At 42.3% G+C, this 72,089-nt stretch overlaps 3 protein-coding genes across 3 annotated transcripts; 2 read left to right on the plus strand and 1 right to left on the minus strand.

Annotated features, from left to right (window-relative positions):
* Positions 1–25,431: 25,431 nt before the first annotated feature.
* Positions 25,432–49,633, plus strand: LOC147459664 (uncharacterized). The gene is made up of 7 exons (XM_086510885.1): positions 25,432–25,836; positions 46,898–47,003; positions 47,082–47,504; positions 47,590–47,675; positions 47,767–47,891; positions 48,872–49,087; positions 49,183–49,633. The coding sequence occupies exons 1-7, from the start codon at positions 25,742–25,744 to the stop codon at positions 49,227–49,229; spliced, it is 1,098 nt and encodes a 365-aa protein (XP_086367011.1). The 5' UTR covers positions 25,432–25,741; the 3' UTR covers positions 49,230–49,633.
* LOC147459665 (uncharacterized) lies at positions 49,491–51,158 on the plus strand. The gene is made up of 5 exons (XM_086511623.1): positions 49,491–49,536; positions 49,728–49,735; positions 49,805–49,840; positions 50,369–50,438; positions 50,566–51,158. Exons 1-5 carry the CDS (start codon positions 49,491–49,493, stop codon positions 50,652–50,654), a joined length of 249 nt encoding a protein of 82 aa, XP_086367749.1. The 3' UTR covers positions 50,655–51,158.
* A 9,594-nt stretch (positions 51,159–60,752) lies between these two features.
* Positions 60,753–61,563, minus strand: LOC147459666 (uncharacterized). The gene has a single exon (XM_086510886.1). It carries the CDS (start codon positions 61,424–61,426, stop codon positions 61,028–61,030), a length of 399 nt encoding a protein of 132 aa, XP_086367012.1. The 5' UTR covers positions 61,427–61,563; the 3' UTR covers positions 60,753–61,027.
* Positions 61,564–72,089: the final 10,526 nt, after the last annotated feature.

Consider the following 72,089-nt stretch of genomic DNA (forward strand, 5'->3'; position numbering starts at 1 on the left):
CTAGTGGCTACATTAACTTTCTTGAGGTCCACGCACACTCTTAGTTTCCCATTCTTTTTTGGCACAATGACTATTGGAGAAACCCATTCTGAGTGCTCAATAGGGTATATGAATCCACATTGGATAAGTTTTTCAATCTCCTCTTGTACAATTTTGGCGTACTTAGGATTCATTGGATAGGGTCGTTGCTGGACGGGTTTAGCAGTGTTGATCATGGGAATTGTATGTTGCACCACAGAAGGTGGAACGCCCTTCATGTCATGATATGTCCAAGCAAATATATCCTTGTATTCCTTGAGGAGCTCCTTAAGTACAGCCTCTTCAGTTTCGGTAAGGTCTTGAGCAATAAAGACTGGTTTAGACTCCTCACCTGGTTCTGCTAATTCTATCTCTTTAACTACCGCTGGACCATCATAGACTCCACTGCTTCCATTGGTAGGTATTCGTTGGGCTTTGGCATACACAACCTTTCGCTCCCCCGTGGTATAAGATTTAAAATGTTCAGGAGCCGTATGTAAGTCAGCAGGCTCTTGTCCTGACGGAGACCTTTCTTTTAGTTCTGCCTCCTTTTGTTGTTGTGCTAACTCTCGGTTTTGACGTCTTCTTATAGTTCAACTCAATTTCGGCTCTGTAACCTCCAATTGAGCGAGGTCAATGGGTCGCGGGCTGCACCACATGACACTCTGGAGATGTTCACCCCAATTGTCTACTAGCTTTCGATGAGCATCACATGCCCCTAGATAACTAAGCCATTCTGCAGTAGATCTTTCCTTGTTTATCCTAGCTCTCACATTTGCTCGATATCGTCGTCTCTTATATGACCTTTGTTTCTTGTTAAGGTTTTGATTTTGGTAAATGTTTGAACTCGACTCGCTTGATAGGTCTTCGCTTGTATCTTCTTCACTCTCATATAAATTACCATAGATGGTCGTACTAGACCTTGAGTGTTCAGTTTCTATACTTGGCTCACTCGATGTTTCCTCAGGTTCTGAATCCATTTCTCCCTGAGATTCCGTTTCTAATGTGTATTGGCCTGAAGCCTTTGAGGAATCATCGGTTTCACTCTCAGGTAGGTGTGCCTCTTTCTTATCATCGGATGTTACATGCGCTACACCTAACATGTTTACTGGTGCAATGTGTGGTATCTCTTCCCCATCTGGTGTTACCCAGGTTGTTCCTCTAGCTCCCCATGTATCTATAGTTGCCGCTAGGTGTACCCAATCGACATTGTCTGACTCAGCCATTCCGGGTAGGATATCCATATAAGGAGAGTTCTCCCCAATATCCGTGTCTTCGTTACACGTGTAACAATACTGTAATGGAGCTGAGTGAATTGTTGTGTCTGATCGATTATCAATGATGAATTTATTTCCTAGAGGATGCGTTCGACCACTTAAAAGATCAACTCGAATGACAGAGTCTTGGAACTGTAAGTAGACGTGGTTTTTGGACCAGTCATGCACCATTTTTGCTTCCCTCATGAATGGACGCCCTAAGATCATCTCAAATGACATAGGATGCTTGGAAAAATCCATAACAATGAAAGTCTGCCTTACCTTGTGTCCCAAGACCTTGATCCTGAGATCCTTAAGCATTCCAATAGGCGTAACAATAGATCCATTAGCCATTTTTACCACTACGCTTGTGGCTTCAAGGTGAGGTCGCCCCATAGACTCCCAACAACTCTTTGTCACCATGCTGACTCCCGCACCACCGTCAAGGACCCCCTTTATAGTTAATCCTTTAGTAGTGATTGGTAGAGTAGCATTAGATTCATCACCTTCAAAGTATTGCCCCAACTTGTTAACGGGTACTTCAATTACAGATTCATGTCCCGCTAGGTCAGATGGTGGTGCTAAATGTTCCTCATCATTCATTACCGAGTCAGGTTTGTTCATATGTGCAAACTGTGGTAATCCGGCCTGTAATTCTCCATTGAGGAAGGCTCGAAGAGCTGAGACTAGCTCGGGGTCTTTATATAGTTTGGACATGATGGTGGTTCTAACTTCTGAAGACATGAAATCCATCAATTTGGCAACATTTAATGGCATCTTGTGGGACGTAGGACCCTGACAAGAGAATGGTGAAGATGGAATCTCCACTTCCTCAAGGGGGTCGGGCATTCCCTCACCAAACATTCTCTCTAGTAGGAAAGGTGTGTGTCCACTTTCAGATGTCCTACCCTCACTCTCTTCCCGAATGATACTGGGTATAGCTAACGGCCTGTAGTTCTTGTGAGGTTGAACTTGTGTGGGAAACACTGTGTCCGACATCTGGATATGTTTGGGTTCAGGTTCTAATGTTCGTTGAGTTTCTTCCACCAAACCCCTCAGTTGTTGGACTCGTTCAATTTCCACTGTTGGGTTTGGATAGGTTCCAATCTTTCTCTTGCAATCCTCATTTTTCGTCTCTCGTGGCTTATCTTGGGGGTTCGCAACTGGGTGGTTTAACTTTGAATACTCTTTTGGTGTTCGTCGTAATTCCCTCTCGTGATCCTCCTCACTGGCTTTTTCCTTTGTAGTAATAGTTTTGGTCTCCGTGGTCTCTATCGAATCTGAGTCATCCTCAGGGTCATTCATATACACGGGATCCTCTCCTGTCCCTATGTTAGTCTTTGAACTAGGTTTTGAGCTAGAAGCATTAAGGGATTTCTTTCTTCGTGTTTTCTTCTTTCTCGCTCGGCCAATGGATGCAGCATCTCTCTCTTCGAGGATGTAATTTTGCTTTTGGAGCATCGACCGTGTGAGTGCATTCACTGGTGCTATGTTTATAGTTGGTGGTGTCCCATCAACAATCTCTATTAAGTTCAATGGTGTGATTTTCGGTGCGTTTGGATTGTTAGGACACTGTGCGATCAAATGATCTATGGCACAACGATTACAAATGAGTATTGGCATTGCCAATGCACTCCCTTGACTTGTTTGCATTAGTGCAGCATTCTTTTGCATTCTAATGGGGCACTCAGCTACTCGATGTGGTCCACCACATTCGTAGCACTGAAGAGGTGGTCTCCTGGCAAAACTATTAATGTTTTGGCCTCTTGTTGCTAGCGCAGTAGCTTGATATACCGGTTTGATTCGTCCCCAATGGTCTTCCATATAGTACATGGGACACTCCTCAAGCATGTCGACTCCATAGGTGATACTAGGGTCTATGTCCCCTTCGCAATCTACATAAGTACTAGATGACTCGCAACCTATTTGGTTCATAGGTGTAACTCTTGGATGAGGGGGTTGCGGTCCTAGCACTGGAGGTGGCAACGGTGTGGTTTGGACCACATTTCGGGTTCTAGGGACCATGTGTTGTAATGGCAACTGTTGCTCCATGGGTGGGGTAGGCATCAATGCACGAACTCGAGGTGAGTCTGCCCAAGCTATAGGCGGTCTATTTTCCATGATGTGTTTAAGCATTAGGCAATCCTTCGCTTGATGGCCATACCTACCACACGCGTTACAAGTCCCATTAAACTTTACTCTGAAAGTAGGGCATTCACTCGTAGTATGTGGGCCCAAGCAAATTGAGCACCATTGTTGCTCCCTTCTTGGATACATATGAGTGTTTTGTGGAGCACGATTACCCCTAAGGCTTTCTTGGATGGCCTTGGTGAGATCTGCCAAAGTCATCTCAGATATCGTTTGCTCTTTCACGATTGGCTTTATCTTCATTGGCTCATGCCCTGATGCTTGCGAGCTACTTGACTTCGGCTCAGCAGACACTCTTTCTCCTGCAATCATTAAATTATCCTCCAATTGGATTGCATTCATGGTGACTGCTTCCCAAGTAGTGATACCTCTAATGACTAGGCCATTATAGATACTTTCATGTCGTAGTCCCCTAATGAATCTATCGAGCAATTGGTTGTTGTTGAATCGCTCGTTTGGATTGCATCGAGAATTCAAATTCTTTAGGTGACTAATGAAGTCTCTCACGGATTCACCTTCTTCTCGTTGGGCTTTCTGGAGCTGAGAGGCTACACCCCAAAGTACTCCCTCTTGTATGTATTCTTTTAAGAACAGTCTCCTAAGAGTAGAGTAGATCGTTTTCTCTTCTACTCTTAAGGTTCTATACCAATCTCCAGCCTTTCCGCTTAGGGTCAAACTCAAAGCCTTACACTTATGTAGCTCATTGTGCTCTTCCAAGGAATCGCACACATGTTCAAAGACTTCCATATGCTTTCTAGCATCTCCGTCTCCACTGAATTTCCTTGTGAGCTTAGCTACTTGAACTGCCTTGCTCCTAGGCTCTCTATCAGGTGCACTACGCATGTTTTCCGCAATAGAGCGACCGATAGTTTGAGCAAATGCTACCAAATCTCCTATTTGAGCAGGTATAATGGGTGTATGTGCTCCTGGAACCACATGTGAGATGGGAGTTGGCCTTGGCCTTGGCATACGCGCGGCTTGGGTCCCAAATTTCTTATGGTGGTGTACCAGACGGTGGTCCAAAGTTTACGGGTGTGGCCCTAGGCATAGGGGGTGCCTGATATGGCATGTTATTATTAAATGGCATGGCTCCACTTGTATAAGAGCTTGGATAATTCCATTGTGGATTGTAAGCTCTTGGAATAATCGGAGGTGTAGGAGCTACATGAGGTTGAGGTACGACAGGTGCACATGATTGATACATACATGTAGGTATAGTTAGGGGCACTGTGCTACTAGGCATCGGCGCCGTGTTAACAAATGAACTCCATGGTGTACTTCTTGTCATGCTCACCATTGGGATATGCATGGTAGCCGTAGTGTCATTAAGAGAAAGATGAGCTAGATCTGGGAAGGTAAAGCTGCCACTTGTGGGCTCAGATTGTACTGAGGCTCCTGGCGAAACAACATATGGAGGATCAATGGGGCTCACTGAGGGAGTCTCCATTTGTGACAGGGTTGGTTGGTTGGCCTTTCCCGTATCCAAGAATACCATTAAGCCTGTTGAAGGCATGTTGATCCTTGTGTTCTGTCTTTCTAACTCGACAATCCTATGGAGGACATCACAGACTTTCTGTTGTTGCTCATCTATGCTAGTAGCACTCGATGTGGATTGTAGAACATCTAACCAACCCACATGATAGGTGTGTCCTGTGTACCGATCAGTTAAAGCTTCTACCTGTAGGTCATACTCCCAATTTTCGTTTAGGAATATCCCATCTAGGCCTTGCGTGCTGGAGGTTTTCCTTGAAGTGGAAGCATTATTGCTCCCCATAGCTTGCCCCTCCGTGACTGCTACCTTGGGAGCACTCGGTTGCTCGACTGGCATGATTGTTGTCATAGGAGCCTTTGCTTTCAGGGCTCGACTTTGTTCTAGCCTTCGTAGGTTCTCAATTTCCCTCTCCCTTGTTGCTTGCATATAGCGTTCGATCTCTTGTACTTCGGCAAGACTCCTACCATCGGGTAGTAAAACCTCAGAGGGAGATAGTCCTAAAGGATCAGGAGGTGCAGTGGATGGAACATTCACATGCACACTCTCAAGAAGCATAGGGTCCATTTTAGGCATGAATGACGAATTCACTTTCCCACTCCCTTCATTTATTTCATTAACCGCATGTTCGGAGCGAGTAGCTCTACTAAGGGTCTCTTTTAAGTGGCTAAACACGCTGGACCCGGGCCGTGGGCCCATAGCATGCATGTCTTGACTTGAACTATCAGGGTTTGGTGTAGGATACGCCTCCATGACTTCGTAGTCAGAGGAAGAATCACTAGACGCGATATGAGGACCTTGGGTCGCGCTACCTTGAGTCCCGGCCGAAGGTCCAGAACCTAGGGTGGAGGAATAATGGGTGCCCGCGTAAATGGAGGCACTACCAATATGCTCGTGCTCTAACACTCGTCCAGAGCGTAGGTTCATATGAATTGGATCCCCTAGAAGTGTCAGTGAGGGCCCGTGAAGGCTGCTCACCTAGTAATTTGGGTGTTTTGCAACCCAAGTCTTTTCTTATTTATTTATTTTTTGATTTTTTGGTCTTTTTTTTTTGACCCAGCTATAGAATAGAATGTATGATAGCTCAAAACGAGCGTCTCGGTCAGAGGGACATGCCGTGCTTTACAGCCCTCCGTTTGGTCACTTTATGCCCTCGGAATCCCTAAAACCGTCAATTTCTAGTAGGGAACTAGGCCCAAATTAGAAAGTCTAAGGGTGCAAGTGGGAAGAGAAGGGAGGAGAGTGGAGGACTTGCCCCACATGCTCTCATTCCCTCTTGAGGGGGTAGGGTATATATATAAGAGTGAGTCTAGTATATATCATAAGACTGAGGACTGAAGCCTGGGCCTGGGCTTGGGCTTGGGCTTGGGAAAATGATCCCGATCCCGATACTTCCTCTCTCACTACCTTACTGTGCAAAGACTGTGTGCAGCCAAACCTTGACAGAAAACTGTGTACAGACTGTGTGCAAATAGAAATTGCTAACTGCCTTCCTACTTATTCATTCACTGCAAACAAGCTAACGACTACTAATTGTGCAAAGACTGTGTGCAAACAGAAAACACAACATTATGCAGAAATCACAGAACTTGCAGACAACACAGAAATTAACAACTTACAGAAAAACAACTCATTCCTCTTCCTCTTCCTCTTCTTTCCTACTACAAACAACTCATAGGAGAAGCACAAAGTGCCTCTTGGGCTTAGTGTAGGGCGATTCCCCGGCAACGGCGCCAAAAATGTGCGCTCCTTGCCGCACTGTCGAAGCAAGGGACTTGCCGATACACCGTGTGCGAGCCACAAATGGCTCCAAGCACACAACAAGACTAATCTAGCAAGCTCAAGAGAGCAAAGGGTGTGTCACTCACCGCTCTACGCTCGCCTTCGTGGTGGATTCCTCGTCGCAATGAAGAAGAGGTTGTAGTCGTGCCGCGCTCAACCGCTTCGCCGCCGTCGTGCCTTCGTAATGCTCGATCGCACACACACTCTCCCTCTCTCTCTCTCTCACACACACACACACACATACACACACACACAAGGAGGTGAAGAAGAAGAAGATGGAGATGGAGATGTAGCAAGAGCACTCTTCTATTGCACAAATGAGAGAATCCTGAATTTTAGGTTTAGTTGGCTTTTATATGAGCTCACCCCATTCACACTTGGGCGCCCATGCTTAGCCAACTAATCCCTTGAATGTCCCAGTTAGAGTGCGCCTCTCATCGGTGATCACTCTTACCCTTTTCCTATTGGTCCGACAAGCCCGGTACCTGACTCTACCAAATACATAATACACGTCCGTCGTAGGTGATGGGGTGTCCGTGAGCCGTGAGGGTTAACACAAGGACACTTGTCAAGTTCCTCTCCATGTTGCCCTCATGGTGTGCCTAAAGCCTATTGGTTGGCCTCTCAAGGGATCCAATGATAATTAGCTAATATAATTAATTGTTTATGCATTTATCAAGTCCTCTCTCTCGAACGTGAAAGGGGGACACTTGTCCAAAAGCTAGCATAGTTGCTTGATTTTAACTAAGGCATGTGATTGGGGAAGCTTGTAGGGGTCCAATTAATTTCTCTCATGAGCTAGAAAGGGGGGGTCAACCAAGGAAGCTAGGGGCTAGCTTAGGGGGGTACTCTCTCTCTCTCTCTCTCTCTCTCTCTCTCTCTCTCTCTCTCTCTCTCTCTCATTGTGTGAGGTGCAAAGTGCAAGAGTTCCATCTCCTTCTCCAAGCTTGTTGAGAAGTTGAGAGCCTACACCAACACTCTTGGCTATGGAACACAAATCCAACCAAGAGCCATGCTTCAATGCTTAAGCTTGCCATCTTCTCTATCTTCATTACTATGCCATTATGCTATGCTAAGCAAGAAGAGTGATGATAAGTGACAAACTATTTATTTCTCCTATGATTGTTTCTTCTTCCTCTTCCCTACCCTCATTCCCCGCTAGCTCTCTCCACCTTTCAAGGTGTTTGAGGCCTTGGGATTGAGGTCGGGGATGGTTAATGCTTTTACAAGATTATATTATGCTCGTGAAGCATGAAACTTTCCATCTTCATTGCATCGCCTAGGTTACAAGGAACACAAAGACTGTATTGTACCAAGTCTCTCATGATGGGAGAATCTATAATACAAAATCCTATTGGAGGGGGGACCGGCTCCACATAATACGGTCTTCAACTGTTGTCATGTTCTCTAATTCTCTCTCTTGCAAAAGTATTGTTCATGCCAAGTTAATTAAGTCTAATGGTTATGTTGCTACCGCTAATTAAGTTCACCCTCTATGTTCTCAAAGTAGTCTCATGAAAATGCTCACTCTAATTCTCTTAATTCCTCTATCCTCAAAGTTCATATGCCATTTATATTACATTGGTATCAGAGCTATTGGTCTCTCTTTTTTTTTCTTAAGAACTCTTAAGTTGTCCATGAAAGGTTGGACCTGCTCATTGCAATAGGGTAAGTGGGACATGGATCTATTATCTTGGTTGAGAAGGACTTAGCTTGAGGCACACCGTTGGGAACTATAGTCTTAAATGAAGTCTCTCGGGGCTTGCCTTTGGCTTAACCATTCTTGAGCTATGAGCAAGCTCAACAGGAACCATAATCAACCAAGGATTGTTAGACCCTCTCCACAAGTCTTTGCAACCAACAGTGTCTAAACCACCGGTGTGGCTACTTGAGAACTTATTTTCAAAGGTAAAGAAGAGTACCGAGACTAAGGTTTTGGAGGGTACCAAAGCACAAAGTAATTTATACATAGTTTAACTAGCATGACTGACAATAACCAAGAGAGTAGAATGAACATTGATAACTTTGATTTTACACATGAAGGTGCTAATGATGATTCCCCCATGTTTGTTAATTACTTTGTTACTAGATTGCAGCAAGCTATGGGCAACCCTACCTTGCAAGCCGAAGTTACTCAACAATTTCGTGCTTATGGGATTTCCCTTCCTCTCCAAGAGGAGAGAGAGCTTAGGAGGCCTCTTGATGAGACTCCCAAAAGAAGACTCTCTCCCATAAGAGAGGAGGAAGAAATGAGAAAGAATCAAATCCCTAAGTTCCTCTGAAGATGTGGCTTCACAAAGATGACAGTCTAGATGGTCGCCAACTCCTCCCAAGAGAAAATGGTCAACCCATAGTCCTACTCCTTGTCACTTCGAAAGGGAAGTGAGGAAACAAAGGAGGAAAAAGGCAAGAAAGAGTTCACCCTCTTCTCCTTCTTCTTCACCTTCCTTGTCTTCCAACGAAAGCAACTACTATCCTCCTAGAGAATACAAGAGGAGAGGACATCGTAAATCTTACCCTGCATGGCAAAGGTCTCAAAAGCTCAAGAAATTCAAAGGGGGAGGAAAGGGTATCTCTTTTCTTACCTATGATGGCACCTTTGGTGCTACCGACAAAGTATTGGCCTTCATCCAGCAATTTGATGTGGATTTTGGAGATGAGGGCTTCAAGGAGTCCTCCAAGCTACGCCATGTAGCTATGCACTTCTAGAAATCTGCTCATCAATGGTGGGCTAGCCTTCGTGGTAATGGCGAAGCCCTAAAGACATGGAAAACTCTACGAGTTTCCATCATGAAGCAATTTCTTGCAAGCGATGCAAATGACAAAGTGCTTATTGAATGATGGATTTTGAAGCTGCTCTCCAACGAGTTTATCCACAAATATGTGGACAAGTTTTGGGATTTACATTTCAAGGCTACTATCTTTCAAAAGATAGACTTTGCCGAGCAAAAGCAGCAATTCTGTGCGGGATTATCTGAAGAAACGACTGAGTATGTCAACTCTCAATGACCTGGTTCTATCACCAAAGTAATCCACCACACTATGGTTGCATTGCACATCAATTTCCAACAAGGGACTAGAAGGAATGCCAAGCCCATGGAAAGCAAAGACAAAAATGATACAAAGGGGAAAAACAAAGGACGGGTCCAATGAGCTTCAAGCATAAGCTACAAGGGGGGTTGCTTGAGGGGTATACTCTCCCACACACACTCTCATTGTGTGAAGTGCTAAGTGCAAGAGCTCCCTCTCCTTCTCCAAGCAATTAGAGGTTGAGAGCCTACACCAACACTCTTGACTATGGAGTGCAAATCCAACCAATAGCCATGCTTCAATGCTTAAGCTTGCCATCTTCTCCATCTTCATTACTATGGTATTATGTATGCTAGCAAGAATAGTGATGATAAGGGAGGAACTAATTCTTTCTCCTATAAAATAATTCTTCTTCCTCTTCCCTACCCTCATTCCCTACTAGCACATGCATTACCACCGCCCTTTCACTAGTATCCGAGCTATTTTTGGGAAAGGGAAAAGGCGGGTTGCATGTGCATGCAATGCATTGCTTCTCTCCCACAATCTGCAGACAGCGACGTCTCCGATGTGCAGCAAAAAGAAGGCAGGCACAGTTTCCTGTGCGCAGCACGGGTAGACAAACAGCGACAGCCGACCGCAGTCGTCCCACCTACGCCCTCCATAGTGCAAGTTGAGAGCCTACGCCAACACTCTTGGCTATGGAATGCAAATCCAACCAAGAGCCATGCTTCAATGCTTAAGCTTGCCATCTTCACTACTATGCTATTATGCTATGCTAAGCAAGAAAAGTGATGATAAAGGACGAACTATTTTTATTCCTATGAATGTTTCTTCTTCCTCTTCCCTACCCTCATTCTCCGCTTGCTCTCTACATCTTTGAAGGTGTTTGAAGCCTTGGGACTGAGGCCGGGGATGGTTGATGCTTTTACAAGATTATGTTATGCTCGTGATACATGAAGCTTTCCATCTTCATTGCATCATTTAGGTCACAAGGAACACAAAGGTTTTATTGTACCAACTCTCTCTTGATGTGTAAGGATATGGGTCCTACAGGCAAGGCCCTTGGCACGGTCGGACAGTGTGTATGCTAGGGGAAGGCTATAAGATAGCACGGTTGGGTGAAGACTAGCACACGCATTACCACCACCCTTTCACTAGTATCCGTCGAGCTATTTTTGGAAAAGGGAAAAAGTGGGTTTCATGTGCATGCGATGCACTGCTTCTCTCCCACGATCTGCAGATAGCGACGTCTCCGCTGTGCCGCAAAAAGAAGGCAGGCACAGATTCCTGTGTGCAGCGTGCGTAGACAGACAGCGAGACAGTCGGGCGCAGCCGCCCCACCTATGTCCTCCATAGTGCAAGTTGAGATCCTACACCAACACTCTTGGCTATGGAATGCAAATCCAACCAAGATCCATGCTTCAATGCTTAAGCTTGCCATCTTCTCCATCTTCACTACTATGCTATTATGCTATGCTAGGCAAGAAGAGTGATGATAAGTGACGAACTTTTTTTTTTCTCCTATGAATGTTTCTTCTTCCTCTTCCCTACCCTCACTCTCCGCTAGCTCTCTCCACCTTTGAAGGTGTTTGAGGCCTTGGGGATGGTTAATGCTTTTACAAAATTATGTTATGCTCGTGATGCATGAAGCTTTCCATCTTCATTGCATCACTTAGGTCATAAGGAACACAAAGATTGTATCATACCAAGTCTCTCTTAATGTGTAAGCACATGGGTCCTACAGGCAAGACCACCAGCACGGCCGGACAGTGCGTACGCTAGGGGGAGGCTATAAGATAGCACGGTTGGGTGGAAACTAGCACACGCATTACCACCATCCTTTCACTGGTATCCGAGCTATTTTTAGAAAAGGGAAAAAGTGGGTTGCATATGCATGCAGCGCGCTACTTCTCTCCCACGATTTGCAGACAGTGACGTCTTTGATGTGCAGCAAAAAGAAGGCAGGCACAGTTTCCTGTGTACAGCGCACGTACACAGACAACGACAGTCGACCGCGATCACCCCACCTACGCCCTCCACAACGCAAGTTGAGAGCCTACATCAACACTCTTGGCTATGGAATGCAAATCCAACCAAGAGCCATGCTTCAATGCTTAAGCTTGTCATCTTCTCCATCTTCACCACTATGCTATTATGCTATGCTAAGCAAGAAGAGTGATGATAAGTGAGGAACTATTTTTTTCCCTATGTAAGGACACGGATCCTACGGGCAAGGCCACCGACACGGTCGGGCAGTGTGTACGCTAGGGGGAGGCTATAAGATAGCACGGTTGGGTGGAGACTAGCATACGCATTACCACCGCCCTTTCACTGGTATCCAAGCTATTTTTGGAAAAGGGAAAAAGCGGGTTGCATGTGCATGCAACGTGCTATTTCTCTTCCACGATCTGCAGACAATGACGTCTCCGCTGTGCAACAAAAAGAAGGCAAACACAATTTCCTGTGTGCAGCACGCGTAGACAGATAACGATAACCGACCACGACCGCCACACCTACGCCATACTAAGGTGGGTGATCAAGGCAAACTCGATCGACAACTCGACAGCACCGAGGCTCCAATGGCTTGCATTGACATCGTTGGCTGCGCGCGTAGAAAGGCCCACTTAACCCTTACATGAAGGAGGGTTGAACCCATTCCATGAGGGTAAGAGGCCAACACTTTACCATCAAGCTATTGACCCTTGTTGTGTATAACAAGGAAAGATAGCATACTTGTGTCGAAAAGAAAGCTAAAAGGAAAGAAAAAGCTTCAAACTTCAAGGAAGTAGTTTCACCTTTCCTTTTCACTTCTTGGAGGAAGGCAAGTTTTCCTCCAAAAATTCCTTTTTCCTCAAAGAGGTAGCTTCAAAATGAACAAAAGTCTTCACCAAAACAACGAGTTTTTGTGAAGAATCAACAAAGGTGTTCTTACGAAAAACGACATGTGAAGCGCTATAATTTTTGCAAGGCGAGGTTTGTATGCAATGCAAATCGAGGAGCATAAAAAACATAAAGACTTCAATTTCACAAGGTATAAGTTGACATTTTTTTTTCTCTCTTTACACTAGTGTGTATTTACCATGGCCAGTGAGGATAACCCACCTACACACACTTTTGATTTTGAGCATGTAGATCAAAATCAAGGCCCCACGGGTCCTGCTGACACTAATATGCATGACGATGATGATCTAGGAGATCATGGCATTGTAGATATGGCTGCTTTCAAGACTTTGGAAAATTGCCAAAGTGTACTTGAACGCAACCTCTCTACACTCAATGCAAATGTTACCAATCTTACTGTGGGATGGGTGTCTAACCTCACTTCTATCTTATTGCAGACATAGCCGGAACCATGAATATAATTGTCAATCCATGGGATGAGGCTGACTCAACTAGTTCATAGAGGCTAAAAGAGGTTGTCAATCTCTTGGAAAACAACAAACAACTCACATCTAACTCAAGCTGCACTCAAATGACTGAAATCACCAAAAGCCAATCGCTCATCGGCAAACAAATCACATCCGTTACAGCATCAAAACAACATCCAAACGTTACGAAACTTCTAGAACATGTTTATAAGACCTCAGCACACATGCTTATGGTCTTCAAAATGACTTTAGGTCAAGTGCAAAAATCACGATTATTAACAGCAGTGAGTTTTTGACCTAGTCATTTTTGACCTAGAATGCATCTAAATGCTTAGCAATGATGCCCCAATATCCCGCCTATACTTATCTTTTGGATTTTGAAGCTTAAATTCCTACTTATGATGAAATTAGATCGCGGGTCGGCGACGCCAAAAACTACGGATTGCCATGAAATGCTTACATCAATGCATAGAGCTCTTACTTGCAGTTGCAACACAACAGATGCGACTGCAATGTGACACCCGGGGAGGGAGTAGGAAGCGAGAGAAGGAGAGAAGTGAGCGCCATTAGCTCACGCTGTGTTTCATTATCCAAAAAGTTAATCAAAACTTTAAAAAGTTGGCTTTTATACCTTAGACAAGGTCTAAAATGTGTAATGTCTGGCGCCCAAGACCTTTGAGGCTCCACACTTATTGTATCTACAACCTAGGTACATTGACCGACCTATGCTTTACACCTTGGAACTCTTATTGAGCCCATAACACGTTACAATTATCACAATGGCTAAATAAATCGCAAAATTACAATACATGGCCATTTTGGAAAATTGTGCAAAGTATGTAACTCCAATCTTCATCACTACTTCTTCATATTCATCTTTGATGTGCATTCATAAGGCTTTGATCTTTAGCAGCTCGTGTTAACTGACGTCGGCTCAGTTAACATTCCTCCCTTCCAATTTTAGTGCCCGTCCTCTGGCACTGTTGAAAAGTGTCCATGGAGGTTGTGGAAGGTTTTTGATTGGGTGTTGATGGGCTCATTGTCTTCATTTGTCATTGAAATTGTTGATGAGGTTCAATTTGCTACAACATCTTCATTGGTCGAAATATGTCGATTGTGAGTGATGATGTTGCATTTGTCTGTTGTAATAGCATAATGATGAGGCTACTGCTTATTTATGAAAAGTATGTACAAGGAAAGTAGAATGATGAGGTTCAGAATTAGGGTTTAATACCTGGATGACCAAAGGAAAAAAAACCCAGTGGAAAAAAAGTACATTTGGGATATGCGCATTATTGTAGTACTTATTAGCACTGAAAATATTAATAAAGTACTCAAGGAATTATTTGCTGATAGATATAGAATTAAACAATGTGATATCCATGGAAGGTTAGGAGACCGACACCAATTTGCCAAGGTCAGCACCAAGCGATGGGGAGCGTCGGGCAGTCACCAGGCCTCCTATTCGCTCGGTGCTGACTCCACTATTGTATGTAATGATTTTAACCCCAAGGTCAACACCAAGTGATGGGGAGCGTTGGGCAATCCCCGAGATTCCTATTCGCTCAGTATCGACTCAATTGCATTTTTGTAATCACATCACCATGGTCTTCATCATCGGTAACACCAAGGTCAACACCAAGCGATAAGGAGCGTTGGGCAGTCACCAAGCTTCCTATTCGCTCAATATTGACTCCACAGCATGACCTTTCGGTTAGCATGACATTGGTTTCCCTGTTGTAGTCCACTCAAGGTGCATAGGTGGTAGCAAAAAGAGTGTCTGATGCATATGTCCAATATGGGACATCCTATTTATGCATACACATAAATGCATGGAAAACAATATATGTTGTGCAAGAAAGATTTTGAGGGATTCTTCAAAAAGATGGTGTAGCTATAAAAGCATATGACATGGCTTTGCAAGCTGCACCCCTTTACAAATGGTTTTTGTTAACGAGGATATGTGCTCTCATCTTATTGTGCACTGTGCGTGAGTGTTGGACTCTACGACACTCCACCAATTGTAAGTTAATAGACTTTTACTCTTATACTCATCTCATCCAGCATGAGCGACCTGACTTAGATATGCTCAACTCTTCCAGATTGAGCGTAAGCCTAATAATTACGACTCTTAGCATAGAGTTTAATATAACTTGAAGCTTTTTTCTAATGCTTTGCTCATTTTATGGCTCAGCATCCCGACTCTAACTATGCCAAAGAGTGTTTTTTTTTTGCACCCTAGCGACTTGACTTTTTACATTTTTGTGCTTACTACAAACATTTCTTCAAGTAAAAGTAAGCTTGAATCCTCAAAAAGAGGATTAGTGAAGAACCAAGTTGGCATTGAAGGTTTTTTTTCCGTATCTGTTTTATCTTCTTCGAATCTGCATTTTGGTTGTCCTTCTTTGACTGTGAAGACTCCATTATTTGTTTGATTCTTCAATTAGGCTTATTGTAAGAAGTTTTTGATATTGTTGTAGGCCTCTGTTCACTTGCGGCATTTGGCTTTTGACTAGGAGCATTGGAAGACTTAGGAATCCTAATCTCTTGATGAACTTTGTATCTCCATTGTTGACTTTGCCTTTCTCTAGGTCTTGTTGAGTTCTTGAGATCTTCATGGAGGTCTGGTGTAGTTGCAGGTGGCTTATGGTTGACTGGTAGCCAAATCTTTGTATACCCTGTGTAAAATCCTTGTCCAAGAGGAACATTCTTTGACATCTGTCTTTTTTCTCTATCGTCTTGAGAGTTGTGGTTGACTTTAGCATCTTTCGATGTTGTTCTGTTGTATACCTCCTTCTTAGGTATCCTAGGATATTGTCGAGGTTGATACCTTGTGGGCCTTCTTTCTTGGGAGAGACTTGAAGTTACTTCATATGCCCTAACCTGCGGTTTTGGTATTTATATCTGTTTGTTACCTCTGTAGTACTCCTGTTCTTTTGAGCTCCATTGTGATGCTATCCATCCCATGTGTTTGTCTTTTTGTGTTGATTTTCCTTTAATCCAAACTGGATCATTGACTTTGACTAAACTGCTCAGAACAAACACTTGCTTGATTTTCTTTGCTTTCTTGAGTACTTTGGCTTAGATATCTTTGCTTTTCTGGGTGTCTCCTTAGAAGTTTCAATTGGGTCAGCAATTGACTTGAAGTTTTGAAATCCCGACTTGCTTGAAGAAGCTGATCCATGAGGGTTCTTTGATGTAGAGGTATATTATGTCACACCTTCTTTGCTAGTCGGTGGAAGGTTCACTTTGGCTATACCTTTGATTTGTCTTTGATTCCTATGACTTTTGCAACTTCGAATCTAGCATTAATGGTATCTGTATCTGTTGCTTACTACCTCTTTCAAAAGAGAGTATTAGCATTGTATCTTCTTTGTAGGCCTTGTGTTGGTCCAACCACTGATATCCAAAGATGACATCTGTAAGCATTTCCTTTGAAGGCTTCACCTGAAACTTCACCTGCTCTTCATGATTTTGGATGCTAAGGGTAGGAACCATCTCTTTCTGACTTGTAGCCTTACACACAATTTCTATATTATCTTGCTTGCCCTGAGTAATCTCTAGAATGCTATGAATGTTGTCTACAACCATATTGCAATTTTCTTCTTTATCCAGTAGAGCATTGCATCTGACACTTGCTCCTTTTATACTACTGAGAACTATAGCTATTCTCATTAAAGGTTCTATTGAAGATTTTTGTATTGCTTTTGTCATGGTCTCATCTTAATCTAACTGTGTCTCTAAGGAGGGTGACTTGAGACTCTGTCTTCCAATCTGACTTGCATCGGCTGATTCAGCTGGCAATGAGTGATTGATCTTTGGACTTCCTATTGCTTCTTGGTTGTCTGCAACCCCGTTCTTCTTAACTTCTTGCTTTGCTAGCATGCTTTGCTCAATAGCTTTCGCGTTTGTTCTTCATTCTATTTGATTTGCACTTGCTATTGCCTCATTTGCTTTAAGCTCTTCTGAAGTTCTGATCGATGGAGATGAATCATCTTCAATAAGATTTGCTTTAATATAAGTCTCCATTTTAATTGTGGCTGAGGACCTTGTGCTATCGTCCGCGGTGACCAGTCTTGGTCTTCATTTTTGGTTGTCTGTGATGAGTCCGTCATGTTTGAATTTTGTATCTCTGACATCTTCGGGGAAATTGGCATTCCCATTATGATGTCATCTGGCATATCTTTTGATGTGATCACATGAAATTGAGCTATGATAATCTGTGAACTTACTTCAATGGTGGTGGAGATGATTCCCTAGCATTCTGCTCGTTTGTCTCTTGATATGCTCACAATTTTGGAAGCATCTTCCAACTGTGGTTGGCCACATCTTTTCCAAGTGCGAAAAGACATGAGGTTCTTGTCTAGCTCAAAATCTAGCTTTACTGCACTGTTCAACTTTTCTTTGTTTTTACTGGTGATGTTGCACTTGATCTTCTCAGGATTTCTTTCCGTATTGATTGATTTTGTTGTGGCAGTGTCCTTGGGTTGAGCTTTTTCTACATTGGCTTTGTCTTGATCACTTGCTTCCATTGATGTTGGTTCGTTTTGTTGTAATACTGCACCTTTTTCTTGCAACTGTTGAGCATTGTGTGCCTGCATTTGAGTAACTTTTGATCTTAGAAGATCCACTGTACTTTCTAGAAGAATATATCTCTTCGGAGGAGATTTTGGTGGTGACCTTTGCATAGCCTTTTGGACTTTAGCTTTCATTGATTTTGCCTTTTTTGTCACCTGCTCTTGCAGCTTGAGGCTTTGCATCATCTTTAAATAGTCCTTGACTTTGGTTTAGCATCCATAGGGGCTTGTACAAGGTCATGAACCTGCTGAGAATCATTTCCATTTGCATCTCGATGTGCATATGCGAGCTTGGTCTCATGAAATTGCTTGAGCACTATGGATTTTTCGGCTTTTGGATTTTGTTTGTGGAGATCATTTGAAACTTTTGCCCTCAATGATCTTCATAGAAATTTTCTTTTGCAGATTTTGATGGGATCTGGGTCAGTGGGAAACTTCCAGCAACCATATGATTTTTCAATGGTTTTTGCTTTGAAGGGGTCTACTGCTAGAAGTTCTTGGGCTTCTAACTGGTGTAGCATTTTATGGTACTAGAGCTGAGCTTGATAGATTTCCAGCTTCCCCCTTCCTAGGGTGATCACTAAAGCCTGCTTCATTATGAGAGTTCAAAATTGTTTTGCTTCGGTTTAGTCTCACCTTCTGGGACTGTGAAGGTACGCTTTGGGTAGCATTGTTGATGTTTGGCATTTGTAAACCTTCTGCATAGTTTCCTATGTATCTCCATGAAACATGACAAATTATTTCCCAAGTCAAGCTGTAGATAGCATTATCTTTGCCCTGATATTGTCTATCCCATGGGTCTCCTATGATATGAGCTTCTGTGGTTAAAGGACCCAAGGCATCATAGATGCTAGACTCTTGTCTATATCTACGATTGTTTTGGTCAAAGTATTTGCTCATTTGGTTAGAAGGTCGAAGCTTGATTTTCGATGGAGGAGAGTTGCTCTAAACAGATTTCTGGGTTCAATCGGTAATATCCTTCAACTCTAGAGAGGATGGGCTATGATAGATTCATTCTCTGCAATTAACCATCCTTTCTGATCTATCACTCGACGCACTTCTATGAGTTGGTATGTGGGTCATTCAAACACTCGTTGATCCTTTTTGTATAGTTGCCCTTTTTAGTCTACATAGTGTGCATATGAATTATGTGTACCATACAAAGCTAACAGCATTCTGTTTGATGTGTCTCGTAGACTCGTGAACGATTGCACACTTGTGGCAAAATCATTTGCAAATTTAATAGTCTTTTCAACATTTGGTGATATCTGGACATCTTGACCAAATTCATGCAAGAATTTGTTGTTCAAAGAATCAATTTTAAGCTTTTCACGTGCCTATACATCTTTATGCTGATTTTGAACTTGCAGTGTTTTTACTGCTGCTTCTAACCGTAATGTAGAATCATCTGATTGCATTAAAAAGTGACGAGTTAGATGCACTTACATCGAGATTTTCATTTCCAATTTTCTTTGTACCTTGTTTGGCAGTTGATGTATCCCTGTTGTCTGGATTTCTTGGACAATCTTCAGAAAAATGTCCATCTTTTCATCCACAGTCTGAGCAATACGCCATGACTGGTGGTATTTCATTTGGTTCTGTCATGCCAAGCTCATGCTAAGAAGTTTTTGTTTCTATGCTTACCAAATTGTTGCCATTTTCTTTTAAAACATTGAGCATCAAGCTGTAGACTGCTTCATCTTGACCTTTGTACCGTCTTTGGCTCTTTTCTCTAATTAGATTGGCTTCAATTGTTTGATCTATTGGATCTTGCAATTCTGGTTCTCGATTATAGATCTGACCACTATAATCCATGTACAGTGACCATGATTGCATATGCACCAACTGTATGTTTTGTTGGCCTGTGCAAATTTCTAGATAAACATTTGGGTTGACTTTCTGAACTTCTATTTGCACTTCATCTTTGAGCTTGCAATACTTGGCTCCAATGAAGTCTGTGAACATCTGGGAGTCCTCTGAATCTGGCTTTACTATGATCAATAGGATCTTGGCTCATCTGCTGCTTTTACTGCTCATCATGTATCTATGGCCTTCTGAATCCGCACATAAGACCTTATCTCCATTGTAGCCATATAGCTGTAAAATTTGCTCTGTTGCAATTATACATGTGTTGTTATAGCTACTAGCTTGCTTGGTTGTACTTGAATCCTTGCCTCAATTTGAGTCCATGTTGGCTTGTTCTGTTAAAACTGTCTCCTAGCAGATTTTGGTATTGACTAGTAGAATTTCTGCTCGAGTATGATAAGACTGCCTTTGCCAAAGTACTTTTGGCAGTTGATTGCTCTTAGACTCCCAAGAGTTGATTAACTCTAGCTTGAATGTGTCCGAATTGATTTGCAACTTTTAAAATGATGAAAATTTGGGCCTTGAAAAACCTAACCGGTGGATTAGATTGTTATCCATTTTTCCACTTGACTTGAATTCAACTCATATCAAGATCCCAATTATTTGCCTGCAACCTGGTTTTTCAATTTGAGCTAAGTGAGAGCAAATGAGAATTCCAAATTCTATCCTTGCAAAGAGCTAAAGGACTAATCTGCAACTTGGAAACTGAGTTATAATGTATTAATTTTGATTCGATGGAATCCAAACTTGACCAGTGACCTTGTGCTCTAACACTGTACAGCCTCAAAAGTTTTGTTTCTGGGGCTCAAAAGTAAATAATCATGATTATTTACTTTTCTCAAATTTTATACTTTTTTTGCTTGTTTTGCCAAGTAATCACCTTGTTGTGGTCTCTGAACAAGTTTGGTTGAGTTTGAACAAGATTTATCCAAGTTATCAACTGTTTACTGTCTGCAGACTCTGATTCCAAGAATCTAGCTTAAGTCTCACTTTAGTATTCCAAATTTCACTAAATTTAATTTGTGGAGTCTACTTTATATGCTTGACCTTGTGGCATACTCAGTTGTGCAAAAATGTTCAATTCTGAAGCAGATGTAAATAATCGTGATTATTTAGTTCTGGATATTTTTTATAACTTTTTGCCAAAGTGTTGATACCAACTGGTTAAGTAACTTAACTTAAGCTCCCTAGCCAAGTTTCACCAAGTTTGGATAATTACTGCTCAATTTGTCAACGGTTTTGTGTCCGTAGACAACTTTACAAATCTGGCTACAATTTTCACTTAAGAGGTCCAAATCTTACCAAATTTGCTTTTGTGTGCTCTATTACGTAGGCTAATGGCTCATGTTAAATAAAAATCATTACTTTGTTTTAGAGATTCTCTCCCCCCGTAAGTCACACTAAGGTCCTCACCATCGCGCCTGGCCAACATGCTGCACCTCACTGCCCCCTCCTACCCTTTTCCTCCTACCTCACCCTTTCCTCCCCCCTTCCACTTGCACGTCCCCACCCTGTGCAAATACACACACTATGCCTCCTCTCCTCGCCTCCCTCCTTCGACCTGCACCTCCCCACCCTACAAAAATACTCTAGCTACCTGCGATCACAGCGTTGTGCAAAGCTTGTTTGCATCGACAAAGTTGACGTGCGATTAAAAGACTCTTAAGGCATTTCAAGACGAGGGATCTGCTCTATTTAGTGGAGACGAACAAATAGATGCGTGTGAGGGTGAGGGTGAGGGTGAGGGCTTGACGCGTGCTAGTCTGAGAGAGAGAGAGAGAGAGAGAGAGAGAGAGAGAGAGAGAGAGAGAGAGAGAGAGAGAGAGAGAGAGAGAGAGAGAGAGAGAGAGAGAGCCCTGACGCGTGCGAGTTTGTGTGTGTGTCTGTGTGTGTGTGTGTGTGAGAGAGAGAGAGAGAGAGAGAGAGAGAGAGAGAGAGAGAAAGACCACCCTCTCAGGCAGCTTGGGTGCGTGAGAAAGACAGAGCAAGAGTGGTCGTTGCAAGAGAGGGAGAGAAAATGGAAAGAGAGGGGCATGGCCTCCACCTGGATTGCCCCTCGTCTTCGTTCGCATCTCAAGACTCCAAGTTAGACCCATCGTTTCTTCGTCACACGCATATCTCACTAATGCTCTATTTTTTGAATTTATCTCAGCTGGTACCTCCTACTTAGTTGGTCAAAAAAATTGAAAAATATGGCAAAAGTAAATAATCACGATTATTTACTTTTGGTAAATTTTTGCATATTTTTTTGTCATCTGAGCATATACACATGTTTAACACTTCAATCTAAGCCTCTAGGTCAAGTTTCACTAAATATGAACAAGATTTACCAAGTCACACTCAAGTTCTCGTCGACATTAAGTACATATTTTAGTTTTTGTCAAGTTGTTGGTCTGTTTTGTGATCCAAACTCTATGAGCCTTTACAAAAGATGTTTGCAATCATGCTTAGAGTCTTTGGTATCAACCTTGATCATTTTTGAGCCAAAAGTAAATAATCGCGATTATTTACTTTTGACCTAAAATGAACATTTTTTGCACTTTTTTCAATTCTCGGTCTTTTTGTGACATGTTTTAAGCCTCTGAGTCAAGTTTCACCAAATTTGAACAAGTTTCATCCAGTCAAACACAATTCCTCGACAATCAATACTGATTTCAGTTTTTGTCAAGTTTTTGGTCTATTTCGTGATCCAAACTCTATGAGCCTTTAAAGAAGCTGTTTGCAATCATGCTTAGAGTCTCTGGTATCAACCTTGATAATTTTTTAGCCAAAAGTAAATAATCACGATTATTTACTTTTGACCTAAAATGAACATTTTTTGCACTTTTTTAAATAATCAGTCTTTTTGTGACATGTTTTAAGCCTCTGAGTCAAGTTTCACCAAATTTGAACAAGATTCATAAAGACAGACACAATTTCTCGACAATGAGTACAAATTTCAGTTTTTGGTCTGTTTTGTGATCCAAATTCTATGAGCCTTCACAAAAGATGTTTGTACACATGCATAGTCTCTAGTATCAATCTTGATTATTTTTGAGCTAAAAGTAAATAATCACAATTATTTATTTTTGACCTAAAATGAATATTTTTTTTCAATTTTTTCAGTGGACAGTCTTTTTATTATCTATTTTAAGCCTCTGAGTCAAGTCAAAACTTAATTTGGCCTAAAATGTCAAGAAAAAAAGTATATAATCCAAGTTTTTGCAAACTCTTGAAAATTTATCTCAAATACGTCCTTAAGCTTACCCACTGGTTCATACAACTTTTAAAGCATAATCTCCAGCCGGTTTCAGTGGTTGACAGTCTTTTGGTGTTGTTTCAAGCCGCAGACCTGAAATTCTGCAACTTCACATAAACGACTCACATATGATTTTTTAGAAGTGAGCAATGATTTGAGATCTCACATCGGATTCTACTTACCCTACTTCTAAGTTCTACTGCGATGGGGTTGTGAAAAGTGTCCACAAACACTTGTTTTCTTGTTTTTTATGATTTTTTGAGCTTTGATCTTAAAACTTGTCTTGTCCATCATTCTCAAAATCCTAATATAATCCTACAATCCTACAAGGTACTTAGCAGGTACAATCTACTTCCAAGCTACCTCTACTCAACAAAAGACGACACTCTTAAGCTATGCGGTTTTAAAGAGAAAGTTTAACTCTAGGTGAACCTAGAAGTAGTTGATGAACAATTACACAAAACGCTCGTGTTTTCCCTAGTTTACGTCTATTCGTCCCCGGTAGTGGCACCAAATGTGGGATGGGTGTTTTGACCTCACTCCTATCTTATTGTAGACACATAGCGAGAACCACAAATATAATTGTCAATCCATGGGACAAAGCTGACTTGACTAGTGCATAGAGGCTGCAAGAGGTTGTCAATCTCTTGGAAAACAACAAACAACTCGCATCTAATTCAAGCTACACTCAAATGACTGAAATTACCAAAAGCTAATCACTCATTGGCAAACAAATCACATCTGTTACAACATCAAATGACATCCAAACGTTACAAAACTTCTAGGACATGTTTATAAGACCTAAGCACACATGCTTATGGTCTCAAATCTCACATTAGGTCAAGTGTAAAAATCACGATTATTAACAGCAGTGAGTTTTTGATCTAGTCGTTTTTGACCCATAATGCATTTAAATACTTAGCAATGATGCCCCAATACCCCGCCTATACTTAGTTTTTTATTTTGAAGCTTAAAATCCTACTTATGATGAAATTAAACCGCGGATTGGCGACACCAAAAGCTACGGATTACCATGAAATGCTTATGTGAATGCGTAGAGCTCTTACCTACAGTTGCAACGCAATAGATGCGGCTGCAATGTGACAACCGGAGAGGGAGTAGGAAGAGAGAGAAAGAGAGAAATGAGCGTCGTTAGCTCACGCTGTGTTTCATTATCCAAAAACTTAAATCAAAACTTTACAAAGTTGGCTTTTATACCTTAGCCAAGGTCTAAAATGTGTAATGTCCGGTGCCCAAGACCTTTGAGGCTCCATAGTTATTGTATCTGCAACCTAGGTACACTTACTCGCCTATGCTTTACACCTTGGAACTCTTATTGAGCCCGTAATACGTTACAATCATCACAATGGCTAAATAAATCGAGAAATTACAATACATGGCCATTTTGGAAAAAATGTGAAAAGTGTGTAACTCCAATCTTCAATGCTTCTTCGTATTCATCTTCGATGTGCATTCATAAGGCTTTGATCTTTAGCAGCTCATCTTAATTGACGTCCGCTCAATTAACACTTACGAAGCTACTTGTGAAATTTATGAATTCACAGATGGCTCAAGGAGCTACAAGTGGCACAGTTCAAGGAAACCAAGCTCTCACGACTCAAGGAGTCCAAGAGACAAGTGCTTCAGAAGATGTAGAAGGTAGAAATGCATTACTTATGAATATCACCATTCTTGAGTTTCGCGGGGAAGAGCGTGATCACAACAAGGATGCGGTCAATACGTTCTTACACAAATGGAGTGATATTTATAGACTGAGACACACCTTGGATATAAAGAAGGTTGTGGAAAAAAGTCTATCTCTTAAAGGCAAGGCCTATAAGTGGTGGATGACATTTCCAATAGATGCTCGTCCTCCGTCTTGGGCTGCGTTTCAAGTTTTTTTCTCCAAAGAGTTTTTAGACTCCAATGAAGAAGATAAGAATTGGTTAGCATGGGATGCATGCCGCATGTCTGGCCTCTCTTTCACACAGTACCTTTCGAAGTATCGGGAAATCATATTAAAACTAGAAGGTCTAGATGAATTCCAAAAGATAAGGGGTTTTAATAGGGGTCTTGACAAAGACTATCGTCTTCATGTCAAGACCCAACATCCAAAAACTTTGAAAAAAGCCATCAGTCATGCCCAAAGATATAATGATGATCAAGAGAGGAAGAGAAATGTTCCCTACTCTAAGAATAATTTTGCTAAGAGCAATGTGGCTAAGAGCCAATGGCGAGGTAGATCTCCCACATGTTCCAACAGGAATAAGAGACAATCTACCTCTCTACGCCCACAAGAGGCTAAGAAGCCTAAGCAGAAATGCATCACAAGCCACAGACGGGGTGGGCGGCCGAAACATCGAGCAACGCCCTTGGACACGAGTCAACATTCCAACTAGCAAAGGTGGGGTGGGCAGTCTGAACATCGAGCAGCGCCCTTGGGCGCGAGTCAACATTCCAACTCAGCAAGGCTAGGGAAGGCGAGTGTGCAGTTTGAACAGTCTCACTCGAGGCGTGCACTTTCATTTGTCTACCTACAAAAAAAGAAAAGTGCCTGTGGCGGTTTGAACCCATCCCCTTCTAGAAGAGGATAATAGACCCAAGTGTAGTAGATTTCTTGGCTCATACGTCTCGAGTTCAAAACTCGTGGGCGGATAGGCTAGACTCTTCGAGGTCTCTTCAGGTTTCCTCTCAATGTCGACAGTTTGAATTTCCCTCGATTGTTCTCACGTACTTCAGTAGACGGGAGCTTCTTTCCTTGGTACGTTCCCTGCAGCTTTCTAGGGTTTTTCCGCCAGTTCACAAGGTAGCTGAACCGCGTACTGGCAAGCAGGAAGCTCATGATGCCAAAGCAGTGAAAGGTCAAGTCCGACCAGAGTTTTGTCCAGGTTAGGAGACAAATCTTGATTGCAATCTCTGTGCGCGTCAGAAAACGACAGCTAATTTTACTTCGGAAAGTAAGCTCCACCATGGCTGAGGAGCTTCCTTCCTCAGAAGAGGGGGTCCACGCCTTACTGCAATCTGCAGTTTCTTCCAGAGCTTCTCACATTAGAAAAGAGGCCGAGTAAGTGTTTTGGTCACGGGTTTCTCTGCTCGGAGTGGTTTCCTGTGAATTTTCTTTTAATAGATGGGGCTAATGTAGCTGAAGTGGGGTGCTTTGCTTGATACTTTGCTCTTTGTAGGATTTATTTTCCAGATAGCTGATTTGAACTTGCGGACACATGTAGGTCTATTGCCAATTTTTTTGAGAAAATTGCCTGAGTGTATAGAAAGGCCTGTTTAAGGAGTTCTTGGTTTGTGCTGAAGGAGGGAGTGCTGAAAGATTTCCATCGCAGACGTTGGTGTGAACTTCTACAATGAAGTTCTTTGCACACAAGCTGCTTGATCCTCCACATTATGTCTTAAAAGGCACAAATTTTGGCCTAGTTAGTAGTGTAGGCATGGTAAATAACGCGAGTCAGGTAGCCTTTAAGATAAGGAACTTTTATCAACTCAAAAGGAAGAGGAAGCTTCATGAGATGAAATGAGTTGTTTCTCACACAACATTCTTTCAAAAAGATAACATCTGAGGCTTGGATGATCAGTTTTGATGACTAAATGTCTTCCAAGGAGCTTATGTTTCTACACAGAGAGAGCATAAACTGCCATTGATTCATTTTTATATGTGGAACTTGTAAGCATGCAATTTTGTGTCTCTTAGTCTTTGAATTTTATAGGCTACAACATGACCTTCTTGGTTCAACACTGAGCCAATGCAATCCCCTGATGCATCACTCTGTGAACTTCAAATGCTTTTCTTAGATCAGGAATTATTGAGATAGATTCATGACTTCGAAGGTACTTAGGTTTTCAAGAGCTTCCTTTTGTTTAGGTCCCAATATGAAATAATTTTCTTCTTTGTAAGATTGTAAGGGGAGCAGCTACATGTGCAAATTGTTGGATGTAGCGTATGTAATAGGGCCATATGCCTAAGGAGTTGCATATATCATGTACTGATGTAGCTAGATGCCGTTCTTACACAGCTTGAATCTTAGCTGGGTCCATCCTCACTTGATTGTGGGAGACTATATGTCTTGGGTTTCCAAGAAAAAGAACTCATTTATTTAGAGCCAATTTGAATTTTATGCCTTTGGAGTTTTTCTAAGGCTGTTTGAAGATGCTTCTTATGCTCTTCCTCGTTTTGAGAAAGACTAGAATATCATCAAAGAACACACTTGTGAATCTGACGTATGGATGGAAGATCCTCAATCGAATGTTACAAGCATAGTTTTTCCAAATGTCAACCATATGTCCGACTCGGATGGGTGCAAAAGTACGGAATAAGGTCGGATCCCGCAGGATTCCATACGTCGTATCCATATGGCATACTAAAAACAGTCTACATATTTCACTTAAAACCTTACAAAGGAGCACAAAACCATAAAATGTAGTGAAACACCATAGAAACTTTAGAATCTAGCTCCATCCAAGATCAATCAGCATAATACCTACCAATGACTGTCATAACTGACTCTCATTCTAGATAGTGGTTTTGGTAATCGCTGGTTTGAAAAACCCAATCATAGGACTTGGACGTGTCTGGTAGTATGGTTCCCCAATTGAACGGGTCTGGAAAAAACTATGGTTGCAGGTGCATCTATCAAACCAAAAGGCATGATTAGAAAGTCATACAACCAAAAAGTACTACAAAATGCAGGCTTATGCACATCCTTGCGAGTGATCTGAATTTTATGGTAGCCACTCTTTAGATCTATGTGGTTGAAAATCCATGTGCTCTGCATTTCTCTAAAATATCATCCAATTGAGGGATTGGAAATGTCACGTGACACATCCAACCCTATGTGTCCGTGGACAAGCTACAATATGATCAGGGTTGAGTTCAGTCAAGCTAGTCTAGAATAGGAAGTGATCTTGCACTTTTGTGAGTCTGTTCGCAGACTGTGCATGTCCAGACACTTAGAATAGATGCATATCCTCTGGTTGCACACAGCATGATCATAAGCATTCCCATCAGAATCCATTAGAATCCTTCAGGGGAATTTTCCAGTGCATTTAACCTATTTTCCTTATTTTTGACATTTTTCACTTGTTATTTTTAAGTGAATTTTGTTGGAAAGTAGGTAGGGCAATTTTGCTAAGTTTGTAGAAAAAAAACCTAGCACTAGCACTTTCTGGTAGAAGAGGCAGCAAGAGCACTAGCACTTTCTGGTAGAAGAGGCAGCAAGAGCATTCGCTCAACAGGCAACTTCTCAGCAGAACCCAAGAGGCCTAGCGTTTTCTGCATCAGTAGGACAACCCTAGCGTTTTTCATCTACAAGACCAGCCTTGCCGAATTGTACACAGCAGATCAGCCCCGGCGTCGTCAAGACACAGCAGATTAGCCTAGCGTTTTGCATTGCAGAACAACCAGCGACAATAGAACCATTTTCAGCCCTAGCGTTTTTGATTTGCAGATCAGCCCCGACGTTTTGCAGATTCACCGCAACGGAACACCAAGAAGCATCAGCGTTTTCAGTTTTCAGCCTTTAGACATCGCAGAAGAAGTCCCGAACCTCGCAGATCTCACCTTCCCGCAGCAGATTCTCGCTGCACAGTCAGTTTCCACAAAGTTTGCAGATTCAGCTCGGAAGACGCAGATTTCAGCATCTGCGTTTTCAGTGCGTCGTCGTCGCATCGTCGCCATCGACATCGTCACCGACGTAGGGTCAGAATTCAGCAGATACCCAGATTTGCAGATTTCTGCCCTTAGAGTTTTCAGATTTCAGCCCGTCTCGTCGTCATCCTCATCGTCGGCAAGTCCAAGCATTGTAGAGATTTGTGCAATCATAAGTAGACCGCTCTCGCCATAGAGAGTGGGACCTTCGGAGGAGGGTTTTACGTCTCTGGTGTCGTATTCTCTTCTCTATCTCTCAGTCTCATACACTTCCACGCACAGTGTCCATTCACTTTGTTTGTGATCATTGCACTCTCTCATTAAGGGCGGAAGGCTCTCCCTTCCATAAGGACAAAAGGAACCTTGAGCACAGTTCGGAGCACTTATCTTGAGCAAAGTTCAAACATTCATTCTGCTGCGCCTGACAGGAAAATTGGAAATCTATTCTTTTGTTTAGAGATCGATACTCTACGCACATTTGAAATGTGCAATTTTTCTTTTGAACAAGTAGAATTGGCAAACAATAAGGAGTGATACCAGGCTCAATAAGTCACTTCTCCAAGAGTTCATTTACTTGTTGCTGAATTTCTTTTTGCTGTGAGACTTATCTAATTGGGTGAGTGATTAGAAGAAGAGCTACCTGAGATAAGTTCAATTTTATGAATTTTTGGTTGTTCTAGAGGTAGTTTGTCTAGAAGAGAGTCAATGAGCAATCTTTATATTGCCGAGAAATTTTAGTCTACTCTTATCTAGGTTAGTTAGAGACTTTTCATACACACATCTCTCTCTCTTGCAAAAATCAAGTGAGTAGAAACTCAGTTTTTTATTCACATAGTCACAGATGAATGCACGTGGATGGCCTATTATTGCAAAAATCAAGTAACTAGAAACACATTTTTTTTCAATAGTATATATGTGACCGACTACAGTAATAGGCCAGCCTCCTACATCAACATTTAGATCATAGTGCTTTCTTGAAATTGGAAAGTCGTTTTCTTATTTACATAGTAAGGAATTGGATGCATTTTGTAATGGTAAGGCATCGTTAAGATGACATCACAACCCTGAATAGGTGTTGAAAGATTTTTTGCACGCATTTTCCACAAGGTCCATTTGAGCATTCAAATTGTTGAGTAACTCAAGATTGCATTCCAAACTCCTATTTATCTTGTTCTCATATTGTTCGATTAATACGTGTACTGGTATTAGTAGTTAATGTACTAGTTGTTACTTATATGCACTCACCAGTGCAAATACAAATGCATTTGCATAGATTGTAGACATATGTATGTAAATATGCATATGTGTGCATGTATGTGGGTGTGTATGCATGCATATTTACATGTATGCAACCATGCATAAGTAGACATGTATGTCTACTTGAAATCAATACTTAACGTATTTTTCGTACCGGTAGTGATTACCCATACTGTTCAATGTTTTCTATCGTTTCTTGCATAGTAATCCACTGAGCCTTGCCAGGCACAATAATACATCTGTCCACAATGGTCTGCTGCCAAGAGTCCGCAATAGTCTTATATACCCCTCCCTGGATACCACCAGGTCCAAATATAGCTGACCAAAATGTCTCATTATCGCCCACGCAAAAGCTGACCACATCGTCTAATGCGGCTCTCACATAGATGATGCTCCTGCAACATAAGAAGATTAATCTCTCCTCCCACAAGGCATTGCTGAAGCTCCTGATGTAATCGACCCTTTTGGCACTGAAATTGGGGCCCATCTAATTCCTGCACATTCCATGAGATGATCCTCATGGAGAGCGAGAGAGAACTGATGCTGCAGCAACTTATCGTGCTATCTTCGAGGCTGGCTTGGATGGGGAATAATCCGCATCCGAGCGTCCCCGAGATAGGTGTGACTGCAAAGAGTGTCTAGCCCAGCCCCAAGAAGAACGAGCCATGCGCAGGGCAATCTCCTCTGTCCAGGAGTCCTCATGTATGTGTACATAGCATGGCGGGCTCTGCATGTCAGCAAAGAAGTGTACCACAATGTGTCTACATTCTACCAAGTCTGGAGGTGTCACTGAGAACTTGGCCAACGGCCACAGACTCTGAACCAAGTCTGTAACCTCTAGGTCTCCCATGCGGTGAGAGAACTCAAGGCCTCGCTTATGTCTGTAGCCACTCCAACACTGAATCCAAAGTCCACTCAGGCTGGTCCCTGCCCCACAGGGGAAAAGAGAAGCCAACCTGTCACGTGCACATCTAACCCTATGTGTACGTGGACAAGCTACTTCATGACAAGGGTTCAGTTCAGTCAAGTCAGTCTAGAATAGGAAGTGATCTGGCACTTTTGTGAGTCTGTTTGCAGAACGTGCATGACTTGAAACTTAGATTAGATGCATATCCTCTGGTTGCACATAGCATGATCATCAGCATTACCATCAGAATCCATCAGGAGCAGTTTCCAGTGCATAAAACCTATTTTCCCTATTTTTGACATTTTTTCACTTATTTATTAAGTGATTTTTGTTGGGAAACTGGGTAGGGCAAAACGAGTAGATAATATATAAGCAAACCTAGGGCTAGGCTAATCTGGCAGAAGAGCAAGGAGAACACAGACACAAGTGTAGCAGGTTCCTCCCTCTCTCTCTCTCAAGCAAGATCCCCCACCTAAGCTGGCGTTTTTCCACCAAGCAACATCAGCCCTGCCTTGGCGATTTCAGCCTCAGGCCAGCGTTTACAGCAGCCACCTTTCCTCGCCAGCAAGCCCACTCATTAGCCTTGCAAGACTCATTGATTTCAGCGTTTTCATGATCTGCTGTCCCAGCGTTTTCTGCCCTATCAGCAGCGTTTCTGCAGCAGCATTGCAGCCAGCAGCATAACGTTTTTCAGCAGTGCTTCAGCACCATCAGAACAGAGTTTTTGCAGCAGTAATTCAGCAAGCAAAACAGCATCAGAACAGCGATTCTGCAGCAGCATTACAGCCAGCAGAATCAGCGTTTTCTGTAACAGCCATTAGCGTTTTTGGAACTAGCAAGCAGTTAAGAGTTTTCAGTCTTCAAGTCCACAGCAGAGATAGAGGTCGCGTCATCGGCGCCGCCGTCTTCAGAGCATTCAGTCTCTCGCATTTGCATCATTTAGCTTCAATCTACACTTGTAACAGATTTGTGCAATCGATAGCGTAGACCTCTCGCCATCGAGAGAGGGGCCCTTGGAGGAGGGTTTTACAACATCCGTGGTGTCGTATTCTCTTCTCTCTCTATCTCTCAGTCTCAGCACCTTCACGCACAGTGTCTATTCACTTTGTTTGTGATCACTTGGACTCTCATTAAAGAACGGAAGGCTCTCCCTTCCCTAAGAAAAAGGAACCTTGAGCACAGTTCGGAGCACTCATCTTGAGCAAAGTTCAACATTCATTCCGCTGCACCTTACACAACCGCTGAGTACAGGGCCTCTATTCCTCTAGCGGCAAGGAACAATACATGAACTGTGAAACAAGGTGTCTCAAAGTCTGGTCAAGGGTCGTCGAGAAAATGTGTGAACTCGTAGGCAAAAAAGTCTCACCGACGACGAATGTCGAAGCTCGTCAGTCCACGAGGAACTGCTGTAAAGGGAGACATCTGCATCAGAAGGGGGGGTCGCAAGAAAGGCTATCCCTCTCTCGCCAAGCGACTCGTGGAAAAAGCGCTGCCAAGAGATCTCCTGGCAGTGGAGGATGGTCCTGCCCCCTTGGTCGGCTGCGGGCTAGGAGCGGGAGGAGATAAGGAAGCAAGGGGGCTGGCAGGAGAAGGAGGAGTGTAGGGGGGCGGGGAGTGGCAGAGAGAGAAGGGCGAGGTGGGGCGGAGGAAGGAAGCGAGGGGGGGACGGAGGGGAATTGGGGGGGGGGGGGGGGGGGGGGGGGGGGGGGGGGTGCTGTCAAAGGTGAGGCTGAGGTGGAGGGTGGAGCTTGAGCCTTGAACCTCTTTCTACTGAAGAGGGTCGAAACGGTTCCCTGTGGGAACCCATTGCTGCTGGCCTGAAGCCTGGGGGCCACTCTGAGTGCCAGATTGACGTGGTGGCCCCTATGGAGGCCGACCACGAATCAGCTGCTAGCCCCCTTCCGCCTAAGCCCGAGGCTCGGAGGGTGGCTTTGCCTACGTACCCTGTGCCTGTGCCTGTTGCTGCTGGCCAGTCCTTGGGGTCTCCTCCGTGGACAAGCCTTCGCAAGATGGCCCATCTGACGACAAATAAAACACTGATTTGGGAGGTCCGAATACTCTACGCTCTGGCGGAACCAACCACCACTCACCCGAGGTAATAGAATGACCTTCGGAAGGGTGTGGGTGCCTCGAACCAAAACACGTATTGTGGGAATGCTAGCCTCTTGGCAGCTACAGAGGCTGCCGTGCGAGGTGTCTCCAGAACAGTCCCAATCTCTGAGCCTATCCTGGAAAGGAGCGGAAGGTACTCCCTCCTCAAGTCGGGGAAGCACACTGAGATGGGAAGGTCTGCCTCCTCGACAAGCACGTCGGTAGCTGGGTTAAAACCATGGCGCCATTGTCAAAAATGAGCTCGAACTGCTCGGATGGCTAGGGGGACTGATCGCAATGACCTTGGATGCCATCTTGGGGGTCTCAAACTCTATCTAGTAGTAACCACACCCAAGCAGTTGAACGTCGAGGATCTTGTCCACCTCTGCTAAAAGGCGGGCCTGGAGGAGATCACGCACCTCTCCTCTACTGGGTCTAGTGCCAAGAATCTTTTAGAGAACGGAGGTGGCTTGAAGGCGCACCACCTCTGCCTCTAAGCTCTCTTGCTGTCGGCGAAGAGCAAGTCGGATGGTGGGTTCTGCGGGGTCGGGCGAGGGGGCTTCCGTCGAGTCCCTCTGTGGCGGGGCAGAATCCTCCATCTGTGTTTGCTGCTAACAGGAATGCGAAAGGAATGAAGGCGAGGCCAAGCCCTGCTGGAGAGAGCGCACCAAACAACGAGTGAGCAATTGGGCAAGTCTGTCAAGCAAAACCCCGGGGGGAAGGGGTTCTCAGCTCTGCGGGTAGCGAGGGGGGGAGACAATGTGTGTGGGGGCAGCGGGCAGCGAACGATGTGGGGGGGGGAGGGGGTGTCACAAGGTGGGCACCACGTGCCAATAGAAAAGAACAGATTGAACAGACTTTTAGTACTTCAATAACAATTGAACTGAAAGAGAGAGAGCACACACGACACGAAGCGGCGGAATTCCACCCCAGAGAGTATTGGCCCCAGACCTTGGCGCCCCTTTCGGTATTTCTTTATATTGCATCAACACAATATAAGCCGGTACTCCCGACTTTGCACCTTCTCTAGGAAGCATGCTTGAGAATGAGCCCATGGCCTCATATTTAAAGGCCCTAGGCCCAAAAGCAGTTTACATAAAAAGCCTTCAAACTCAAAAGCATCTGGTCCAAAAGCAATGCGCAAAAGCGGCCAGCGTGATTTACGAAAATCCGTACAACTGCCATGTCAGCATCACCCAACGCAAATAACGAAAATCCATTTAGTGTGCCACGCCAGTAGTCAGTGCGCAATTTTCGGGTTGTCAGTACAACTACCACATCATCAGTCCACGTGACGCTCTGTGTGTGTGTGGGTTCTGCTTTATTTATATGCCTTTATGTCACTTGGGTCCCATCAGACAGGGTCCCATAAGTTGGTAGGACTTCTTCTTTTGCTGTTGCTTGTTCTTCTTAGGGTTTAGGCCCCATGGTCGTGATCTGAAGGTTGGCTCTGTTCTTCACTGACTTGACACGTCAGCAGTTTGTGACGGGGGAGGGGGGGGTGTAAGGTGCAATGGAAGTAAATGTTGAATCTTTCTCAAGATGAGTGCTCCGAACTGTGCTCAAGGGTTTCTTTTACTTACGAAAGGGATCTTTTACTTACGGAAGGGAGAGCCTCTGGTTCCTTTAGTGAGAGAGTGCAAATGATCACAAACAAAGTGGGTAAACACTGTGAATGAAGGTGCTGAGACCGAGAGAAAGAGAGAGAAGAATACGACACCAGAATGTTGTCAAACCCTCCTCCAAGGGCCCCACTTTCTATGGCGAGAGAGGTCTATGCTATTGATTGCACAAATTTGGTACAATGGTCTAGATGCAATGGACTTGCTGACAATGTCGACGACAATGGTGGCGGCGACGAGACGGGCTGAAATCTGCAAATCTGGTATCTGCTGAATTCCAACACTGTGTCGGCGAGTACAGCGATGCGCTGAAAACTAGATGCTGAAATTTGCGAGCAGCGGGCTGAAACTGAAAACGCTGGCTGATCTGACCGCGTGGCAAGGATGTGTTGCAAGAAGGTGAGATTTGCGAGGTTTAGGGCTGCTTTAGTGGAGATGCTGAAAATGGAAAACGCTGATGCCATGGGCTGATCTGTCCGGGAATCTGCAAAACGCTAGACTGACTTGCAAGTTGCAAAAACGCTCGGCTGTCTGTGATCTGCAAAAACGCTAGGGCTGATTTGATGCAGAAAACGCTGATGTGGTCTTGATGGCTGAAAAAACGCTAGGTTATCCTGCCGATCTTGCGGAGAAGGTGCACTGCAAGTGTGGTACTTCCTTTCCCTCTTATGCCAGAAAGTGCTAGTGCCAGGTTTCTTATATATCAACTTAGCAAAATTGCCCTCCCGAGTTTCCAACAAAGTCACTAGTGAAAAATGGCTAAAATAGGGAAAATGGGTTTTGTGCTCTGTAAAATGCTCATGATGGCTATTGACTGTCATGCTGATGATCATGCTGTGTGCAACTAGAGGACATGCAACTACTCTAAGTACCTGGACATGCACGGCCTGCGAACAGACTCACAAAGGTGACAAAACACTTCCTAAGCTGACCTGAAGCCTAGACATGAAGTAGCTTGTCCACATGCACATAGGGTTAGATTTGCACGTGACGGGGGGGGGGGAAGATGGCGAGCAGTGGGGAGTGTGGGGGAGCGTTCTGGACAATGCGTTGGCTGGGCGCAGGCTGCAGCGCGTAGCAAGGTTGGTGCGCAGCGCGAGGGCGGAGGGGGGAGAGAAGAGCGATGGCGAAGGGGAGATGGCGAGCAGTGGGGAGTGTGGGGGAGCGTGCTGGACAACATGTTGGCTAGGCGCAGGCAGAGCAGTGCGCAGGTTGCAGCGCGTAGCAAGGTTGGTGCGCAGCGCGAGGACGGAGGGGGGAGAGAAGAGCGATGGCGAAGGGGGGGGGGGGGGGGGGGGGGGGGGAGATAAGTGCAGGATAGGGGGGGGTATGCGAGAGCAGCAGCGAGCTTCAACTCCGTCAGTACTTGTACTGCGGGTCAACTATTCTAGAAACTAGTAAACAATGACTTAGTAACATAGTTGTACAGATCCTTACGCATGTTTGGCCAATAGAAAAATTGTTCAATCTTTTTCAACATAGCATTAACATCCCTATAACCACTTGTTAATGCATCATGTGCGTCATGCAAAATCGGTGCTCTGTGAGAAAATAGCACACACAAACAGTTCCTAAAGAAAAGCCAACTATCATCAATGCACGGATCTTGTACATTGAGTGCTTGTAACCAGTGCTTTTCAAATTCAGAACCCATATAATTGTCTTTCAAATCATCAAAACCAACACCTTGAATAGAGAGAAAAGAATGAGTGTTATGTGACACATCCAACCCTATGTGTCCGTGGACAAGCTACATCACGACAAGGGTTCAATCAGTCCAGTCAGTCTAGATTTAGAAGTGATCTGGCACTTTTGTGAGTTTGTTCGCAGACCGTGCATGCCCAGGCACTTAGTGTAGATGCATATCCTTTGGTTGCACACAACATAATCATAAGCATTCCCATCAGAATCCATCAAAATCCTTCAGGGGAATTTTCCAATCATTTAGCCTATTTTCCCTATTTTTGACATTTTTCACTTATTATTTTAAAGTGACTTTTGTTGGAAAGTAGGTAGGGCAAATTGAGTAAGTTTGTATGTAAGCAAACCTAGGCTAGCACTAATTGGCAGAATAGGCAGCAGGAGCACCAGTGCTCAACAGGCAACTTCTCAGCAAGACCTCCCTTGGTGGCGATTTCCCTCCAAGCAGAAGACTCCCCATATTAGCGTTTTTCATCCCATCAACCTAGCGTTTCCATCATAGATTGCATCGCCTGAAGACATCAGCAGATAGCGTTTTTCATCAAGCCTCATCGCAAGATCACCCACAGCCCTAGCGTTTCCTGCAGCCCCAAATCGCCCTCCATTGGCATGGCGATTTTCAGCAGATGAAGACCTGCAGTTTTCAGCCCTAAAGCCCATCAGTTTTCAGCCCTCATAGCAGCAGATTTTCAGCGACCAAGATCAGCAGATACCAACGTTTTCCCTAGCGTTTTCAGCAGTAGCAGAATTCAGCCAGCAGCGTTTTTGGACAGCAGTACAAGTGTAGTAGATTTCAGCCCTTAGATCGGTCTGGTCATCCCCGTTGTCGTCACCGATCTAGCCTAGACTTGCATCAGTCTCATGCATTCAATTTGTACCAGTTTGTGCAATCGATAGTAGACCACTCTCGCCAACGAGTGGGGCCTTCGGAGGAGGGTTTTACAATGTCTTTGGTGTCGTATTTCTCTTCTCTCTCTATCTCTCAGTCTCATACACTTGCATGCACAGTGTCCATTCACTTTGTTTGTGTCCATTGCACTCTCTCATTAAGAACGGAAGGCTCTCCCTTCTATAAGAACAAAAGGAACCTTGAGCACAATTCGGAGCACTCATTTTGAGCAAAGTTCAAACATTCATTCCGTTGCACCTAACAATGAGTTTCCAATGAGAGAACTTGACCTTTCCTACTCGATGCATCAACAACAGGGTTGGAAGAGTAAGGGTATGTACACACAGTGGGTGGATAACCGGACACTAGACGTCTGGCCCCGGACAAAGGCGCAGCGCCTTTGCAACAAACTCCCACTTAAGGGCGATGCGTCGATAAGTGGGACCTACTAGCTAAACTACTAGTATGTACAAGAAACTAGGTGAGAGTCTTTCTCAACCTATCCACTGGCTCACTCTGTCGATCTACACGCAATCGGATTGGCTTTGGTGGTAGACGAGCGTGCGTACTTACGCTAGAGCCTGCATGTAAATCTCTCAGACCACTTTGTATGGTCTGCAAAACTTCACTATGTATCATGCTAGTGTCAGTAATCGCACGACTGACAACCCCTGCTGCAAATGCTCCCACTGCAGTTGCTAGATCGAGCCTCGACCCTAGTAAGTCGAACATGAGACGCCCGAATGTTGACGAAATCTGCGCAAACCTGGCTGTACTCGCTATCTGCAATCACTGCATCATTAGGACTACCCATCTGGTATAGATGTGTCAACACCGACACTGGGAAACCTACGTCCCTGTCACCCATAGGCAAAACTTTGTGTCTTGGCACCAACTCATCAGCCTCTAACATGAGCATATCAAAGAACTCTATGTCTGTCATCTCTGTGTATGTCTCTAGGGAGCAAACGTGCTCTACCTCTGCCTACACAAACTCTGACAACACTTGTTGTGTCTCGCTAGAGTCCTGCCGCTCTATCTCTGTCTCTACAGAGTCTACTGGCACGTCCTGCACAGCTAAATGCTCTGTCCCGTGAGCATGGTGGAGCTCACCCGTGAAAGAGTCATGTCTCGTCTCTCACTCAAAGCATGCCAGCAACAAAAACGAGACCATGCCGTCTCGAACTTCAGACACATGCATAGGATATACTAGGCCGCTGTTGGAGCCTTTGGCAATCACTAGTGAACAACAATGCATCTGGAAAGACTGCTCTATAAGGAGTATCTGAAAGTTTGCTAACTGTCTCACTGAGATCAAGCTTTGTCTCAGCTGAGGAACATAGTGCACATGTCGTAGTGTGTATGACGCACCACTGGGCAAAGACAAACAAACATCTCCTGCACCCTCTATGTCAAACACAAAATCATCGACCAAGTGCACACAACCAAAACTCCCACTAGAGAAGGTACTAAACCAGGCACGATGCAGTGTGACGTGGAAAACTGCATTCTCATTTAGCAATCGACGTGGAGAAAGTGTACTATCCATAGGCATATTTGCAAGAGGTACACTCGAGGCAAGCACGACATCACCGTCATTGGCATAGACTGCCACTGGAACTGCCTCTCTAACATGTGTCAAAGCCATATCTGCATCTCGCATACATCTCCGCTATTGTCTCATACGTCTGAAACAACGGCGCCTAATGTGTCTTGTGTGACCACAATGCCAACATCGTACGTATCGGCAAGAACGAGACCGCCATCTCTCAATGTCGCACACGTCTGCTGCCATAAGTGAATGCCAAAATGGCAACAAAGTGGGAGATCACTCGACCACTACACAATCATGAAAACCATGACCAATAGCATCAAAACCGATGCCCGCATATGCATAAAACAACTCCACAATCTGTTATCTGCAAGCATAAACTAGGACAAACTGCTCAACCGAGCGTAAAGCGCATAACCATACATGCAAATAGAGAGCAGACTAGCTCAAAACGCATTCCACAAGAGAAACTGCTTGCAATAATCTGCAAAAACCTGTGAAACGTGACTGTCTATCTGTAGCCACACAAGCATACATAATCTTGACTCTTGCGAGAGTGGCTACAAGAACACCAAGCTGTGTCCAAGCTGGCAAGTTCTGTCAAAAGTGAGAGTAAACACTCGATCACTGTCAAAGTGGGAATATATTGACCACTTGTACAAGATGGCATAACACTGCAAGCTTTTATGGCGAGAAGAGGGGGAAAAAGAATAGAATTTCCTTTGCAAAATGAGTCAAAACTCAACGCAAACCGCAAGCCATAAAACTGCAGATAACTGCTAGAGTGAGTAAACTCGACCACTAAACCATCAGAGAGTAAACTACAATTACGCATAAACCATGGTGAGAATCTGGGAAAAATCCATCAGAGTTTCCCTTGAAAACTGAGCAAAAGCTCAAAAATCTCACCAAATGCGCATGAAGAACAGACACTCAGTGTCTCAGTAGCAAAATCCACAAATGGCATACATAGCACTGCCAAAACCTTGGCAAAACAGCTCACTCCTGAGCAAGTGGCTCTATGGACTTGTACTTGTTTAAAAACACGTGTAAACCTGTGAACCTGCTACCTGCGAGCTATGCCAAACTCTGTTAGGGAATAATGTTTGTAAAGGCATTTTAAGCCTCGAGTCCAAGGGCCCAAATGTGAATGGCCCTTGGACCTTTAGTTCACTTACTCATAATAAAGAGAGAGCCCCAAATTCAACACATGGGCGTTTTTTCCCAAATCGTACGACTCTCTCTCCTCTCCATGCCATCTCCTTCTTGACAAATTTCGTGGGCTGCTTCTGTTTCACTCCACCCTTCTTCTCCATCGCCATCACAAGAGGTACCAAGTAGGCTTCTTCTTCACCTCCCCCACACGTGGTATCAGAGCCTAGGGTTTCCCAGAAGAGCCATCTCGCAAGCACATATCAGAATTTGGATTTTGCTCGCTGCGCGCAGGGATTTCTGCCAATTTGCCTCAAACTTGTTGCGAAGGATTCTGCTCATTATGTAGAACAGACCCACAGTGACCATTTCCGTGAAATTTGGGTTTCAAAAACTGGCGAACAACAATCAATTTTCGTTGAAATTGACCAATTTCGACGTCAATTCAACACAATTTCAGCAAGGCTGGTCTCATAGGTCATTCTTACAGGCATTTCCACTAGTACCGGTCTGAAAATTCAGCAAAATAGGTGTTTACAGGTCTGAATTTTGCCCTAAAACAGTGAATTTCAGCAAGCATTAGATGTATTACACCTTGTGGAAACCTTTGGTAAGGGTTTGGCACTGAATGTAAGCCGTTGTGGATTGATTTTGAGTGAAAATCGGTCGCTGTTTTTCTGGTACAGCAGGCTGTTTTTGGCCTATTTGCGCACATTTGGGCGTGTTTAAGTCGCCAAATCAGGATTTTAGCATTTGCACTCACTTGGGATGTAACAAACTTGGACACTCCAAGTCAAGAATCAACCGCGACAGCACCAAATAACCACTTCAAAACAATTCACAGATCACAATAGATTTGCACTGGCCCGGCGGAGTTCCGTGCCTAGAGATATTGGCCCCAAAGACTGGCGCCCCTTTCGGTATTTCTTTTTGTATTAATCAATCATCAAAGTACAAGAGAGCGGTTAGGGTTTCACTCTTAGACTCTGCGTCCAGATGCTCTGAGAAGTGAGGCCCTCACCACTAATTTCAAGGTTACAAGGGATGCCCAAAAGCAGAGCCCCAAAAGCTTTTAAAATCAAAAGTATCAGTTCTCTCTCTCTCTTAGAGAGTCTTTTCTCTTTTTTTTTTAATAAAAAAAAGCAAAAGCAAAATTCGCGTCGCTCATCATTTTCCAAAAAAAAAAAAAAATTTTTTTAAATAAATAATCCGCCTCCGCGATTTCCGGAATTTAGGGTTTTTGGCAAAAATTAGGGTTTGCAGGAATTTTAGGGTTTCTGGCAGAAATTAGGGTTTCTGCTGTCCGCCATGTCATCACTTTGTGACATACCCCCCTCTTGAAAGCATTGTAATCGACCGCGATTACGCCTGCAAAACCGACAAAAGCCATAAACCGTCTTAGCAGACACTGACTGTTAGTACCTACGTACTAGGAACACACATCTAGCACATGTACAAAATCGACAGTCACATCACACGACATCACAGGACATCACCAGACATCACAGGACATCACATGACATTCAACATTCATTCGGATCTTAGACCATGATTTATCGGCAATGTAGCTAGCAATCACATCTAGGTCCAATCGGGACCTCATCGATGTCCGATTGACTAACCCCTATTGCAACCATGTCTATTCGAGATCAATCAGACCAAAATGCTGCAGTCATTTCGTCTATCAGTTCCTGTACTCACAAGAAGTCAAGAACAAATCAGTATCATAATCAGGAATTCCATTTCATAAAGTCATCCAGCAGAATACTGTCAGCTCTCAGTATCCCTGAAGCTCAAAGAGACATCAGTGACTTTAGTATCAAAATCGAGGCATCTGTTGACAAAGGAGTGGAGCGACTCCCCTCTTGTGCATCCCACTGCACCAGATCTTCGGCCAAGCTGAGTTTCTGGGTTCCGTTTGGAGTAGACTATGCTAAACCAAAACATCGAGGTAAAGTTTCACAATCCCAGGAGTATCTGCTCTGATACCACTGTAACAAACTTGGACACTCCAAGTCAAGAATCAACCGCGACAGCACCAAATAACCACTTCAAAACAATTCACAGATCACAATAGATTTGCACTGGCCCGGCGGAGTTCCGTGCCTAGAGATATTGGCCCCAAAGACTGGCGCCCCTTTCGGTATTTCTTTTTGTATTAATCAATCATCAAAGTACAAGAGAGCGGTTAGGGTTTCACTCTCAGACTCTGCGTCCAGATGCTCTGAGAAGTGAGGCCCTCACCACTAATTTAAAGGTTACAAGGGATGCCCAAAAGCAGAGCCCCAAAAGCTTTTAAAATCAAAAGCATCAGTTCTCTCTCTCTCTTAGAGAGTCTTTTCTCTTTTTTTTATAGCAAAAGCAAAATTCGCGTCGCTCATCATTTTCCAATTTTTTTTTTTTTTTTTTTAATAAATAATCCGCCTCCGCGATTTCCGGAATTTAGGGTTTTTGGCAAAAATTAGGGTTTGCAGGAATTTTAGGGTTTCTGGCAGAAATTAGGGTTTCTGCTGTTCGCCACGTCATCACTTTGTGACATGGGATGGCTTCAAGCAATGAAAGTGGCAATCTTTTGCACATTCGGAAGCTTGAAGGGACCCATAACTTTGCAATATGGAAGAAGCAATGTTATAATGTGATGCTACAAAAGAAACAGGCAAAACCGATTAAAGTGCAGGGATAGAAACCTATTGACATGTCGGATGAGGAATGAGAGGAAGTGGACAAGTTAGCTCGTTCCACGATTATGCTTTCAGTGTCTGACAACTTATTGTTCAATGTTGAGAACAAAAAGTCAGCTTGGGGCATGTGGAAGAGATTGGATGATTTGTATGCACAACAGAGTGCTGCTAGTAAGGTTTATTGAATTAAGAAGCTTATGGGTCTCCGTATGAAGGAGGGTACACAAATGTCGGTGCACCTCAATGAGTTCAACTCAATTTTCAGCCAACTCTCAAGTCTGAAATTTGAGATTGACGACGAGTTCAAAGCCACTTTTCTGTTATGCACATTGCCCAAGAGTTGGGATATTTTCCGGATAGCTCTTAGTAGCTCGAGTGCAACACTTACATATACGGATGTAGAGAGTTCTCTCCTGATGGAAGAGATGAACATGAAGAACACCACTGGGGGTTCTTCTAATGCATTGCACTTGAGGGGCAGGTCCTAGCAGAGGGAGAAGTTTGACCTTAAGGGCAAGGCACGCAACAAATCTCGCAGGAAAGATGTTGAGTGCCACCATTGTGGTAAGAAAGGGCATTATAAATGCGAATGTTTCGAGTGGAAGAAAGAGAAAAACAAAGGTGCTGAAACAGATTTAAAGGACAAGGGAAATGCAAAGAAGAGCAATGTTTTGATTGAGGAAATAAATGTTGCAAGTAGCCGTGAGAGTGAAGGCAGCAATGATGTACTCAATGCCTCTTCTTTTGATGCACATACCCTGGCTATGGGTTCTAGTGAGGACATGCATACTTGAATCCTTGTTTCAGGTGCCTCTTTTCATGTGACACCTCACAGGGATTGGTTTTCCCAGTACACAGGTGAGGTGCAGGGCACTGTCTATTGGGGGATAATTATACATGTGATATAGCTGGAATTGGCAGTGTGCATTCTCTTTTGTAGATGGTATGACCTTTGTTTTGCATAAAGTGCGTCATGTGCCACAACTCAAGAAGAGTTTGATCAGTTCAGGGCAGTTGGTGATAGCAAGTGGAAGATATGTAAAGGGTCATGGATTGTAGCCAAGGGTTGCAAAGTGGACACCTTATATCCTTTGTACGTATCCAGTGTGTGTGACCATGTTGTTGCCGTACCCGAGCAACCGAGTGTTTCTTTGTGGCATGGCCGGTTGGGACACATGAGTAAAAGAGAAATGGAAACTCTGTCTCGTGGTGGTTATTTGCCGTGTTTGAGGTATGCTGATTTTTCTCATTGTGAGCACTGTATTTATGGTAAGCACACTCAAACACCGCACAAGAGATCTCTTTCTTTAAAGTCTGACAGGTTAGACTTAATCCATTCAGATGTATGTGAAAATGCCCCAGTTGTCCTTAGGGGAAAGAAGTATTTTGTCTCGTTTATCGATGATGCTACACATAAGGTGTGGGTGTATCCAATATGTGCTAAAAGTGATGTTTTGGATACTTTTAAGAAGTTTCTTGCGTTTGTTGAGAATCATATTGGCAAGAAGCTTAAGTCTTTGCGCTGGGATAATGATGGAGAGTATGTATCAAAAGCATTTATTGACTTTTGTGCTGCGAAAGGCATTAAAAGAGAGCTCACTGCTCCTTTTAATCCCTCCCAGAATGGAGTTGTAGAGAGGTTAAACCGGACTATCCAAGAGAAAGTTTGGAGTATGCTGTAACATGCTGCATTACCTCATGGTTTTTGGGCAGAAGCTGTGCAAACAACTATTTACTTGATTAATTGCTCACCGAGTAAGACGTTGGGTGGAAAGGTGCTTGAGGAGGTGTGGTCCGGCAAGCCACCCTCATATGCACATTTGCGAGTGTTTGGTTACGAGGCCTATGTTCACATCCGGAGTGAACTACGCACCAAACTTGAACCCAAGTCTAGTAAATGTATTTTCCTAGGATATGGTGAGGATGGTGAAATGGGGTATAGATTATGGGATCCCACATTGCGGAAAATCATATGCAGCAATGATGTCATCTTCAATGAAAATTGCATGCATAAACAACCCATAAGAGTCGAAGAAGTGCAGCGGGTTGTTTTACGTGAAGATGTGACTTATGGACAGCCAAGAAGGCCCAGTGTTCAGCAACAAATGCATGCTGAAAATGGTGCTGAAAATCAGCCCCAAGAAGTTGCCATTGATGCACCACAGGTTGGGGAACAGGTTGATGGCCATAGGCAGCCCGTTGATGCGATGCAACTGGCTGAACAACTTGCTGTTTTTGATGACTTACAAGCTGAAAATCCACCTGTTATGGATCATTGGGTGTGTAGGTCTACTTGGGTGACAAGGCCTCCCGATAGATATAAACTGTCTTTGGACTATGTCATGCTTACTGATTGTGGTGAGCCGTCTTGTTATAAAGAGGCTATGCAACGTGATGACAATAAGAAATGGTTCAAAGCAATGGTTTCGGAAATGTAGTCTTTGGAGAAGAACCATACATGGGTTTTGGTTGATTTGCCTAAAGGGCATAAGGCTCTGCCATGTAAATGGGTTTACAAGACAAAGGTCACATCTGATGCTTCTTCTAAGTACAAGGCACGTTTGGTTGCTAAAGGGTACAAGCAAAAGCATGGTGTTGACTTTGATGATATTTTCTCTCCTATCGTGAAGCTTGCCACATCACGACTTGCTTTGGGTCTGGTTGCTTATCAAGATATGGAATTAAAGCAAATGGATGTAAAAACAGCGTTTTTGCATGGTGATTGCTTGAGATAATCTATATGATGCAGCCAGAAGGTTTTGTGTCAAAGGGGCAAGAGAAAAAAGTTTGTAGACTCTTGAAGAGCCTGTATGGTTTGAAACAGTCTCCACGTGCATGGTATCACAAGTTTGATACATTCATGAGGTCTCAGGGATACAGAAGATGTAATTCCGATCACTATATATATACCAAAAAGGCCAGTGATGGAAGTCGTCTACTGCTGATTTTGTATGTTGATGACATGCTTATTGCGGGCTGAAATGTCACTGAGTTGAATGCATTACAACAAAGCTTACGGAAACGCTTTGACATCAAGGATCTTGGTAATGCTAATCATATTTTGGGCATGCGTATCTCTCGAGATAGACCCAACAGGTGTCTGTATCTATCTTAGCGAAATTACATTGATAAGGTGTTGCATCGTTTTCTATGGAAGGGGGAAAGGCAATTGGTACTCCGTTGCCTCCATATGTAAAACTCACTGCACAGGACTGCCCAAAGACAGATGATATGCGCACGGAAATGGCCAAGATTCCTTATGCATCAACTGTTGGTAGCTTGATGTACGCTATGGTTGCCACACGTCCCGACATTGCATTTGCGGTGGGAGTGGTGAGCAGGTACCTGAGTAATCCTGGCAAAAAGCATTGGGAAGCAATGAAATGTATCTTGAGATACTTGAAAGGCATTAAAGACTTGAGACATTTGTGCATTGCTTTATAGATGCAAACTTTGCTGGACATCCAGATTGCAAAAAGTCTACCTGTGGATATGTGTTTACTTTCACAGGAGGTGCAGTTTCTTGGATTTCTAGACTGCAAAAATGTGTTGCTTTGTCTACCACTGAGGCTGAATATGTGGCTGCCACTGAGGCAAGCAAAGAAGCTTTATGGCTCATGCGTTTGGTAGAAGAGCTTGGCATCAAGTCAAAGGTTCCTGTGCTACATTGTGATAGTCAGAGTGCTATTATGCTTGCAAGGAATCCTGTCCATGCCAAGACAAAGCACATAGAGGTGAAATGGTGTGGGCTTGGTGGTATGGGACACTAGCACTCCTGTGAGAGCCTAGCCCGATGGCTGGAGGCTGCCGTTGTGGCTTATGGTTGGGAGTTGAGCCTAATCTCTTCTCTCTACGCTGGTCTATGCGTGAGTATCTTGAGTCACGTCATGTGTGCAGGATGGATCCTGCTAGGGGCTAACATGCTGAATAGTCGAACTAGACTCACTCTCTTGCTCACCCTCAATAGTGCCTTCTGTAAGAGGCACCTGGGACTGAATCTCCAAGGGATCCAAAGCCTGCTGAAGTTCGGGGCAATTCAAGCTCCACCAATTGCTGTCCCTCAACTTGAAACTTCTCATCTTTATGGGAGAGTTACATGGGCTGTAGGTAGCTTGGGGTGATTTTAGTCATATCATAATGAGCCAAAAGAGTTATGAGATTTGCAAGTGGGTGTTGACTTGTACCACTGAGGTGGGAAAAAGGAAAGTCACATCATTTTCAGGTCACGGACATACACGGACATGATGACTAGGTTAGGAGTAGGGTCACACACTTCTAGAGACTATTCAACTGAGTTTAGTACTCCAGCAATTGGAGCATGTCTTTGGCAGCTGTAGTGCGCCTAGCTTGTAGATGCACAAACTTGACTTGCTTCTCATGGATTCAAGCAGTCTCTTGAAAGACTAGTTGCCCATGCAACATAAGTTGGAAAACCAGTTTTTGGATTCAATTCTCTAGAGGGTTAAAAAGAAGAAAAGCATGTATTAGTGCATGCAAGTTTTTGGCTTTAGTGGTTGCCTTGCTAGTTGCCTGTTTGATCATGTGGCAATTGGTGCTTTAAGCGACTTTTTGGATCTTGTGGTTCATGTGTGGGCTAAACGCATTGCGATTTGTTTCCAGGACTATCACAATGGCAAATGTACGAAGGCTGCTGGAAAGTGATCTTGGGCTAGAAAAGTCTGCATTAGATGTGCACAAAGTCTTTATTAGACAGCTTGTGGATGAGGTAAGGATGAATTAAAAAAAACAAATAATAAAGAAATTTGAGTTTTGTAGTCTTTTGTGTTTACTTCTCAGAACGCAGGTACTCCTGAGTTCTGAGAATGCTGAGGGTCAAGAGGAAGAAGCTACAGTCTCTGAAGAGGCACCAAAGCGCAAGAAGAAGAGCTCTGGCAAGAAAGTTACAGAAGGAAAAAGGTCACATGGTCAAACAGAAGATGACTACGAGGATCCACAGGAAAACAATCATGTGGAGGCACCAAAAAAGAAGAAGCAGAAGAAGGAGAAGGTGAAGAAAGAACAGTCTCACAGCAAAGAGGAAGATGAAGATGGTGGTGGAAGTCAGGTCGAGTTATCCGAGGAGGGAGCAAACCAAGAGGCACCAAAGGCGAAGGGTCAAAAGTCAAAAGCAGAAAGAGACGAGGAGATCACAGAGGCTGGGGAAGATGGAGGTGGAAGTCAATCTGAGATGTCGGAAGAAAGTGATATCTCTGCAAAGAAATCAAAGGTGTACTTTTTAAAAGTATATCGTATACCTTATTACTTTGAAAATAACTCTGTTTACTGAATCACTATAGATATTTTTGTGATAGGCTGCCTCAAAGACTACTAGTGTCAAGCCAGTGCAAAATAGGAAAATTGAACATCTCAAAAAAATTATCAAAGCTTGTGGCCTGACGTAAGTGTTTCAGTTGGTAGAAAAAAAGTGGATGTGCTTTTTTATGTCTTCATTTGCTTTACTGTATGTCCAAACATAAGATTCTTTGCAGTATCCCACCTCAGATATATAAGAGAGTCAAGCAGCAACCGGAGGAGAAACACGACAAATTTTTAATCAAGGAGCTGGAAGATATTTTAAGTCGGAATGGCCTTTCATCAGATCCTTCAGAAAAAGGCAATGTTTCTCCATGTTTTTAACTTATTATGAGAGCTGACTTGATTACATCTTGTCTTCGACGCTTGTGTGTGTGTGTGTGTGTGTGTGTATGGGAGCATATATTGGTACCTAGTTCTACACCCATTATTGGGCACTGACAACGTTAGAGGGGATGTCGTAGTATTTAGTCAATACTATGCATGATGGTGCTGATGGTTATATTGTCTCATGGATGACTACCATGAGCCTATACCTTGCCCTTTCCATTAAGGGTGAATCTGGGCTTATCCTGGATTCATCTTGGTATATATAGTGTTTGTCTTCGACGTTTTGTTGGAGGGGCTTTAATTGTTCTGACAATGAGCTTTGATTAGTCTTATTTTCTGAAGTTTTCAAGCTGTTTCAATCATTTGGACAGTGACCTTTAATTAGAGTTGCGTTTCTTTTTATATCTCTTTCCTTTTGAGCTTATCACTGTTTAGTTTGCATCATTTTTATACTCGTTTCCAATTAGTCTACATATTCCCTCAAGCTTAATAGGCCTTATAATGCTTCATATGGTATATTTTGGTGATTTATGCATAATTGTCAGAGGTAAAGAATTTTATTTTTTCCATCCTGTTGGTATCTAACTGTAACTTTGAATAAAATAATTTGTGTGTTTTTATTTTCTTTACAAGATTGGATTCTCCGTCAAGGAACAATGCTTCTATAAGTTTATTTATCTATTGCTTGGCAAGGAATACAAAGAATTCTGAAAATGAGATTTGTTGAAGTTAGCTTGGCTAAAGTATGTAGGACGTGATACTAGGGGAACAGAAGATGGATGTTAGAAACTCATCTTTTTATCATTTTAGTTAAATGCTACAGAATGCGGTCGTAAGGGGTATAGTTTAATCAACAAGAGTGGAGAGGCAAGAAACTTACGTGTATAGTGTTTAGTGAAAGCGTATATCAAACATTCTCGCAAGGCTCAACTAAACAGCTGGCTTTTGTAGAGATAAAAGCTGCAAAGAGGAAAATAGCAAGGGAGAAAGATATGGAGGGAATTGATACTACAAATATTATTCTTGAGCCGAGAGGCAGGAGGGCCACCTCACAGCTCTTTGCTCCTGTTTATAATCCACCTCCTGTGGAGTATGATAGTGAGCAGGACGAAGATGGTGAGGGTGGCGACGAAGAGGGCTCTGATAATGCATCTGAGGGTTCAGATGGTGAGTACTTTGGCATCCGGTATTTGTCTCTAGTTTCTTTTTTAGATTGGGAAGCTTGCTGAAAATTGGGTGTTGGAATTTACTGTATGTTGCAGATGAGAAGGATTTTGCAGCAGCAGATGAAAGTGACAACAGTGACTAGGTGACAACGATTGCAAATGCTTTTCTGAAGCTTCAGTTCCTTCGTGCTAGCTTCATTGTCAATCTCGGGTTCCTGTTTTTACACGAGGCAGCTGCGGTTCTTCTTCCAGCTCTTTATACACTGATCACCTCTTCGTGATGATGTCCCAACCATACGAGCTGTACACATTGTTGGCGGTGGTCGTCTTGCACCACTAATGCTCCTAAAGTAGTAATTGGCAATCACCAAAGTTTACCTTTACTTTTCGCTAGGTTGTCTTTCATGTGCTTAATTAAACTCTTGGCAGATTCTGTTGTCGATAAAAGAGGTGTTTACACATTTCTTCACTTTGTCCTTGACCTTTTTGCTATTGTCTTTGTCATCTATGTAGTGAGATAAAAAGGATTCCTTGTTGTTTTATGCTAGCACTCTCCCTGGATGTTATGTGCGACAAATTTCAGCCTATGCGATTGAGAAAGAAATACATGATAGTCATTTTATTTGGATGATAACTTGCAGCCTTGGATGTAAGCACTCTGGGTGGACGTACTGTGTCGTAACTTGCAGCCTCAGATATTGGATAAAGCTGTACACAGTCACCATTACAAACTTGGGAGGGATCTCAGCAAGTGGTAAATCCCTTCACACTCGCTCTTTTTATGAGCTCCTGGATGGACCTTGGAAGTATCTTTTGCCTCCTGAGGTATTTGGTCCTGATTTTATAGTTCTTCCCAATTGTCTGTTGTGCATGATACATCCTCTCACCAGAGGCTTGCAGCATGATGTGCTAGAAATGTATGTTTTAATTGATTCAGTGGTAGCACAATTGAATCAACAGTCAAGTCAAGTGTTACCTTTCCTAATTAATCAGCACTGGTGTATCAAGACTCAAACAAAGACTTTAGTCCAATTTACGAATAAATACATTGCCTCTGACATGGTCATGCTCTTTGTTATTGACAGACACTTTGGCTTTTTGTTCTGAAGCAATAATTGCTTTGTAACCGTTGAATGATACCTTTATTAGCTACTAAGAAGCCGAAATTGGCATGATATATGGAAGCCCTATTAGGCCTTGTCTTTATTGGTGAAAGTAATATCTCAATGAATAGTTTGTCTGCTACGTTAAATCAACTCATCTGTGGCAACTCCTTTGTCAGCACGCATGGAGCTCCAAGTTCTTTACCACACGCGTGAGTTTCTTGCTTAAAGTTCCATGTATTGGTCGAGGTAAGTTGCTGGTTAGAGTTCCATTTCCTTGTATTTAGTAGTTACCAATTTAATGATTGGAGGCAAGAAAATTTTGAGCTGCTGGCTAATTGAGAGCAAACAATGTCTGAATTTATGAGCCAAACAGATCATAGAGAGGCCCTCTCTTTCAGTGGTGGTGAAGTCCTTGGTTCAGCTGGCCGCTGGCATAAGCAGTTGGAAAGTCAATTGGGCTGAGCCAATAGGCAACCAATACCATAAACACTTGCATGAATGTGGATGTGACCTAAGGTAGTGAATTTGATGCAGTACGAGTTCATAAGGCGAGAGTATATATTACATAACATTTTGCGTACTTGAGCTGGGAGTTTACTGCGTAATGCATCTTGCAAAAGGTTTGATCATGTTGAGTGTTGATGGTGGCATTGGGTTTTTGGCCATTCTATACCATCAGTGGAAATCATGGTAATGAATGATCTTGTTTAGTTTTGACAACACTCAACACTATCTGGTGATGGGCCATTTAATTGGCTACATTTCCTTGCAAAGCTGATTAATTTGCCAAGCTGGCTGTGCGTTGAAAGATGCGGCACCTGAGATGGAAGCGTGGTCTTTATTGGCCACAACTTTGGAGTTGAGACAGAAAAGGCATAAGCTAGCATCAATCTTTTAGAGTCAGAGTGGCTTTGTTTGCTTTGAATTGATTTCCTGCTTTTGGGTTACTCCATTGGGGATCGCCAATCTGTTGTTACGGGTGTTTCTAAGACCCTTGATTTTGTTTTGGAAGTTTCAAGCTAAACCTTTCCATGTTATTTGAAGAGTTGTGCAAGCCATCAGGTTGCCCACGCTCTCCTTTATGCCATCGCTCCAGTACCGGAAATAAACTTTCTAAAAATGTGGAAAACCTACACATGAAAGTTTTTGGAGTAATTTGACTTATTTGAAGGTTCACTCTAAACTCTGTAGGTTCTTTACTTGCAAGTTTAAAGTTTTACCAGTCCAAACAAAACCCAGGGATATGGAAGAAAAGAAGGAAAACGAAAATCTCTTGACTTGTGTTCTTCATTGCACTGACTTGTTATTTTAGGGTTTTGTAGGTGGGATTACACCACACCTAGATTTTTTTGAGCATTGCATTAACCCCATGGATGTGTACAACAATCTTATGTTGCATATGCAATTCAAGAGCTAAGGGAAATTATGAAAGGTTGATATAGTGGGAAACATGGAGTCATATTAAGACACTTGGAAGAAATAGTGGGGCTTCAATCTTGGATTTTGTGCTTTGCAAGATCAAGATTTGTAAGAATGATGAGCTTCAGGTGTACGAAAAGAGCTGGAAATGAAGTCGAAGTCCTATGATGGAGTGCCTTATTTTCACGAGTTGTGTCGTTAGATAAAGCATTGGGCTTAACTCCATAGCCCTTTTAGTTTTAGAGAGGTTCTTAGGGTTACCTTTGGCAATGTTTGAGTGATACTTGCCATGCACGACAGAGATTGGTAATAGGATGATGATGGATCAAGGAAAACCTTTTGAACGAAGGATAGATCCATTGACTAAGATGAAGCACTAGCCAAGTCCAAAATAGAAAGCGTGGCATGTGGGAAAATTTGCACATGATGATCTATTAAAGAGTATGTGGTGATTGATGGCTTGTATAAAGCAGTTGACAAGGAGTTGCAAGGGGAGATGAAGACACTAATAGAGATGGATATGGCTAGTGTAAAGTGTTTAAAATCAAGAGAACAAAAGTAGAGGACTACTCAATGCCCCTCTAAAAAACAATGTCAAAGAGCATCTCCCACTTAAGCTTGTCTTCACATAACATAGCCTCACCACAGTAGGTCTCTTTGTAATCTGTCAACATGCCATAATCAAGAGATGGAACATATCTCTCTAGAGGACGAGACACTCCTCCAAAACTCCTTAACAATGGTTGACAATGGGAGGAATTTCAGCTTGCACATCCTATGCTCGTTGCCCAATGTTAGGTACATTTTGCACTTTGTTATTGTAGTGACATCTTCTTGAAAACTCTATGTATACCAATAGTAGGATCTTCTTATGCATCTTGTCTCTACTAAAGTAAAAACATCGTTACTTTAAACATTCTTTCTAGCATTTGGATCCCAAAGATGATATTCCATCTTGCCAAACTTGATAGCCTTACTTGACTTTGGGTCAAGCTTGTTACACATTTTTTTTGGGGCATGGCAACACACTTCACAACCAAAGACTCTGAGATGTGCTTAAGAGGGTTGTTTTCCATACCTTATCTCCTTTGGACCTTTTCTCAACAAAGCCGTGTTTGATGATCTATTGATAAGATGCACAATTAAAGTAATAGATTCAAAGAAAATGCATCAGCAATGGATGACATACTTCTCACTTTCTCTTGAATTGTTTTATTCAACCTCTTAACTACACCATCTTGTGGAGGATTGCAAAGAGTAGGCAACTCTCTTTGAATACTCTTTGACTCGCAAAACTAATGGATGGATTTTGATACATACTTCCCACCAATATCTGTGCCCAATGACTTCAACTTCTTGCCACACTAATTCTCCACTAGTGCAACAAAGTGCCAAAGGAATCACTCATTTTCTTGAGAGGATATACCCAAACTTCCATTTGAAATCATAAAATCAAATTGGAAAAAATGAGGACCTTTTGGAGACAAATTATGCATAAAACCAGATACATAATTGTGTATAAATTCTAAACATCCAATGTTATATTTTCCACTAACCTTATGTGGGGGGGGGGGGGGGGGGGGGGGGGGGGGGGGGGTGGTTTATTTTCCACAAAGACCACTCACAAATTAAACAACTAGAAAAGTTAAGACCAAAAAAATAGCCAAAAGGAGGCAAGACATGCACTCCCTTTTGGCTCATATATGGCCTAGCCGATGATGCAACAAAGAAACACTTGGCTGATCGTTTATCGTGATTACAATTTTTTTGACACTAGGCAAATGTAGCATATACAATGTTCTAGATTGAGACGTGGGAGCGATGATAAGAGGCCCTTTTGAGATCTTCCAAACGCTATAATCAAATACAACATGATAACCAACATTTTCTAGTTGTCCATTGCTAATCAAACTCTTGATAATCTTGGGAACTTGTCACATTTTTTAGCATAAAAGAAGTACCCTTGATCAAATTTGGTTGCACATCGCGAACACCAACAACGTCACGGGCATAATCATTGCCAAGACAAACTACACCTTTCTCTGAAACATCATATGACTCTCTATGAGAAGTTGCATGAAATCAATGATCCAATTTTGAAAGGCAAGACTACTACTAGTAAGTAGAAATGAAGTATCATACCTAGCAACAAGTAGGAAATCACCGTCGACAACGACATGAACATTCATTCTTCTATTCACTTTCACCCTTCTCTAACCATTCATCTTTCAATTTCTTCTCACGTTTCCACTTGAAAATATCTTTCCTAATGTCTTTTTTTTGCCACAATGAAAGCATTCTATCTTTTAGCAAGAGTAAGACTTGCTTCTCAACTTATTTTGTTTATGAAGTGTGACATACCTCTCATAGTAAGAGTATTCATTCTTTGTTTGACAAACATTGCAATATCTCTTGTATAAGAATATATTTCGCGCGCGCGCGCGCGCGTGTGTGTGTCGGGTGTGGATGTGTGGGAGCATAGATTGGTACCTAGTTATACTCCCACTATTGGGTACTGACAACATTAGTGGGGGTGTCATAGTAGTTAGTCAATACTATGCATGATGGAGCTAGTGGTTAAATTTCCTTGTGGGTGACTACCATGAGAGTATACGTGGCATTTTCCTTTAATGGTGAATTTGGGATTATCCTTGGTTCATCTACTAGGTATATTTTTTAGTTGTATAGCGAATATGCATACTTCACATTGTGAAGTTCTCATTCAAATTATGACCCGTTTATATAGTGCTAATCCTTTCTATCTTTTGTGTTGCATAGTCCCTATCAACTACCTCATTTTTTTTGCAGATTTTCCTATTTATAGCTTCTTTTAGTGATAGACTTCATTATAGCCAAGTCCGCCTTGCATTTCATGTGTGTGCGCGTGTGTGTGTATTGGTACCTAGTTCTACACTCACTATTGAGCACTTATGACACGAGTGGGGATGTCGTAGTATTTATTCAATACTATGCATGATGGAGCCGATGGTTATGTTTCCTTTTGGGTGACTACCATGTGTCTATGTGTTAGGGTTCACGCCAACTCGCTTGACACCCATCACATTGACCGCACTAACCTTACATATTCTTCTGATCATATAAAACAATAAGGAGTAATGAGGTAACTCCAAACCCTCACTGAGAGCTCCACCTACATCGTGCTCGTGTCTGCTTCTTCTTCTCCCTCGCACTCTGCACACACCGCGCACTCTTCAAGTGGTATTAGAGCGCATGACAATTGTGGAGGGCTTGGTGATATCGAGAGCTTTGAGGCGATAGCTTGCTCGCTCTTGACGGTGGAGAGACTCTTATGGAAGCTCAGAAGAGAATATGAAAGATAGTGTGTAGGTGAAGGTACTACCCTAAAAACTATGTGCATAACAACATTGTTTTGTAGCAGAAGTTTGAATGAATAAAAGGTTGATTGCCAGCTTGGTTCTCACGATTCTTATTGCAAACGTCGCAACCTACAACTTTCCAGTTGAAAGTTTTCCTAGATTCAACACCGATTTTGCTGTACGTTTGGCAGACTACATGCAAGTCAAGGGTACACATCTGCAGAATTTTCCAGATCTATTTTGACGTGTAAAAACAGCCCATTTCATGTCCATTCATGCGACTCCTGGTCGTTTTTTGAGATCTATAACTTTTCAAAATAAAGTTTTTGCAAATTTTGAAGGGTTTGAGAGATATCTATTGACCGGCTGTAGAGTATTCGAGAAGCTGCAAATAAATATGCAGACCATGTATGCATATTATGGTGTTTTAAAGCGATTTTGGAGCTGATTTGCTACATGCCAGGGATAATCACACGTTCTCTGGACACAACACATCCGTGAGAATCTTTGCAGTGATAGCCATTAGTTCGAGTGGGAGTTTGTATGCATATGGTTTATGTGTGACTAGCACTTGAGAGTACTTGTGCTCTGTCGAGAGTGTTTTACTCCCGTAGAGAGCTGGTTTTGTGGTTTTTCTCGCATACTCATTGGTGCCTATTTGAGCGCATGTCCTACAGTCTTGCAGTGACAATTTTACGCTTTTGATGTACGTTGTGTTGGGGATACTGCCATTGTATGTCATTGTGGAGCCGATTTTGGCTTGTTTTGGTAGTCCCGACTTTTTTTGAGGCTTGGTCCAAAAGATCCCTTTTTAAGACTGTGGCTAGTCGTGTATGCATAACCTTTTGTGAGGGTTGTTGCGTGAGGTTACCCAATGTGAGGTGGATTAGGTTGCTGGATCATATGTGTAGTCTTCACTTCCAATTTGAGTCCAGAAGCATTGAGATCTTGATGAATGCTATGCATATAATTGAATTTTAACACATGTGCCAATTTTCATGTTATGCTTCTACACATGCTTCAGTTAAGCTGGGTGATTCTCATCAGCTTGAGATATGTGGCATTGGAGATGTGAAGTTGTTTGCATAATGGTATTGAGTTCATGCTTCAAGGTGTTAGATGTGTCAAAACTAACTAAGAGCTTGGTCTCAACAGAACATCTTGATGATTTGGGCTATACTACAATTTTGGCAATGGTTCCTCGAGGGAAATTTGGTCATTTTGAAAGGCCAAAAGTCTCGCTTATTATATTCTTTGTATACCTATAGTGTATAAGACAATTCTATCTATGTAGCCGAGTTGCCTTCTACCGAGTTGTGCTTGGTCATATGAGTCAAAAGGAAATGAAGCAGTTACAGTTTTTGGCTTTATTCTGATTTTAGTTTATGTGAGCATTGTATATACGGGAAACAAACTAGGCTGACCTCCTTGCCATTGGATAGGAAGTTAGGAAATCCTCTACTGGACCTATGACGCATAAGTCTCGAGGAGGTGCGGTGCACTATATTTCCTGACATTCATAGATGACTCTACTCAAAAGGTGTGCGTCTACCTCTTGAAGAGGAAATAAAAAATCTTTATCATCTTTCAAAAGTTCTTAGCAATGGTTGAGAATTAGTCAGGCAAGAAGTTGAAGGCTTTACGCACCGAAAATGGGGAGAGTACGTCTCCAGTGAATTTAAGGACTTCTGTAGCAAACAAGGCATTAAAAGACATTTTACTACACCGTACACACCGGCTCGAATTTTCTGAGCAAATGAATATAAATTTTCATGAGAGGGTAACTTCCATGGTATCTATGGAAAAAATACCTCAAAAGTTTTGGAGAGAGGACGTTATGAGAACGTTGCATATAATCAATAGGTCACCTAGTATACCATTGAACTACAAGATCGTGAAGGAGATGTGGACAAGAAAGAAGCCCAATTATGTAGATTATATGTATTTGGGTGTGAGGTATTCTCACATGTGCCTAAAGAGCTTAGAATGAAGTTGGACCCCAAGTCACAGAAATGCATCATGAGAGGGTAACTTCCATGGTATCTATGGAAAAATTCTTGGAGAGAGGTCGTTATGAGAACGGTGCATATAATCAATATGTCATCTAGTACACCATTGAACTACAAGATTGCGAAGGAGATGTGGACAAGAAAGAAGCCCAATTATGTAGATTATATGTATTTGGGTGTGAAGTATTCTCACATGTGCCTAAAGAGCTTAGAATGAAGTTGGACCCCAAGTCACAGAAATGCATCTTCATTGGCTATGGTGTAGATGGAGAGATGGGTTATCATCTTTGGCACCAGAAATTTTGGAGAGTTATTTGTAGCTCACAAGTGATCTTTAATGAATCAAATATGCATAGAAAACCTGTGAAAGAGGTTGAATATCACTAGGTGAGATTTGAGGACGTAGCCTCAAGTCCAATTATGCAAACAACTTAGCCTACTAGCAATGTATCTACCACTAGTAGTGCTCCGAGACAGCTAGTGATTCTCATGAGAGAGTAGAGTCTCTCAGGCAGGCAGTGAGGAGATCGACATGTGTATCTCATGCCACTGAGTGTTTTCAACCAGGGTTAGACTATTTGTTGGTCACTAAATGCGAAGAGCCTACCTGCTACCAACAAGCTATTGAGATGAAAGATAACATGAAGTGGGAGAAGGCAATGCAATTTGAGTATAACTCAATTATGGTAAATGAAACTTGGGAATTGACGTAGTTGCTAGAGGGCAAACAAGCCTTGCCTTGTAAATGGGTATAGAAGAAGTACGCGACATAAGATCCCGAGTCTAAGGTTAGATTGGTTGCTAAGGGTTTCAAACAAAAGAAAGGTGTGGACTTTGATGAGATTTTCTCTCTAGTAGTCAAGGTGACTACATTGCGTCTTGTGTTTGGAATAGTAGCCATAAAGGACATGGAACTTGTCCAAATGGACATGAAGAAGACTTTCCTTCACCGGGATCTTGATGACAATATCTACATGAAACAACCAGAGGGTTTTGAATTCAAACTTGAGAAGCCTACAAGGACAAAACTGGTGTATAGATTGCATAAGGAATTGTATGGACTAAAGCAGGGCTCAAGGCAGTGGTACATGAAGTTTGACAAGTACATGTAGTCCCAAGGTTATGTAAGGATCCAGGAAGGTCACTGCTTATATACCAGGAAGTTGAACGATGGTTCACTTATCATCTTGATACTCTATGTTGACGAATATGGTCATTGTTTTGAAGTCTAAAGATGAGATTTCCATCTTGAAGAAGTCACTTAGCATGTATTTTTCTATGAAGAATTTGGGAGATGCGAGTCACTTTCTTGGTAGGCGTATCAAGAGGGATAGAAAACGTTGAATACTAGAGTTTTTACAGGAAACATATATCCACAAAATCTTGGAATGTTTTAATATGCAGGGGGGGAAGGCATTGAGTACCCCAATGTAGGCATATGAAAAACTTAGCAAGAATGAGTACCCCAAAATGTAAGCATATGAAAAACTTAGCAAGAATAATGCTCCCAATTATGATGTTGAGAAAGCAGAAATGGTTAAGGTGCCATATTATTCAATAGTTGGCAGTCTTATGTACCCCATGGTAGCCACAAGGCCGGACATTGCTTTTGCAGTGGGAGTGCTTAGCAAATTTATGAAAAATCCTTACAGAAAGCAGTAGGAAGCAATGAAACACGTCTTGTCGTACTTGAAAGGTACGACAAGAAAGTGCTGACATTTTGGGAATCCATTGTAGGTTACAGGAACGCGGATTATGGGAATTGTGTGGATAGTCAAAGATCCACATTTGGCTATGTTTTCCTATTTGCTACAACAGTAGTGTCATGGAGATGATGTCTCCAAAATTGTACAACATCTTCCACGACTGAGGCAGAGTATGTGGTAGTTTTTTATGCTAGCAAAGAAGTTGTATGGTTAGCTCACCAAGTGGTAGATCTTAGCATTAATCAAACTCCAGTGTTGCATTGTGACAGCCAGAGTGCGATTGCATTAGCAAAGAACCCCATGTTTCACTCCAAGTCAACACATAGAAGTCCAAACCCTCACCAAGAGTTCCACCCACATCATGCTCATGTCTGCTTCTTCTTCTTACTCGCACTTTGCACACGCCACACACTCTTCACCATACATTGCACTTTCCTTCAAGGGTGATTCCATGCTTATCTTGGATTCCTCTAGGTATATATATATATCTTCTAGAAGCAAAGCATTGCCACTTTAAAGGGCTTCAAGTCATCCACTAAAACACTATTGCTAATTGCTATTCTAAAAATATCCCAACGTTTTGGAAATGTAGTTAGCAAAACCATGGTTTCAAATGATCATTAATGTGCACCTTTTGCACATTCAATTGAACACGTATCTGACCTTTGACTTTTCATTTGGGCTTATTTCGGCCTCTGTTATCACTACAAGCCATACTACACATGCAATTTTGTCCTTTTGTGCATAATTTTTGTTAGTGCATTTTTTTTGTAGAATAGGTCCCTGAAATTCCTCTTTAGGTTGTGCTATTTAGCATGTATTAGTCCTATTTTGTTTTTTCCTATTTTGGAGTAGTGTTCACATCATGTGCAATCACTTGCCATGGTTGACAATAACAAAGATGTTTTCAAGATGTTTGTTGTCGAGGAAAAATTGGATGAGAATAAAGTTACAATAAAGTCAATGAGCACAACTCAAGCAAGAAAAAACAACCCAAAGCATACCCAAAAAGAGCGAATACCAAGGCTATTGTCGGGGATGACAAGAACTAGGAGCAATAAGAGTTGCAAGATTTTCCTTCCAGTAAGAGGTTCTATGAAGATTCCTACCAAAGTAAAGATGCTAGAGTCGAATGTCCCTTCAATTTTTTTTGTCTTCATTGTTTTTGTTATTACAAAATTTCTTGGTACAATCAATTGGTATTGTAATTTTAACACAAGTATAGTTTGCAGCAAATTGTTGTAAGATTGGCCTAGGAGGTTGAGGCACAAGCTTAGGTTTGGCTAAAAATTGTAGGTTTTTGGACCATGTATTAAAAGTTGAAAAACCTTATCATGAAGCTTTTGTCAAAAGAGAAATCTATTACAAATCACGTTAAAGATCTTTTAAGATTGCAAGGAGCTTCATCTGTAGGCTTCTTGAGCTAATGAGAACTCACTATGCCCCAATATCAATAGATGATGGTTGGAGCGTTCGTACCCTAATAAGGTAAGCTACATCCATGGATTGACATTTTATGTTGGTTCATGTCCTCCCTATATGCATCATCCAATCATGGCATCACCACCACCAATATGACTCACCATGGGTACTCATGGATACATCCTCTGAGTGGGTGCTCATCAAAGATGAGGCACAAGCCAAAACCCCAATAGTTGCCTCTCTAGTTGGCCAAGTACTTTTGAGAAGGATAATGCTTAAGCCTTGCACATCTGTGGCTATCTCAAAGCTTACTATGGGTCTTATTTTAAGAGATAGCCACAGCTTACTATGGGCCGTATTTTAACACCATCTATGTGGACACTCTCGTTGTGTCATCTATGGATGATTTGTAGACACCCCTCACAAAGTAGACTCCTCCCCAACCATAATGAGCAGGTTCTAACCAAAGCAAGCCAAAAAGAAAAAAGAAAAAAGCACATAAAAACCTAATAGGATGCCATCAATCCCTTCAATGCTATGAAATAGAAGAGGAAGAGGCCCATCTAAAGTGACAAATTAACTTTGTCCAATCAAGACCTTGTGCCTCTCTCTCTCTCTCTCTCTCTCTCACACACACACACACACACACACACACACACACACACACACGGTAAAGATATACAATTTTACATAGCTTAAACCTCAAATGTAGACTCAGGTTGTGGCCACATATCCAAAAAAAAAGGGCCTCAAAACTGAGCTAGGCTGAAATGAGAAGTATAGGGAAAGAAATCCAAAAGTGATTGTACAGAAGAAGTGTGAAGTAAATAGCACCCAGGGTTATATTGTAGGGTGTGGCTGTATACAACACTAAAAGAGGGGCGAAAGCCTAGTACTAACTTAATCGTACTCTGGATTATGACTGATTAACAATGGGCGACTTAGCTGCGGACAAGGGGGTTCCAAGAGTCAAGAATGTCAGAGTGGTACCAGACCATGGTGAGGATGAGGATGAGAAGGAGGCTGAGGCCAACGGGGGATCCGCCTACGCGGTGGATGGAAGCCGGGTCGGAGGCGGGGAGGACACTGTTGAGCAGCGAGTTGGGGGCTGAATTGGGCGAGGTGCCCAGGTAGACTAGAGCCAGAAGCAGCAGCAGAGGCAACAGCAGAAGCATCAAATTCCATTCCTCCTGCACCTCCTCCACCACGGACTCGTAGGTTAAGTACCAGGGAAGCAGCAGCCCCGTCAGCGCCAGCCCGATGAACATGAGCGGCTTGTATGGCGATGGCCCGTCGTTGTATCCTCCTGCTCGGCCGTAGCCGGCTATAGGCTGCGCCATCTCTCCCTCTCTCTCTCTCTCTCTCTCTCTCTCTCTCTCTGCTCACACACACAGACACGGACAACCTCTCTCTCTCTCTCTCTCTCTCTCTCTCTCTCTCTCTCTCTGTGCGCTCCTACCTAGATCTGCAGGATCAGCAGCAAATTCTTCCTTGCTTTCCTTGCGTCCATTTGACCCCTCAAATAGAGATGGAAAACCATAGCTTGTCCCCACGCCAAGCTACGGCGCATCTCCCCCAACACGTGGCAGCTGTTGTCACTCTTGATGCGGTCCGCGCCTCCACGTGACAGCTTTTCATTTGTCTGGCCCATGGAATAAAACTAGTGGGCATATATATTTTTGCCAAGTTGCCGACCTTTGTTGACTTTAACGTGACCACTAGGACCCCTCCCCCTACGACGGTTTTTTTATGGAGAAAAAACTAGAGCCCAGTCACGCCTCGAATTGTAAACTTTTTGGCTTCCTTAAGTCTTCAATAAATTGATGAATTTTTGGAAGCTTGTTGATTGCAAACCTATTTCTTCCTTTACTTTTGGCAGCCCCAGGGGCGTCAAATAGGCATCATTGTATGTGAATAATTATGACTAGGTAGACAATTCTTCAAGTGAGATTAGGACACCCAAAGCACGAGTTGCACGGACACAAGAGAAAACCGATCTTAGATAAAAGGGCATCACCCATTTAATCACAACAAGAGGGAAGATGAATCGATCGAGCCAGTGTAACAAACAAGAGTAGAGGACTCGAGGAGCAATTTTGGACCTAGTTACTACCAGACTCTCTTTGTGAGGGCACCTTTAAGCCTCCAATGTACTGTTAGTTAGCACACCATTGGGAGGTTGAGGGAGGTAGGATCTCACAAATGTGTCTTCTCCAATCTAGCTACAACACATGTGGCATCCAACATTGTGTTGCCCTTATACTATATAACTATAAGGTGCAATCTCATCGATTTTCAATAATTGACAATATTAATAGATGACCATCGGCAGGATCACCAGCATCTAAACACTCTTGCAAGGGAGACAATGCACAAGTTGAAAGTGCCTCTTTTGTATGATGTATATAACTCTTCTACAAGGGAGAATGGATATATTAGCATCAGAGGATGGATGCAACACATGCTAAGAAGAAGGCTAGAATGAGTTGGTTAGGTGACATCTATTTGAGAGTTACAAATTCAAAGTCAGATGCCAGATATCATGTCAGATCAGATGAAACAACACCAGATTGAGAATTCACATAGACAATTGAACTCAAATGAAAGACTTTAGATGACATGAATTGAGAGGAAATGTAGCTACGTATTCATAAACTGGTTCAGAAGTACAAAGTCCAAAAGTACAATTGGTACATCACTTGGTGCTCATAGATTCATATTCATAAACTAGTTCAAAAGTACAAAGTTCAAAAGTACAATTGGTACAACACTTGGTCCTCATAAGCTCTATGAAATGCCTACCGTCTAGAGTTACAAGAGATATAAGAGTTCCAATCCCCAAAATGGGATTAATGGGTCCTATTTATTGGTGCACCCACTGGGTTCTGACTCGTGGCACAGTCATACAGGGTCTAGTAACTGCCAATAACTTTGCCACGTAACTTGTCTATGTAAGGTGTTTTTAGAGCAAGTTCCCACCTTCTACATCCACTTTTTCTTTCATGAAATTTTTCATGTATAAAATTTCAGACATTTGTTCTGGCTTCATCTTTTTTGCTTCACTTTCCTCTTGTCAATAGCTTTTCTCTTTTCAAGCCTCTGCACGTGTTAAGCTAGAGCAGCGTTCATCACTTGTTATTGAGGAGTGTTGGAGGTAGGGTTCTCCTTGTGGATAATTCTGTAAATGGCCTACTTGAGTTGCTCCCTCCTTTTAGTGAGCATCTCCACCTTGTAAGGTGTTAATGCATGCCATATTTTTGTGTCAAGGTCATATAGAGTCTTCTAGAGATACCTACAGAAGAACAAGAAGAATATAACCCTAGAAGAGTGTGTGTGTCAGATGCTAGTGACTTAGGAGACAATTGTGATATTTTCAACGAAGAAGATGTCCATAAGGGTAACCAAAGTGAGAAAATAGCATCCACTAAACCACTACAAGTGGGAATGGCTGTTTGTAGCACCACTTTCAACCATAGAAGATATATTCAAAAGGATGAACGACATGATGAACAACATGCAAAAAGCACCTATGAGGGGACCAGGACAAGGGATACCTCAACAGGGACAACCAATAAGGCCACAAAAATGGTGTGCAATCGAGGGTAAATGGACCAACCATGAGACCCACGAGTGCTACTTCCGACCAAAGTATGATGGGAATGTTCAATACGTGCCTATGAGGCCACACGGACAACCCATGTACAGATATCAGCCTAATATGGCCCAAGCTCAAAGACCACCGAATGGTATGGAAAGACATTAACCTGTGTTGGGTCAACAACCTCCGTATCCAGGACATAATGCAGTGCTTGTATAATACATGCATTCCGAAGGAGTCATAGATGAACAAGCATTAGTGCATGTTACACCCTATACGGAGCCTAGTCCATCTACAATAATGGTAGAGGAAGATTGGTATAATTCACATCCACCACCAATGGAAGAACCCGTGACTTATGCTCCACCAGAGCTCGCACCAATGTATTATGTAGCTACTCAAGGTGTTAGATCTCCCATGGTAAGACCCATGATTAAGCCAAGAACAGGAAACTGTCATAACTGTGGCGCAGATGATCATTGGAAAAATGAATGCCTAGAGCCTGACAAAAACCTCAAGCCAGTTGAAGCTTATTTCATACAATGTTGCAAAAAGGGAGGACACTTTTCGGAAGATTGTCCTAAAAATCCTTTAAACAAGGGCAAAACAGTAGTAAACGTAGTCCAAGTGATACCTAATAGCTCATCTGAGAGTGAACCGATTGTTCCAATCAAGGTAATCACTAGAGTTCAGGCTAAGAAAAAGAAACACAACTCCTCTGATGATTCAGAAAATACAGAAGTTTCCTCTCAAAAGATCAAAAGAAGCAGAAGTAAAAGATATAAGATGAGAAAACAAAAACAACGGGCTAAAATCGAGGAGAAAGCAAAAAAGCAATTCCAAGAAAAGGTGAAAAAAAATGGAAGTGAAATCAAGGAAACAACTGTGAAATATGGAGGATCCATTTTGGTTGATAAAATTTTTGAGCCTATTAATGCAACCTTGGAAGCCTACCAAGCAGAACTTAAAGCAGGCAAAAACATGGAAAACAAATGGAAAAACTATCCTTCTCTAGACATGGAAGCAACTAAGCTTTGATGCTTATCAAAATTTGGTAAGAATCACGCAAGAAATGCTAGAAAAAGAAAAACCCAAGCTCGAAAATATGGCAAAACCTGAGAAGCTTGTGGTAAGGGACACTGAAGGAAAATCCGAAGTGGTGGTAGAACCCCACCTTGAAACAAAAGAACCAGAACTTATAGTGCCGGACAGCGAAGTTGCCTTAGACGAAATTCCACTCGTAGAGGAAGATTAGCCAGGACACTTATGGGAAAAAGTTAGAGAGATCAATGATGGGAGCCTAACTTTAAAGTCGGGTCCTATAGAGGAAGTTTGGTTGGACAACCTACCTTCTGATATGAACATGGAGTACGGGGATTGCGGATCTGAAGCTTCAGGAATGTCTAAACCATTGACCTTGAAAACATTACCCTCTTACTTGGGAGATAACGAAGATGAATCCATAGTATGTAAGACCACTCAAGTAAAAAGAGCTGAACAGACCCTAGAAGTAGACAACATTCATTCAATCATGTATACACCCATCCAATGCACTCTTACCTTAAGAGAACTGTTAAAACTCAGACCATATTTATGGAATGATCTACAGAAAACCTTAGAGAAGGTGGGGATAACGGGACTAATCTCAAAAAATGGGATAATGAAACTAATCTCAAAAAATTTGGGAAATTTGAAAAACAAAATGGACAACAAAGAGATTCAATCTATTTCAATGAACAAGGTCGGAGAATATTACAAAGGGGAAGAAGGAAACACCCCCCTTCCACTGAAATATAATGACATTGAAACCATGGCAATACTGGATAGTGGGGCAGGCATAGCCATAGCCACGAAAGCAATATGGGAATCCTGGGGACAACCAGCCATTAGACAAACTCGAATGAAATTGCAATTGGCTGACGGACACATTGAGAGACCATTAGGGCTGCTTGAAAAAGTGATAGTCAATTCTTGTGGAATTGAATATCAACACACTTTTGCCATAGTAGACTTTGAGAAACAACTCAATTATGAAATCGTATTTGGAAGACCTTTCATGCGACAGGTACAACTTATCCAAGATTGGGGAAACAATTATCTGCACTTGAAGCAAGTGGGATCTATAACAAAGGTAAACCTAAAAGATCACACTTATAGAGATGTTTTGAAAACACCCATACAAGAGTTTGATTCAGTCTCTTCGGCTGAAACTAAGCTTCCATCCTGGTTAAACAAAGACACTCCTATTTGGATATGTGGAGCTTCAAAAAATGGGAGTTTAAAACGAGAAGAATGTATTCTACAAAGGGATTGCAAAGACGAAGCCTATGTACGTGAACCCTTTCTAGAGCATTTGTTTGAGCCATTTGGGTGGACTCAAATTTTAGCGACAATGGATGTATGTGTGAATACGTCTATGCCTACTCAATTTTGCAATGAGGATGGCTACGACATAATTCCCATCCAAATGATTTCAACCCTCAACATTGAAGATGAAAATGAGGAACCCAAGGACTTGATGAAAGCTCGACAAGTCTTTTCAGACCTCTACTACGATACAATAGATGAGTTAGATGAACATTCAGCTACCTCAAAAGATTCAGGGTCAGAAAAAGAACATGTGAGAGCTAAACTACTCTTGAAAGGAGGGGATGAAAAGTTTTTTGACTTTTTTAACGAGAAATCGAGAAGACAAAAGTGGTATAGATGAAAAGAGACACCAGAAACATGAAAACAAGACCTATGCCATCAGTCTCCAGTAGAACACAATTCTTGATGCAGATAGAGGCACATGATTGTGTCAAGGACAAAATCACTAGCAGATATCCTTCAGACGAAAATCTAGAAATGTCAAAAACATCAAGAAAAACAAGGAAGGATACTCAAGCGAAGCCAAACAAACAAGACAAGGGATCAATCATGACACGAGTTAAGTGGAAAAAGAAATATCAAGAGTTGAAAAAAGCTCTAAAGGAGATATATACGACCAAAATGGAAACCACAAAAGAGGATGGTAAGGATGTAATGAGTGTTCCCTCCCATTACAAAAAGTATACTTTCCAAGATCGAAAAATCATAGTCGAACAACCTGTTAGGAAATTACGGAAACAAGGCGAGTCCTACGAAGGGTCCGAGAACGCAAAAAAGATAGACTTGGCTGAACTAGGGAAAGAACCTAGGCCTGCCTACATTGCAAACGACCTAACAGAGGAAGAAGAAGAGCTTTTGCTAAGCCTGCTAAAAGAATACCGAGATATCTTCGCTTGGTCTTACAAGGATCTCAAGGGTGTTGATCCAGAAATTTGTCAACATACCATACCCGTGAGAGATGATGCAAAACCAAGTAGACAAAGGCCATACACATATAATGAAACATTTGCCAGGAAAATCAAGGAAGAGATTGAGAAAATAAAGGAAGCCGAATTCATTTACGAAATTGAACACATAGATTGGGTGTCTCCAATTGCGGTAGTACCCAAGAAGAATGGAAAATTATGAGTGTGTGTCAATCTCAAAAAAGTGAATGTAGCTACCATTAGAGACAACTTTCCTCTTCCAATCACTGAGCATGTTTTAGAACGAGTTGCAGGAAAAGAAGCTTACAGTTTCTTAGATGGCTTTTCGAGATACAATCAACTTCTGGTTGACCCAAAAGATCAGCATAAAATTGCTTTTGCAACAAAATGGGGTATTTTTGCCTATCGGGTTATGCCTTTTGGGTTAACTAATGCTCCAGCCACCTTTCAAAGATTGATGAGCCATGCTTTTAAAGAATATCTGAGGAAATTCTTGGAGGTATACATGGATGATCTATGCGTACATTCATCAATCATAGCTGAACATTTTGAACACCTCAAAAAGGTATTCGAAAAATGTAGACTTTATAGGATTTGCCTAAATCCTGAAAAGTGCACATTCATGGGTAGACAAGGAAAAATTCTCGGACATGGAGTGTCTAAAAATGGCATAGCTACTGATATTGAAAAAATTCATGTCATTGCTGATTTGCCTAGACCAACAACACTAAAGTGGGTTCGAGCCTTCATGGGGCATTGTGGATATTACAGAAGGTTCATTTACATGTACGTTATAATTGCAAAACCCATGTATAGCTTGATTACACACTTTGAATGGACCAAGGCATGTGAAGAATCCTTCATGCAGCTTAAGCAAGTTCTAACCTCAGCTCCAATATTGAAAGCACCAGATTGGAATAAGATATTACACATACATATAGATGCTTCCAATTTTGCCATAGGGTGTATACTAGCTCAACCAGGAGACGGGAAAATTCACTTTCCTATATCTTATGCTAGCCGACAATTGAACATGGCAGAAAAGAATTACACACCACTGAAAGAGAAGGGTTAGGAATGATTTATGTCGTAAAAAGTATAGAGATTACCTATTAGCCAACAAATTTGTGTTCTTTGTAGACCACCAACCTCTGTTGTATTTGGTCACAAGCCATGCAGCACAGGAAGAATAGTGAGATGGTTCATCATTCTTCTGGAATTTGATTTCAATGTGTGGTTGTAAAAAAGGGCACTACACATCAAAGAGAAGATCATTTGTCAATGATTGTTTCAGGAGAATCACCTAAAGGGGTAGACGATGATCTACCAGATGCCTATTTGTTCTCCGTGGAAATGATACCTCGACGATCGAAAAACATGGTATCATTGATGACAATAGCTCAAGTGGATTCACAAACACCACTTCCTATTACAATCGGATTAATTGAGCAATCGGCTATGTATCAATTACTAGCTGGTAGGCTATACAAAAGAAATCGAGATGGGATATTGCTCTTATGCATTAATCCTGAGGAAAAACCCAGTACCTAAGTCAAGCACATATTACTATAGTAGGACTTCACTTTGCAGAAGACCAAACTATGCATGATCGAGTTTCATTCAAAACAGCTTTAAATGCTACACCCTTTAACGTTGTTTATGGTCTTGATGCCATACTGCCAATAGAATTTCTATTGCCGACATTAAGGGTAGCTAAGGATCTTGAGTGGACTGGACATGAATTGTCAGAAAGACTTGAAGATTTAGAAAAGCTAGACGAGCAAAGGCTAACTATCATAGCTCATATCTATGCACAAAAGCAGAAACAAAAACAGTTTTTTGATTCCCATCTAATAACAAAAATCTTCAAGAAAGAGGACTTAGTTTTAGTCTATTCCCTTAAGCAACACATTCCCAAGTTTAAGAAAAAGAAAAACGGACGTTTATCATTGAAGATGTATCTCCAAGTGGAGCAGTAAAATTGTCCACCCTAGATGGTGAACCAATGGCTAATTGGATTAGTGGATGCCATTTAAAGAGATACAATTTGTCGCTAACCAATGAATTGCTAGAAAGAATGCATGCAGCCAAGCAAAGGAGGATTAAACGGCAGCAGGTTATTGATGAAGCCCAAGAGGAAGCTCGGCTTTGGGTACACAAACGAAAAGCTTCTCTCCGGAATCAACAGATACCGATTCCCATCAACACTCTGGAAATAGATGACCGACAATGGGAATTGCCTAAAGATGTAGTTTCAACAGATGATGAATGGTTAGACGTAATGGACCTGCGCATCAAAGTACAGCTCAACAATCATAGCACAAATGTTTGGTCGATACAGGAGCTAGAGTAAATGCAGTCAGTTATTCCACGTACAAGAAAGCAACAAGTCAGTCTTTGACAGCAGGAATAGCGACAATCAAAGGATGCCACAAGAACCCAAAACCAACATTGGGAGTAGTCAACTTGAACGTGATAGTACATGGATGTTCATGTCCTCATCAGTTTGTATGCTTACCAGATGAACACATGAATGAGACGATGATTCTTGGAATTCCCTGGATGCGGACATACAAAGCAGTACCAGATTGGGATACAAATCAGGTCAAGCTATCACCCAAAGGCGGGGAACTCATTGTTCCAATTGCACCAAGCAAGGAGGAATGGAAAGGAAGCAATTAGCAGACCAAACCATGAAGTAATCAATCTTCTCCATCCTCTCGACGAGCAAATGCTACAAGTAGCATGCAAGGAGTCAGGAAAATTTGGGTACCAAAAGCACATCTTAAGGATAAGCCAATTCAAATCTGGGTGCCCAAACATCACCGACAAAACCAACGACGGTTCCATGGGTCAAAACACAGATACGAGCATCTTCAAGCAAGGAACCTGACTTGAAATGGATTTGGCAGAAAAAGGAGCACTTATCTTCTCCACAAACCATAAAACCAATCAAGCAATGGAGAGTTCAGTCTCAAAAGACTCCACCACACCATTCCACACCAAGCAAACCAACCTACCAATGGTGAGAAAAAGCTCGACAACAGTCAAAAGTGCTACCAACAGCTCAGACAATCAGCGTGTTGAAGCATCCTGATGGTACAATCAAATAGAGAGCACACAAGCTACAAGATTTGTTTTTTGGAAGACAGCATCAGAAAGCCTCGACATCAGAAACCCTTGAGTTAATTACTCAAGACCCAGCTCTTGCACAGCATAGTGGTTTGAATTGCATTGATTTTCAAAGCATGGTAGAGCCAACCACGGCTATGCATAAGAAACGATTGTTCAACCCATGCACACAATTGTCCCAGAGTGCGTCATCTAGGAGGGGTGGAAGGGCACTAAGTAATTAAGGGCAATGTTTGAAGAGGGAGGAAAAAGTTCGATGTTAATGTGTGATTCTTTGCAAAATTACCTAATAATGCCCTTATAATTCATCATCAAGAGAAAATTCACTGATAATATCTTCCCGATGAGTGTAAATAGTGTATATACTATCAGAAAATCATCAAAAATTAGTCCTTTTTTGTTACTTTTCATCATTTTTCTTGATAAGGAGACTTAAAAATAGAGAAATCCAACAAAAAACAATAAAGCTGCGTTTTTCAATGGATTTTCTTAATTATTGGATTTTCACTTTTCTTTTTTAGCGTATTTTGTTATTTTCTTTGATTTTTTCAATAAACAGGTCAAAAATTAATAATAAATAGCAAAGGAGCTCATACGAAAAAACGGAAGACACGGTGGTGATCAGAAAGACAAGGCAGACAAGCACCAAAATTTTCAATGAAATCGGAAGATGGAAGCGGGAAGCCTAAATTAGTGGCCAGACCTACTTTTGCAAAATTCTTACAGAATGAGCTAGAGGAATCCGATCGGGGAAATTTTTTAGACTAACATAGATTTCATGGCCTACTAGGACTAATGGGGGAATCTAGGGAAAAATGGTTTGGGAAGCTGGGTATAGATATCCTAGGTAGGCTAAAACAACCTCATTTCCACTTGTCACCTTTGCAGAGAGAGCTTTTCGACCTCTTTCGTGCGTACTTTTCGGAGTCTACAGTTGCCCGTTTTCAGCGCCGTCTCACATGAGACATGAGGGGTAAGTTCTTTACTCATCAATGATCCATTTTGTACGACTGATAGCTAGTATAAACCCCTAGAAAAGACCCTAGAATCCAAGTAGTGCACGAAGATCTACGACCAAAAACTTACCATAGCGGCCTGTCAGCTTAACCAAATCAGATGGATTTGAACTGTCGCATACCCTAACATAATAGAACATTTCTATATCATCAGTTAACCATTCAACAGGGGTCGAAGGGGTCCCCAGTAGAAAAGCTAGGCTTTTGGTAGATGCCAGAATTTGGTTATGACTCCATAGACAACTTGCCTACGAGGTTTATATACAATGTATATGATTCGTTTCGTGAAATCAATCAAGCAAAGCCCTCGAAGAGCAGAAAATGGTTTGAAGGCTACAAAGCATCAAATTCGACATACGAGGTCAAACTAACTCCAAATGAGCAAGAATTGGATGAGTTGCTTCACGACTATGTCGTGGACAAGTCCAAAGCCTCAAGTCCAAAGCCTCACAAGTGACAAACCAACTCAATAGGCAGTGTAGTCACATAAATTGGTGATTTCAGAGTCAACAAAGCACAAAGTGATGCCGACAAGACCAAACTTGACAAATTCAATTTAGGACTTGTTTTAGGTGTATAGAATGTGTTTAGGTCAAATTTTTAAGTTTTGCAAGAAAATTGTGACTGCTTTAAATAATCACGATTGTTTACTTTTGCACTATTTTTGCTTGGAAATTGTATCATAACCTCACTTATTATGTGTACACACCTATTACATGCCAAAAATCAAGTATGAGCCAAAATGAACACCTATAACTTGAAAAATTACCAAAAAACGCAAAGAAGTCTTTGAAAGCCAATTTTGAGTTATGGACCACTTTTTTAAATCCAAATCACCTCATATCACATACACAAAGCCTAGAATCAATTTGTACTAAAAAATGTTGATTTTGATAGAAAAGTTAATAACCGCGATTATTTACTTTCTAGTCAAAATGGGGGAATTTTGATATTTTGCCAT

The sequence above is a fragment of the Adiantum capillus-veneris genome, chromosome 4, assembly GCF_014529385.1.
Source record: "Adiantum capillus-veneris isolate H3 chromosome 4, ASM1452938v2, whole genome shotgun sequence".
NCBI lineage: Eukaryota > Viridiplantae > Streptophyta > Polypodiopsida > Polypodiales > Pteridaceae > Adiantum > Adiantum capillus-veneris.

Coding starts and splice junctions, on each gene's coding strand:
- LOC147459664 (XM_086510885.1), top strand. CDS start 25,742: ATGGCTGAGGAGCTTCCTTCCTCAGAAGAGGGGGTCCACGCCTTACTG. Junction 47,505..47,589: donor TCTCTGCAAAGAAATCAAAG/GTGTACTTTTTA, acceptor TTTTTGTGATAG/GCTGCCTCAAAGACTACTAG. Junction 47,676..47,766: donor ATCAAAGCTTGTGGCCTGAC/GTAAGTGTTTCA, acceptor GATTCTTTGCAG/TATCCCACCTCAGATATATA.
- LOC147459665 (XM_086511623.1), top strand. CDS start 49,491: ATGTGCTTAATTAAACTCTTGGCAGATTCTGTTGTCGATAAAAGAG. Junction 49,841..50,368: donor GGGAGGGATCTCAGCAAGTG/GTAAATCCCTTC, acceptor CTCCTTTGTCAG/CACGCATGGAGCTCCAAGTT. Junction 50,439..50,565: donor AGTTCCATGTATTGGTCGAG/GTAAGTTGCTGG, acceptor TGAGCCAAACAG/ATCATAGAGAGGCCCTCTCT.
- LOC147459666 (XM_086510886.1), bottom strand. CDS start 61,426: ATGGCGCAGCCTATAGCCGGCTACGGCCGAGCAGGAGGATACAACGAC.